Genomic DNA, 61,181 nt, shown 5'->3' with positions numbered 1-61,181 from the left:
AGAGAGCGGAGGAGCGGGGTGACGTGAGAGAACTTGGGAAGGTTGAACACCAGACGGGCTGCGGCGTTCTGGATGAGTTGTAGGGGTTTAATGGCACAGGCAGGGAGCCCAGCCAACAGCGAGTTGCAGTAATCCAGACGGGAGATGACAAGTGCCTGGATTAGGACCTGCGCCGCTTCCTGTGTGAGGCAGGGTCGTACTCTGCGGATGTTGTAGAGCATGAACCTACAGGAACGGGCCACCGCCTTGATGTTGGTGGAGAACGACAGGGTGTTGTCCAGGATCACGCCAAGGTTCTTAGCGCTCTGGGAGGAGGACACAGCCCTAGCCTAAACATGAGTCGGTGGAGAGTGGACGTGATGTTTTCCCAGGTTTTGGTGCAGATGTAGGGAAGTTTCGGTTTCCAGTGGTGTAAAATAAAGGATCCAAGGATAGAGCGAACAACAATGGCCTTTAAAAGGTTTAATGGCAATCAGACAATGTGCACAATGAGAAGTAGCATACAGCCTGCCTGCAAAGTTCTCCAACAGTCCGCAGCCTTACTTTATACCATAAAGATAAGGACCCAGAGGAGGGAAAACACTATATTTTGCCCTCCCCCTGCCAGTCCATCAGAATGCCTGCAAACAAATTGAGCCATAACAGTAACACCAAAATGGTGTACCCTTCAGAGTGAGCACACAGAACAAAATTCTGAACATATTGAAGAGGCTTGACAGAGGCTATAGTAGTCCAGTGCAGTAGTCCAGGTAAGAGGTGACAGTCTGACAAACTGTTCAACACAAAACCTTTAAGAATTCCCATAACCTGGCAGTCCAACTTTGCAGAGCAGAAAGTCTTATTCTTGTGTGAAACTGAGCGAGCCAGAGAGCTGTGGCTCTAACGTTGCTTTATGGGGAAACCAAAGGGTGTACAATGTGTATCACTACCTTGTGAAGAATATATAGTTGGTTTAACGTGCCTAGGTCATGTGATGAAGGAGTTATTGAAATTCTAAGTCCAAAATTGAAATAATAAGGTCAATCACATGGTCAAGGAGCTATTACATTTTAAGTGGTAAAAAAATATACAATACCAGTCAAACGTTTGGACACACCTACTCATTCAACGGTTTTTCTTTATTTTTGCTATTTTCTACTTTGTAGAATAATAGTGAAGACATCAAAACTATGAAATAACACATATGGAATCATGTAGTAACCTAGAAAAGTGTTAAACAAATCAAAATATTTTATATTTGAGATTCTTCAAAGTAGCCACCCTTTGCCTTGATGACAGCTTTGCACACTCTTGGCATTCTCTCAACTAGCTTCATGAGGAATTATTTTCCAACAGTCTTGAAGGAGTTCACACATATGCTGTCCAACTCATCCCAAACCATCTAACTGGGTTGAGGTCGGGTGATTGTGGAGGCCAGGTCATCTGATGCAGCACTCCATCACTCTCCTTCTTGGTCAAATAGCCCTTATACAGCCTGGAGGAGGGTTGGGTCATTGTCCTGTTGAAAAACAAATGATAGTCCCACTAAGCGCAAACTATATGGGATGGCGTATCGCCGCAGAATGCTGTGGTAGCCATGCTGGTGCCTTGAATTCTAAATAAATCACCAACAGTGTCACCAGCAAATCACCCCGACACCATCACACCTCCTCCTCCATGCTGCGAACCACACATGCAGAGATCATCCATTCACCTACTCACAAAGACACAGCGGTTGGAACAAAGAATCTCCAATTTGGATTCATCAGATCAATCCCTGGAATAAGATCAATCACTGGACTAAAGACCTCCTCCATTCCTGTCATTATAAAAAGAGATTGTGAAATCTCACATTTCAAAATAGGCCTACTTAATGTTAGATCCCTCACTTCCAAGGCAGTTATAGTCAATGAACTAATCACTGATCATAATCTTGATGTGATTGGCCTGATTGAAACATGGCTTAAGCCTGATGAATTTACTGTGTTAAATGAGGCCTCACCTCCTGGTTACACTAGTGACCATATGCCCAGCGCATCCCGCAAAAGGCAGAGGTGTTGCTAACATTTATGATCGCAAATTTCAATTTACAAAAAAAAAAAATACTGCGTTTTTGTCTTTCGAGCTTCTAGTCATGAAATCTATGCAGCCTACTCAATCACTTTTTCTAGCTACTGTTTACGGGCCTCCTGCGCCGTATACAGCATTCCTCACTGAGTTCCCTGAATTCCTATCGGACCTTGTAGTCATGGCAGATAATAATCAAATTTTTGGTGACTTTAATATTCACATGGAAGTTCACAGACCCACTCCAAAAGGCTTTCGGAGCCATCATCGACTCAGTGGGTTTTGTCCAACATGTCTCCGGACCTACTCACTGCCACAGTCATACCCTGGACCTAGTTTTGTCCCGTGGAATAAATGTTGTGGCTCTTAATGTTTTTCCTCATAATCCTGGACTATCGGACCACCATTTTATTACGTTTGCAATCGCAACAAATAATCTGCTCAGACCCCAACCAAGGATCATCAAAAGCCGTGCTATAAATTCTCTGACAACCCAAAGATTCCTAGATGCACTTCCAGACTCCCTCCACCTACCCAAAGGCGTCAGATTACCAAAATCAGTTAACCACCTAACTGAGAAACTCAATTTAGCCTTGCGTAATACCCTAGATGCAGTCGCACCTCTAAAAACAAAAAAACATTTGTCATAAGAAACCAGCTCCCTACAGAAACTAGCTCCCTTTTTCTGGTGAAAAGATCATGATCATTAGCAAGCAAATTACGGACTCTTCTTTAAATCTGTGTATTTCTCCAAAGCTCAATTGTCCTGAGTCTGCACAACACTGCCAGGACCTAGGGTCAAGGGAGACACTCAAGTTTTTTAATACTATATCTCTTAACACATTGATGAAAATAATCATGGCCTCTAAACCTTCAAGCTGCATACTGGACCCTATTCGAACTAAACTACTGAAAGAGCTGCTTCCTGCGCTTGGCCCTCCTATGTTGAACATAATAAATGGCTCTTTATCCACCAGATGTGTACCAAACTCACTAAAAGTGGCAGTAATAAAGCCTCTCTTGAAAAAGCCAAACCTTGACCCAGAAAATATAAACACTAAAATCGGCCTATATCGAATCTCCCATTCCTCTCAAACATTTTTGAAAAAGCTGTTGCGCAGCAACTCATTGCCTTCCTGAAGACAAACAATGTATACAAAAGCTTCAGTCTGGTTTTAGACCCCATCATAGCACTGAGACTGCACTTGTGACGGTGGTAAATTACCTTTTAATGGCGTCAGACCGAGGCTCTGCGTCTGTCCTTGTGCTTCTAGACCTTAGTGCTGCTTTGATACCATCGATCACCACATTCTTTTGGAGAGATTGGAAACCCAAATTGGTCTACACGGACAACTTCTGGCCTGGTTTAGATCTTATCTGCCGGAAAGATATCAGTTTGTCTCTGTAGATGGTTTGTCCTCTGACAAATCAACTGTACATTTCGGTGTTCCTCAAGGCTCCATTTTAGGACCACTATTGTTTTTGCTATCTATTTTACCTCTTGGTGATGTCATTTGTAAACATAATGTTAACTTTCACTACTATGGGGATGAAACACAGCTGTTTCAATGAAACATGGTGAAGCACCAAAATTGCCCTCCCTGGAAGCCTGTGTTTCAGACATAAGGAAGTGGATGGCAGCAATTGTTCTACTTTTAAACTCGGACAAAACAGAGATGCTAGTTCTAGGTCCCAAGAAATAAAGAGATCTTCTGTTGAATCTGACAATTAATCTTGATGGTTGTACATTCGTCTCAAATAAAACTGTGAAGGACCTCTGCGTTACTCTGGACCCTGATCTCTCTTTTGACGAACATATCAAGACTGTTTCAAGGACAGCTTTTTTCCCATCTACGTAACATTGCAAAAATCTGAAACTTTCCATCCAAAAATGGTGCAGAATTTTTTTCCCATTTTTTTGTAACTTCTATGTTAGACTACTGCAATGCTCTACTTTCCAGCTACCCGGATAAAACACTAAATAAACTTCAGTTAGTGCTAAACACGGCTGCTAGAATCTTGCCTATAACCAAAATATTTTAGCATATTACTCCAGTGCTAGCCTCTCTACACCGGCTTCTTGTTAAGGCTAGGGCTGATTTCAAGGTTTTACTGCTAACACGTACGCTACGGTCACAAGACGCAGGCCTCCTTACTGTCCCTAGAATTTCTAAGCAAACAGCTGGAGGCAGGGCTTTCCCCTATAGAGCTCCATCTTTATGAAATGGTCTGCCTATCCAGAGACGCAGACTCGGTCTCGACCTTTAAGTCTTTATTGAAGACTCATCTCTTCAGTAGGTCCCATGATTGAGTGTAGTCTGGCCCAGAGGTGTGAAGGTGAACGGAAAGGCACTGGAGCAATGAATTGCCCTTGCTGTCTCTGCCTGGCCTGTTCCCCTCTCTCCTCTGGGATTCTCTGCCTCAAACCCTATTACAGGGGCTGAGTCACTGGTTTACTGGTGCTCTTCCATTCCGTCCCTAGGAGGGGTGCGTCACTTGAGTGGGTTGAGTCACTGACGTGATCTTCCTGTCCGGGTTGCCCCCCCCCCCCCCTTGGGTTAGTGCCGTTTGGGAGATCTTCGTGGGCTATACTCGGCCTTGTCTCAGGATAGTAAGTTGATGGTTGAAGATATCCCTCTGGTGTTGTGGGGGCTGTGCTTTGGCAAAGTGGGTGGGGTTATATCCTGCCTGTTTGGCCCTGTCCAGCGGTATCGTCGGATGGGGCCACAGTGTCTCCCGACCCCTCCTGTCTCAGCCTCCAGTATTTATTCTGCAATAGTTTATGTGCCGGGGGGCTAGGGTCAGTCTGTTATATCTGGAGTATTTCTCCTGTCTTATCTGGTGTCCTGTGTGAATTTCAACTGGAATTTCAACTGGAACCCTGACCTGTTCACAGGACGTGCTACCTTGTTCCAGACCTACTGTTTTCAACTCTCTAGAGACAGCAGGAGCGGTAGAGATACTCTGAATGATCGGCTATGAAAAGCCAACTGACATTTACTCCTGAGGTGCTGACCTGTTACACCCTCTACAACCACTGTGGTTATTATTATTTGACCCTGCTGGTCGTCTATGAACATTTGAACATCTTGGCCATCTTCTGTTATAATCTCCAGAAGAGGACTTAAGCATTTATGCTGGCTGCAATTTCTGTGGTGCAGTTAACTCCAACCTTATCCTCTGCAGCAGAGGGAACTCTGGGTCTTCCTTTCCTGTGGCAGTCCTCATGAGAGCCAGTTTCATCATAGCGCTTGATTGTTTTTGTGACTGCACTTGAAGATGCATTTCAAGAAGTTTGAAAGTTCCGGATTGACTGACCTTCATGTCACACCCTGATCTGTTTCACCTGTCTTTGTACTTGTCTCCACCCCCCTCCAGGTGTCACCCAGCTTCCCCATTATCCCCAGTGCATTTATACCTGTGTTCTCTGTTTGTCTATTGCCAGTCCGTCTTGTCAAGCCAACCAACTTGTTTTTTCCGTGCCACTGTTTTTCCCAGTCTCTGTTTTCAAGCCCTCCCAGTCCAGAACATTTCTGCCTGCCTGCCGCCCTGTACCTTTCGAACTCTGACCTGGTTAATGAACTTCTGCCTGTCCTCAACCTGCCTATTGTCTGCCACTTGTATTTTAATAAATAGAGACTCGAACCATCTGCCTACTGTGTCTGCATCTGGGTCTCGCCCTGTGTCGTTATACTTCATGTCATAAAGTAATGAACTGTCATTTCTATTTGGACATTTGAGCAGTTCTTGCCATAATATGGACTTGGTCTTTTAACAAATAGGGCTATCTTCTGTATACGACCCCTACCTTGTCACAACACAACTGATATGCTCAAACACAAGGCACACCTGTTAATTGAAATGCATTCCAGGTGACTACCTCATCAAGCTGGTTGAGAGAATGCCAAGAGTGTGCAAAGCTGTCATCAAGGAAAAGGATGGCTACTTTGAATAATCTAAAATATATATCGATTTGTTTAACACTTTTTTTGGTTACTACATGATTCCTTATGTGTTATTTAATCGTTTTGATGTCTTCACTATTATTCTACAATGTAGAAACGTATTTAAAGGTTATGCAACATGCCTCTCTATGGGAGGAATAATGGACATTTGAAATGAGATTGCTAGGTTAGGTGGTTGAAGAGCTATTTAAGTTTTACATGTTCAAATATTTATATAAAATCGTGTATGTGCTTTATGGGAAAACCAAAGGGTGTGCAATGTGTCCCTACCCTCTGAACAATACAATTGGGTATTGGGACAGTGAACTATTGAAATAGTTTTCCCCTTTTACATATATTACTAGTGACCCTAGATGGAACATTAGGAACACCAACAATTTACACGTAGCCTGTATTGCATTAGCTGCACCAGATACTCAATGCAGTGTATATTTACTTCAGTATATGGCATATAGTTACACTGCATTGAATATCTGAGCCAGCCATATAGCCCATCTTTGTATATGGTACTCTTTTGTTCCAGGGCAACATGTACAGTGAGGTCCAAAAGTATATGGACGGTGACAAATGTTGTTATTTTGTCTCTGTGCTTCAGCATTTTCTGTTTGATATTATACAGTGACTGAGGTTAAAGTGAAAACTGTCCGCTTTAATTTGAGGGTGTTTTCATCCATATCGGATGAACCGTTTAGAAGTTACAGTGCTTTTTGTATATAGTCCCCCCCATGTATTGGGACAAATTCACTTATATGTGTATTAAAGTAGTCAAAAGCTTGAGTGAAAGTTAGACACACAAATATCATGCCCCCAAGATATGATAAACTCTCACCATTACAATAACAGGAGACGTTAACATTTTGTGGGTAGGGGTGTAACATGTATGCCTCTAACTTTCTCACTCATCATTATTCACAATTCATTCAGGATTATCCGTAATCATGGTAGCATCCACATGAATGTAGAAGTGCTAAGAAATATTCTATTCTTATTCTACCATAAATAAGTGACTCAATACATTTATTTACTATTCATACTATTCGAATTGGCACAAAATGATCTGAGACACAAAGCAAAACAAACAGCAAATGCATCCAACAAGTTTGTAGTCACAAGCTTGATGTAATCATTGCGTGCTAGGAATATATGGGACCAAATACTAAACGCTTCACCTAATATGGATGAAAGCATCCTCAAATTAAAGCCGACAGTCTGCACTTTAACATAGTAATTGTATAATTTCAAATCCAAAGTGCTAGAGCATAGAGACAAAACAACAACATTGTCACTGTCTCAATACTTTTGGAGCTCACTGTATTTCCACGAATTGTAACAACTTGTGACTTTTCTGCCTGGCCTGTCTTAGTCACAGCGTAAACAAGGTGAGGTGACGTGAGACAGGGTACTGACAGTGAAGACAAAAACACACTCTCGGATGTGTGTGTGTGGAGTGAATGGGTCTGTGAACTCAGCCCCTTCATACAAGCTGTGCGCATAGGCACACACACCTCAGTAAACACTCATTGCACACTGCTCCTCACCTCATCATCACTTGTCGTGTAGCTGAAAAGCATTAGTCTCCACAACTGCAATAGCGCAGTCACACAGTACACTGTCACCTGTAGAACACGCTTCACCATGGATGGAACACATGGCATTCAAATAAATACCCATGCTTTCAACTGAGCATGACTTTGTGTAGGCCTAATTGCTGTTGACATTTTCACCACCTTATATGCACTGTACAGATTTATATTATCTTCTACAGATTGGTTGTAGCATTATGTAAATGTATTGTACACCTTTATTTTCAAGAGATGTTTTGTAGCTATTCACCGTTTTAAAAACAGTCCCCTTGCAAGGCAACATGTTGAATACAATTCAATTTTAATTTGTCCGAGTTGGCTGGTCCTTATGCAGCTGGGAACAAAATATCCACAAAGAAGTACTATTAAACATAACTCTCTAGAGAATCCAAGCGGGCATACCCAGCCTCGGGGTCTGAGTCAAAACTATACAGTATGTCACAGCGCGGCCAATGTGTTATACGGTTCAGACACTTAACGTTTATGAACGTCCATTACTCTCGTTTACGATACGGATTTGTAAACCTTTGGAACTTTCATGTCACATAAGAATCATTTCAGGAAAACAAAAGACTCACTGTGCCTTTCCTCACCTGACATTCACAACATGACCAAAAGTACGGGGACACCTGCTCGTCGAACATCTCATTCCAACATCATGAGCATTAATATGGAGTCGGTCCCCCCCTTTGCGGTTATAACAGCCTCCACTCTTCTGGGAATGCTTTCCACTAGATGTTGGAATGTTGCTGCAGGGATTTGCTTCCATTCAGCCGCAACAGCATTAGTGAGATCGTCCACTGTTGGGCGATTAGGCCTGGCTCGCCATCGGCGTTCCAATTCATCCCAAAGGCGTTCGATGGGGTTGAGGTCAGGGCTCTGTGCAGGCCAGTCAAGTTATTCCACACTGATCTCAACAAACCATTTCTGTATGGGTCTCGCTTTGTGCACACGGGCCTTCCCAAACTGTATGGGTCTCGCTTTGTGCACATTGTTATGCTGAAACAGGAAAGGGCCTTCCCAAACTGTTGCCACAATGTTGGAAGCACAGAATTGTCTAGAATGTATGCTGTAGTGTTAAGAATTCCCTTCACTGGAACTAACGGGCATAGCCCGAACCATGGAAAACAGTCCCAGATCATTATTCCTCCTCCAAATTTTAGTTGGCACTATGCATTCAGACAGGTAGCGTTCTCCTGGCATCTGCCAAACCCAGACTTGTCTGTTGGACTGCCAGATGGTAAAGCATGATTCATCACGCCAGAGAATGCGTTTCCACTGCTCCAGAGTCCAATGTAAGCGAGCTTTAAAGGGAAAAGGGGATACCTACTCAGTTGTACAACTGAATGCCTTCAGCTTAAATGTGTCTTCCGCATTTAACCCAACCCCTCTGAATCAGAGAGGTGCGGGGGGCTCCCTTAAATCGACATCCACGTCTTTGGCACCCAGCCGATGCTTGGCATTGCGCATTGTGATTTTAGGCTTGTGCGTGGCTGATTGGCCATGGAAACCCATTTCATGAAGCTCCCACTACGAACAGTTCTTGTGCTGAAGTTGCTTCCAGAGGCAGTTTGGAACTCGGTAGCGAGTGTTGCAACAGAGGACAGACGGTCTTTACGCGCTACAGCACTCGGCGGTCCCGTACTGTGAGCTTGTGTGGCCTACCACCTCGAAGTCTGAGACGTTTTTGCTCCTAGACGTTTCCACTTCACAATAACAGCCCTTACAGTTGACCAGGGCAGCTCTAGCAAACTGACTTGTTGGAAAGGTGGCATCCTATGACAGTGCCACGTTGAAAGTCACTGAATGCCGGTGTGCTCGATTTTATACACCTGTCAGCAACAGGTGTGGCTGAAAAGGCCAAATCCACTAATGTAAAGGGGTGTCCACATGCTTTTGTATATATAGGTGTATCACTTCCTCGCTGCTTCACCTCATATCAAATTAAAAGTTCTGCATGTGCGCCATATGTGGGTTAGCAAGCCGTGCCCAACACACCATTGCCGTTTTACCCCTTCTCGGCTTGTGGGGGACTTATTTTGACATGAGTTGAGGCAGAAGAATAACATCTTGAAAAAAGTATGAAAATAATGTATTAATTATTGATGGCTTTTGAATTTTAAAAAAATAACAAAAATAACAAACCCACACATCTCAAGGTTGTGTTACACTTTATTTGGTCTCGTTTTCTTTGAGTTTTCCTTTATGTATTTCACAGGTTAAACCCAATTAAAATAGTCAAGAACAAAAAAACAACTACACACATTCTCTCACATACACACAAACACGCCTCTGACGCACAACAACAAAATAGTTTTTGATTAGGCCCAGCCCAGTGCGAAATTTCACAAACACACAACACAATAAACGACAACATCATCTCAAAGCCTAACGACAAAACAACTTAGCTCATACGAGCAGAAACCAAATCTGGAGGTTGTATTGCAGCCTTTGAGACAACGCAACATAATATTTCATCACATAGCCCACAGTTTCCAAATCCAGGGTTGGGAAACACGGACATAACATATGCTTTTGAAACAAACAAAAAAATGATTCAGAAAGGAATGTTGAACAGAACACAAAGCAAATAGATAGTCTACAAAGACAGGGAGGAGGTCACAAAATGTCCACTGCTGTCAAGCCTTGTTTCAGTGAAACTGAAGACCTCATCTATGTCTAGGTAGATAGCAGTTTTATGCACAGTATGGGTGCTATCGAAGGGATCTCAGTTTGGGATCTTGTTCAATGTCAGGAGGATATCTCTGAAATGCATTTTTTGATGATCAAACTATACTATAAACGTAGCCTTTGATTTTCTGTTACAAAGAAATACTGGGATGCCCAGAGAGATGTGTGTGATACAAAACCATTTTGGTTCAATTTGGAAGCAGGAGTGTTAAAACTCGCCCCTGGTGAAGCACCCATACTGTTTTCATCTTAAATACTCCAGTGAAGACCTAAAGTAAAATACAAATTAAAAACCGGGTCGCCCAAAAAATATGAAGCAATCAAGCATCCTAATGTAGACTACGTCTCTGGCCCTCTTCAAAATGTTTTCAGTCCAGTGTGTAGAAAAAGGGCCATTATAAATATAATATCCTCTCATTTGTCCCTCTGTATAAAACTCCATTGTAAGCTGATGGGAGCCGGTCACAGCAGGAAGGAGTGCTATACAGTACTGTGATTCTCTGAGTGGGAGTCCCAGATATTCTTCCACAAAGTCCCAGGGAATTGCACCGTCCTCTTTCATAGGCTGCTTGCTATTTGATGAATTTGAATTCAATTCAAACTTTATTGAAGCGGCACCTGAAAGAGACCACCCACTACAAATACCCCCAAAGTTGTTTTTACCTAGTTGTTCTGATAGCAACGTTTAACCTTGTTAGCATGTAATGAGGTCTATTCAAATTAAGCAAAGGGCAAGGAAAAGAGTAATCAGATAATTGATCTGATTCGGTCTAATTAGTGTTGACTGGATCATGTTCTCTTTCGATCAACGTCTTCAAATGTTGACAGTTCCATAATAGAGATTCTAATTCTGTGTTCCATATGCTTTGTGTACAGGGAACGTCTCTTTGGCAAAGGGTTGATTCAAAAATAAACTAGTACTTCAGATGAAACCATTTAGACCTTGGAACTAAACAACCGCACAGATTGGTCCATGCATCGTTTCCTCACACTTCTATGAACTAAACTGAATTCTGGGTCGCCACGGTTTCCAATTGTTAGCATTTGGAAACAGTACCAGGGAAATAAAAGCAAAGTACGGATTGCCGTCATACCTTGTCCATAGACTGGTTTCCTTACCCTGTAAGCAATGTGTCATTTTGTAATATGGGTGAACCATCCCTTTAAGTGTTATCATTTGAACAAGAGGACAACAGATGGTGGCCTTGAGTGTTCAGACTGAAACGGGTGAGAAATAATGTTCACGCTTAAGAGCTAGCTTCAGAACTAGGCTACACCTGGTATTGGCTTAGACTCAGACAGACACGTAGTTGGCTCCCTAGAGGCCATTTTCTCTCCACAGTTCGTCAAGGTAATCTTTAATCATTTTGTTTGATGACATCATTCAGAACAAAGGGACAGGGGCAGGTGTTGCCTTTTAATGCGGTCCACGAAGAGAAATAATCCCCCCTCTGGTGATAATAGCTGGGTACGAAAGGATGGTAATGGAGTCCTTAATCAGGTTTATTTGAATGAACATCTGATTCATTTAGTCCAGGTAAGCAGCGAGGATTCTGGGTAAATGAGCTGCACCTGACCCTCAATATCCATTAACCATGAAGGAGACAGAGCAGGCAGAAATTGATGTAGTAGACGCGATGCGATTTGCTATGTGAAAGTAAAAGAGTTTCAGTGATTAGGTTAATGTCAATAACTGATACGCCTCAAAGCTCGACATGAATGGACACAGTGAGCCAGTATTTGTAGTAGAGTAGTCGTAACACGGTCTATTGGCGTACCTTCCTCTCCTCCTCTGCAAAGTTCTGTTTCATTTGGCCTGTCAGCCCGGATGGGGACATTGATTCCTGATGACGGATGAGGCAATGCCTGAAAGGGCAGTGTGTCACAAACAACTCGTCAGGAGTTTTTTTATTGGAACGCCGCATGTCATCCGCATCAATCTAGGGACGGGCAGCGGCGCGACCCGACAGCGTTCTAGGAATCTAGTTTCCTGTCCAAAAACCTGTCACCACTGTGACCAGGGTTCGAAGACCATGAAGCGAAACAGAGGGAAACAGGCCAAGGACCTGAGGTTTATTTGATTCTATCCAGAGATGAGTGAATCTGAAGTTTTTCGTACAACCCGAAAGGTCATTCCCAAGGTCATCGTCGTTGAACGTCAGTTCAGCTCCTAACAACTAGTTACTTCAAGAAAATTGTCAATTTTCAAATCTCACTACGGGATCAGTGTAGTGTGGCATCCAAAATGAAGGGTTGATTCCACTGTATCGGTTTGTCTGATGGCTTGCCAAGATCAAAACACACTCCTCAAATGGATCGCTCTGACTTTTGACCTAAGATGATAAAATAGTCAAACTGATATAATCTACACAAGATCGTCACATAAGTGGATAGTGACTCTGCCCTTAGTAGGGCAAACATACAACCTCACAACAGTTAAGAGGGCCATAAGTTGAGCACATTTTGGGTTCTCTGTGTACTACACTATAGCCTTTGAGGACTTTGACGCATCCAACTGACTGACAGCGTGGCATCTAAGGGAAATCAAAGTCTAAAGATAAGACCTTGAAGAACTGAATCGGATATGAGGGCTAGGGCCTAGACTCTTGACGTAACAGACAGGCAGCAATACCTAAAACTCTTGCTACAATTGCGACCATCAGTCTCGGTTTCATCCTGTCGCTATGGGAATTGCAGGGGTCGGCTGTAACTGCGACACAAATCCCCATAATGGCGATGGGAGGATGTAGCGCCTGTCGACTTGTATGACGAGGTTAAAGCGCAGGGGTCTTGTGTGGATTAGTATTGTAAGCAATAACACACCTGTCAGTGCTTTAGACGACTGGGATGGGATATGGAAAAGCCAGGGGGCCAGAGCCGAGGAGCTCTGTATTAATGTTCTGTTTACTGACAGTTTCTCCGTCCAGAAATGGCACTGTATTCCCTATATAGTGCACTACTTAAGTCCAGAGACCCTATAGGCCGTGGTCAAAAGAAGTGCGCTACTTTTTTGATGCACATGCACGCACACAACATAGGTTTAGACCCTTAAGTCAGGGAAATAAGGTGTATTTTGTGTTTTAAAGCCTTAAATCAAAGTGTCACAGGTTTACAAATATACAAACCGACATTTTGAAATGCCAATATGTAATACTATGATGAATGTAAATACAATAATTGTTTGCAGATGCTCTTATAATCCAAAATGTCATATTCTTGCCCATTTCCTTGTCCTTTGGTGATGACTACATCACTACTGAGATTTGCATCGGACTGTCTTTATAGACTCAGTATCGGTTTACCTCAATGCCGGTATCTGTTAACCTCAATTGAACCACAATTGAAATCCCATAGTGCATGTAACTGCTCCTGGAGTAAATGCTCTCATTCTGTTCTTTATCTGATATGTAATAGTGAGGAAGACATACTGTAGTCTTAAACCAGATAGGCCTCTCAAACAAATCTCAATAAGAATGAGCATCTGGATTAAACGTGATAGGTCTCTAAGTAGTTATGTGCACGTCACATAGGGGGAGAGGTAGAGAGGGGAGGCACCTTATAGGTTGAGACGCAGTCCAGTCAGTAGTCTGTTAGCCAATAGCACGAGTCAAAAACAGACCCAATCTCTTTGGCTCAAGAGAAGCGCAGTTAGCCTGACCTGAGAACAAGTGGGATATGAATGATAGGTAAAGGCCAGGAGTTGTTCTTGACTATGTGACCTGACCCAGAAGTAAGAACTCTGGGCCACTGGTCAGGTCACATGATCAGGAAATTATCTGACATCACATTGAAGGGGCCTCCTGCCATGGAATCCACTAAAATGCACAGTGCCACTTAAATCCCATTTCAGATCCTGACTCATTAAATACAAACTTTATGTTGGAGGAAAGTAATTAATTAGGCATATCTCCATGTTCATTAAATTAACCCTGTCTTTATCGCAACCCTAATTAAATATTATCACCCGGTTCGTCAGCACAGTTATTAAGACTAATCACAAAGCTTGCCACGCGGGTCAATTCTCTTCCCCTAGAATGGAACAGCCAATGTATTCCTACGACATGGCTTTTGTGGGGGGGGGGGGGGGGGGGGGTCTCAACCCAATTTGTTTGCGGGCTATTATATGTACCTCCTGACATGCCAATTAGTCACTTCCTGGATTTAATCCAATCAGATTTACCAGACAGAACCAATCCTGGTACATAATACTGGAAAAACGTGAGGGGCTAGGGTTATGGGTCATACCACTCTGCTATACTGTAGGGAAGGGACATGTATACAAATGTGGGCCGAAGCAGTCGCATTCTTTGGCACATGAACGGCATGTGCCGTGCTGCCCCTCGTCTTCTGATGCTTTGTACCCTGCCCAACTGCCAAATAAATCAGTCGCATTCTGGGAATGTCGTCAGAATGTTATCTGCTTCCTAGTGGAATGCCTGGGCTCTGGGTTTGTTTGGCTTTAATATGCAGCTCATTTAAAAGGAATTTAGATGGATGATATGGCGCCTCTGTAGCTATTCTTGGAGTGCTCTCTCACGTTGACCCACCTACAGTCTATTGCAAAGAGAGTCAAATGCTTGAGAGACAACTCTACTTATAGAGGTTAAGACTTTCCTCATCACATCTTGCAACGAGCATCACGTAGCTCCCAGTCCATTGCACATTTAAGCCAAATCATGGAAAATAGGTCCTGAAGTAGGTTCACCACTCAAGACAAGGATGCTTTTAGAGCTAGGGAGGATACAGACAAGATAAAGCCAGCCACTGTTTCCAGACACTTCAAAAGTAGTGAGAGAAATGAGTGGGGGAGATAGGGAGGCGTCTGATTGAGTCTGGAGATGCTCACTGATCTGACTCTCCAGGGAGAGCGAGAAAGAGGGAGTGAGAGAGAGGGAACGAGCGAGAGGGAGCGAGAGCAGAGAGTAGAGAGAGAGAGAGAGGAATCCTTTGTTCGGGAATAAAAATAAAAGGCGTTGGTTATTGTGCACAAGGCTCCCACTCCAACAATCCATTGTCACTGGGCTAGATGGCCAGCAGGATTAGCTTCCTGGTTGGTTTCTAAGGCAACATGGTGGACAAGTCAAAACCACTCCACTGTTTGGTCACCCCGGGGGGGGGGGGATAGGGGTAATGTGCATTTTTGTTTTGAAAAGGACTCCAGATCCTTCTGATTTCTAACACAGGATATACACAGCCTGTAGTCCGTCCATTAAGGGGGGGGGGGGGGGGGGGGGGGGGCCCTTTCCTAAAAAAAATAATGTCTGTAAAAACTCTTATGATAAAGTCAAGCTCCGGCTCTCTGGGGGGGGGTTGGAGTAGGGGTTGGGGGTTTAGTTTAGAAGCGATCGTCTCGGAGTTGCGTAGGGGACTTGAAGGGCTTGAGTCCTAGAGTCTTCCTGGGTCGTGTCTTCTCTTTGGTGACATCCAGGGGCTTGACCCCGACCCCGCACGCAGCAGCCCAGCCCAGGTCGATGAGCGGTGAGTCGGCCGGGTTCAGGGGTGCCACCCGGAACGTGGGTAGGGTCGGGGACCCGTTGGTGGAGCAGGGCGCTGAGCGGGAGGTAGGAAACGGCGCAGAGAAGGGGTCAAAGGGCAACGGTGTGTCGGGCGTGATGCCTGACGATGGGTAGGCCCTCAGGGAGAACGGGTCACAGTCCGGGGAGGGGAAGGGGTCAGAGTTTGTGAAGGGGTTAGTTGGCGAAGGCTGGTACCCCAGCAGGTGGCAGTCTGACCGCCGGGGCCCTTGAACAACACCATACCCCCTGCCTGAGATGAAGCTCCACGGGTCAATGCGGGGTCGGATGGGGGAGGGGCGCGGGCGTGGGACGACGTTGACCTCCAGGCGACGTGTTTTAGGGCTCCAGAGGCGAGGGTCAGGGAACAGGGAGAAGGGGACTGCAGAGGGCTTGTCTTCTGACTCCAGACTGTCCTGGCAAAGGGGGAGGTCTAAAACTGAAAGAGAGAGAGATGACACAGAGATAATAAATATGTATATACCGTTTCACTAACACACATCAAATAAGTGTGCAGACATTTTCTTCTTAGTCTAACATTGCAGACTGACAAAAGCCCCACTTTCAGTTTTTTTTTATTTAACCTTTATTTAACTAGGCAAGTCAGTAAACAACAAATTCTTATTTACAATGACGGCCTACCCCGGCCTAACCCGGACGACGCGGGGCCAATTGTGCACCGCCCTATGGGACTCCCAAACACGGCCGGTTGTGATACAGCCTGGAATCGAACCAGGATCTGTAGTGACGCCTCCAGCACTTGATATGCAGGGCCTTAGACCGCCGCGCCACTCGGGAGCCCCTCGATGGAGAGTAGATCCTAACGGGGCATTGAAGAAGCACTGAAGCGAGACGAGCTCGCGTGCAGACGATAGGGTTGAAAAGGTGTGGGTGTGTGTGTTCAATCTGAGACAGCTCTCTGGAGGTGCTAAGGAGTTCAGCTGACACGGAACCGCAATCAAGAACTCCACGTTCGGAGAACACGATCGGAGAACAAAAACAAATCCTCTGTCGTTAGCTCTCTAAGGCCGCCTCCCAAATGGCACCCTATTGCCTTTGGGCCCTGGTCAAAAGTAGTGCACTATATAGGGAATAGGGTGCCATTTGGAACTTCCATATATAAAAATAAAAAAAACACAAAAGTATAGAAACACAATCACTCAGGCATATTGAGTGTACCCATGAGATTGCAGTCAATTTGCTGCAGTCAGAGTTCCCCCCCCCCCAGTTCCAGTAATTTCATTTCTATGCTGCCAACAACTTTATAAACAACCTGTGTGTTTTGTAAGTCAATATCAGAACAAACAAAAAAATAAACAGAAACATATTCTGGCATACGGTAATAGATTTGTTATTTGTTTTATGTACCTTTCACCGCCGCGTGCATGTCAAGAGTTGATGAGTTGTTTGATTCTAGCTCTAAGATGAAAGTTATTAGCAGCATTACAAGCAGACGCAGGCTTGATGATCAGCTCGAGGCAGTTCCAAGACGGCATCCTTAGAGAGAACACTGTTGCGACTAGATATGAAGTTAGCATATCAAAATGGCACCGGAGGGCAACGCTTTAAAACACCCTTTAGATTCGCTGTGAGAATCTATTACAGTTACAGTTCTCCCGTTCCACCATCGTTAAATGACTGACTGGAAAAGTAACGGTCAGAGCTGAGCTGCGCTTACGTACATGTAAGCATATGGATAAGATGTTAGTTTTTGCTCTGTAATGATGAAATAAAAAAAATCCCCTGTCGAGGGGGAAGGGAAGTGGGGTGAGGGAGTTTGTGTGTGTGTGTGTGTGTGTGTGTGTGTGTGTGTGTGTGTGTGTGTGTGTGTGTGTGTGTGTGTGTGTTTACCCTCACCTAGTTGAGAGGCGGAGAGCAGGCTTTGGCTGGACCTCCTCCTCCTGTCCGCCCCGTGGCCCCAGACGTCACAGACAGGCGCCCCGTTGGTGTGGTGGGGGGAAGGGGCCCACTCCGCTGGGCTAACCTGACCCAGGACCTGGCTCTGCTGCTGGGGACTCCGGGCATGCCTGTGGCAGACCCACTCCCCTGGGCTAGCCTGTTCCTGGGTCTGGTGATGGAGGGTCAGGGGGGCCTGGGGGCTCTGGGGTGTCTGGAGGGCCTGGGGGCTCTGGGGTGTCTGGAGGGCCTGGGCATGCCTGTGGCAGGCCCTTTCCCGGGGGTGAGGGGGAGGCGGCGTGAGGGGCAGGGGCTTCACCTCAGGGGCGTGCAGGGCGCAGGGGAAGTCAAAGAGGGGCCGGGGTAGTGGCTCCGAGCTGGAGAATATTATAAGGTCATCCACCACAGGGGGGTCCGAGGAGGGGACTTTGGGGGCCGTGATGTTGACCTCCTGTGGGGGGTGGTGGTGGGGGTTAGTCCGGGGAGGCACCCTGGGGGGGATGTGTGGCACGTCCAGGTGTCGTCCCAGGGCCACGGAGGCCAGGAGAGAGCCTCCTCCCAGTAGAGCCCGGTGGGTGCTCCTCAGCAGTCCTCCCAGGGAGCGGTGCTCGGGCCTTGGGGAACCGGCCGGGGAACTCCCCTCCAGCCCCTCCTCGCTGCCCGAGTCCCCATGAGATAGATAAGCCCTGGGGGGCTCCTTCACTGAGGAGCCTGTGGAGATGGAGAGCGAGAAAAAGGTAGAGAGAGAGAGATGGAGAGAGAGCGAGAGAGAGTGAGATGGAGATGGAGATGGAGGAGGGAGGGAGGGAGCGAGAGAGAGATGGAGGGAGGGAGGGAGCGAGAGAGAGAGAGATGGGGGGAGGGAGGGAGGGAGCGAGAGAGGGAGGGAGGGAGCGAGAGATGGAGGGAGCGAGAGATGGAGGGAGCGAGAGATGGAGGGAGGGAGGGAGCGAGAGATGGAGGGAGGGAGGGAGCGAGAGATGGAGGGAGGGAGGGAGGGAGGGAGGGAGGGAGGGAGGGAGGGATGGAGGGAGGGAGGGAGGGAGAGAGGGAGAGAGGGAGGGAGGGAGAGAGGGAGGGAGAGAGGGAGGGAGGGAGGGAGGGAGGGACGGAGGGAGGGAGGGAGGGAGGGAGAGATGGAGGGAGGGAGGGAGGGAGGGAGGGATGGAGGGAGGGAGGGAGGGAGGGAGGGAGGGAGGGAGCGAGAGATGGAGGGAGGGAGGGAGGGAGGGAGGGAGGGAGGGAGGGAGGGAGGGAGGGAGGGAGGGAGGGAGGGAGGGAGCGAGGGAGGGAGGGAGGGAGGGAGGGAGGGAGGGAGGGAGGGAGGGAGGGAGGGAGCGAGAGATGGAGGGAGGGAGGGAGGGAGGGAGGGAGGGAGGGAGGGAGGGAGGGAGGGAGCGAGAGATGGAGGGAGGGAGGGAGGGAGGGAGGGAGGGAGGGAGGGAGCGAGAGATGGAGGGAGGGAGGGAGGGAGGGAGCGAGAGATGGAGGGAGGGAGGGAGGGAGGGAGGGAGGGAGGGAGGGAGGGAGGGAGGGAGGGAGGGAGGGAGGGAGGGAGGGAGGGAGGGAGAGATGGAGGGAGGGATGGAGGGAGCGAGAGAGGAGGGAGGGAGGGAGGGAGGGAGCGAGAGATGGAGGGAGGGAGGGAGGGAGGGAGCGAGAGATGGAGGGAGGGAGGGAGGGAGGGAGCGAGAGATGGAGGGAGGGAGCGAGCGAGAGATGGAGGGAGGGAGCGAGAGATGGAGGGAGGGAGCGAGAGATGGAGGGAGGGAGAAAGCGAGGTAGGGAGAAAGCGAGGTAGGGAGAAAGCGAGGTAGGTCGGTCAGCTCATGAATACAGAATACTAATTTAGAATTTACAATCAGCTATGACCCACTTAGTTAGGCTAGAGGTGGTGTGTGTGCATGTGAATATGGTAGTGGTGAAGAGCATACCGTTTTGGGCAGGCTGTGGCGTGGAGGGTCTGTACTCCTCAAAGTCATCCTTGGAGTCTCCGTTCTCATTGCTGTCCATATCCAGGAGCTTGGCTCTCATTGAAAGACTGGAACACACACACACACACAATGACTTCAAAACACACTAGTTCTGCTTTAGCTAATACGGAAAAACAATTTTTTACATATATGGCCCTGTGTATGGAGGGGTGTGAGGGAGAGGTGAGAGGGTTACTACCTGCTCTCCTGGGGGCTTAAGCGAAGGACTTTTGGGCTCTTGGGGCTCTTTGGGCTCTGGGGCCTCCAGTGAGGGCCCAGCCGGTCCCCATTAGCCTGCTTGTTGTGTGGAGGGCCCTCCAGGGGCCACATAGAGCTCAGACCGAACGCCCTGTTGTTCTCACTGGGGCTCACTGGAGAGGAGGAGGGATGGAGAGCGAGAGCAAGCATTCATAAAACACACACAATACATTTTCATTTCAAGACCACCTCTGATACAAGCACCATGACATAGGTTGGTGACACACAACAATCAAAACAGAGCGGAACCACGGTGTCTTGTACAACACGTTGCTTTCTCTAGCTGGGATACATGTGTGCCACCGTGCACCAGAACAGGTGATGTGCTCCGGGCTCAAACCAAGATTTCACATGTCACTGGAACAGTGTGGAACAGCGGAGGCAAGTACACGGGGGGGGAGAAACGGAGATATGGGGGGGAACAAAGAGAGCAAAAACAGAAGTAAAACTCCACCTGGTGCTGACACACTTACAGCAGACTTTCTAACCCCCCTTGGGGCTAGCGACGCTAACTCTGTGTGAGCGTTGCGCTAATGTTAAACAAACACTGCATGATTCTCAACAGCTCTCGCAGCGTCGTCACACAACAGCCATGCCCTCCCGAAGGGGGTTCCGACTCGGAGACGCAAAGTGCTAGCGAGTTCGTGTCAGGCACGACATCTCAGAAGTCTCTACGGAGCGATACTGTGAGAAAGACGCTAAGACGCTAGCAAGATGCTAAAGCGCTAACACAATTCTACCCATATGGCCCCTGGATTCAGTGAGTCATCGTCCGCTTTGACATTGCTAGCACAGATGTTTGCTAAATAAGGAAATACATTTTAATGACAGGCGCACTCTCAAGCCGTGAAAATTACCATTAAGCAGACACGTTACTACCGAGCCATGAATCCAACCCACTTTTTAATGCATAAATGAATCAAACAGATGGTTTTTGAAACCGCTAAACCAATAAAATAATTAATACAAATTAAATTGTGCTCTTAAACTCAACCGCAGTGGTTAGGCCTATTTTATGGGGAATTTTGGGAAAACCCCTTTCAGTCTGTTGCAACACAGCACATTCATGTAGACATGTGTGATCTATGGGGAGAATTCCCCCACTAAGGGGAAACAGTCTTTAGAGCTGACTCCAGAACAGGGCTCTTACTCAAATGCAACACAGCCTCATTCAGACCAATTAATTCTGGCTGGTATCTAATTCAGTAAAAAGGCATTTAACGTGGAACAGGACAAGCATGTGAAAATGCTGACATTAAAACACATGGAGGAAGGACTCCCCTATCTGGTAGAAAGAGGACATTGCAGACATAGAACTGAAGGCTAAAGCAAATACACTGCTGATCCCTTATTAAAACAAAGTCAGATAATATTTGGACTGGGACAGCCATTGTCCCAGGAGAGAGAGAATGTAAGGGCTGAGTGATGTGAGCAAGGATGAGGTGTGTGTAAACAGACCATGTCTTGTGTGCGAACTGAGAGGGTGTGTGTATGTGTGGTGGAGAGAGAGAGACCACGCTCACGTTGGATCGCTCGGAAGCGTGGGCCGAAGGAGGGAGAGGTGCCGGAGCCCAGATCGGGAGAGTTGCGTCTCTTCTCCAGCCCTGGAGACGCCTGCACTGTGATCTTATGGATGAAGTCTGGAAGAGACATACACCAGATGTGAGAACAGGCCACACACACAGAAACAATAAAATCACAATCCTGGGTCCTGTTCAGTAGAGAGAAAACGTTTTTGTAAACGGGGAGGTAGTACCAGATCTTGTGCAACAATAAGAACACATTTATTTTACCGTTGTAAAGCCTTTTGCTATGGTGTGCCCTACTGAACTCGACTCAGAACCGAACAGGCAAGGAACTAACATGTGCTTGTCTTTGGCAAAATTGTTTTTCTAGGTTCTCCTTGAAAATAATTTATGTGGTGGAGTGGGTGTCTGATTTTCTTTTTCATGTAATGCCATGAGAATACGGTAATTTGCGAGGCCAAGCTAAACGAAAACATGAGACGCCTGAAGGATGTCTGTCCTAGCTTTGCGTAGCAGGATAATGTATCTTTGTGGGTGTGAAGGTGGAAATGCTGGGGGGGGGGGGGGGGGGGGTAGAGAAGAGCCAGCCAGGGGTGACAGGAAGCCCAGAGGCGTGGTTGGGTTGGCTCCATGTCTCTCTCATCAACCCCCCATCAAATCACTACCCTGCTGCTGAGAAAGACCACAGCCTCCAGAACACACCTCACACAGACATATGCACACACTCGTATGCATAAACAAGTGCGCGCACACAGACTGAACATGCATACACGAGTTTACCCACACACAGACAGTACTCGTGCACGCCGTAAGAGTCAGTGCGCATTTGGAAAGAGCGGGAGCGTATCTGTATGAGAAACGCTGAGTGTGCCCGTATGACGGCAGATAGCCTGTTCCTAGGCCGTCACTGAAAATAAGAATTTGTTCTTAACTGACTTCGTTAAATAAAGGTAAAAGAAAAGAAAATGACGCATGACGACTGCTCAGCATGAGAGTGTGTGGGTTTGTTTCTATGGTGAGTTTGTTATCAGTAGACAATGAGAAGTAGTCTACAGGAGAAAGTGACCCTATCGTAGATTATGGCCTTACGAAGACGACACACGGTGTACTTCTAGTCCTACCTACTATGTTAGAACGTACTGTTTAGTGAAAACCTAAGCTGTTAGCCACAAATATCAACGGGTATTTGGACGGCCATTGTAAGATATGAGGGTACAGTACGTGATACTTCCGCACACTCGGTAGTGAAGTCGTGAATTAGTGTGAGGTGAGCTGAGGTGAACTAAGTACAATGATAAGTACCGTAGCTGCCTTCTCGGCCAGGTCTCACTGGATTTCAAAATGGCGACTGATTGACTGATTCCTACTCTGCCGATCTGGCTCACAGACTATCCAACCAAAGGACCAAAATGTCCTATTTCAAGACATCCCCAGCAAGTTACCCTCCGTCCCCTCACCTTGGGGCATGCTGATCTTCTCTCCGTTCTTGCTGCCCTTGAGCTTGTGCTTCTTGAAGGTTCCTTTCCTCTTCTTGACGTTGGGCTTCTCCTGGTTGTTCATGTGCAGGATGAGGAGACTGAGCTCCCTCTCGAACACATCCTGCTCCCACTGGGCCAGCTGCTGCTCCCTCTGCCTCAGGAACTCCTCGTGGGACTTCTGCTCCACCGCCGCGCGCTTCAGCTCCTCCTCGCGACAACGCAGCTCCTGGAGACGGGGGAGATTTGTGTTGTAGTTACTGCTGTTATTACGGTGTTATCGTTTATAACAAACACGTAAAACACACACACAAACGATACAATTTGTGTTTATTAACACACACTCATACATAGTGCCTTCAGAAAGTTGACTTGACTTATTCCACATTTTGTTGCCTGAATTCAAAATTGATTAAATATAATTCTCACCCATCTACACACAATACCCCATAATGACGAAGTGAAAACATGTTCTTAGAAATGATTGCAAATGTACTGAAAATTAAATACATTCATATCTGTATTCCCACCCGAGTAAATACTTTGTCGAAGCACCTTTGGCGAAGCACCTTTGGCGGCCATTACAGCAGTGAGGTTTTTTTTAAGGAAAGTCTCTAAGAGCTTTGCACACTTGGATTGTACAAAATTCTTCAAACTATGTGAAGTTGATTGTTAATCATCGCTAGACAGACGTTTTCAAGTCTTGCCGCAGATTTTCAAGCGGATTTAAGTCAAAACTGTAACTAGGCCATTTAGGAACATTCAATGTCATCTTGGTAAGTAACTCCAGTGTAGATTTGGCCTTCTGTTTTAGGTTATTGTCCTGCTTAAAAGGTGAATTCGTCTCCCAGTGTCTGTTGGAAAGCAGACAACCAGGTTTTCCTATAAGATTTTGCCTTTGCTTATAGCTGTATTTTGTTTATTTTTATCCCCGAAAAACTCCCTCGCGCTTGCCGATGACAAGCATACCCATAACATGATGCAGCCACCCACCATGCTTGAAAATATGAAGAGTTGTACTCAGTGATGTGTTGGATTTGCATAACCGAAACATAACGCTTTGTATTCAGGACAAAAAGTTAATTTCTTTGCCAATTTTATTTTTTTACAGTATTACTTAAGTGCCTTGTTGGGAACAGGATGCATGTTTTGGAATATTTGTATTCTGTACAGGCTTCTTTTCAAATCTGTCATGTAGGTTAGTATTGTGGAGTAACTACATTGTTGTTGATCCATCCTCAGTTGTCGTATCACAACCTTTAAACTCTAACTGTTTTATTAAAATCACCATTGGCCTCATGGTGAAATCCCTGAGCAGTTTCCTCCCTCTCCAGCAACTGAGTTAGGAAGGAGAAGGACACCTGTATCTTTGTAGTGACTGGGTGTATTGATACAACATCTAAAGCCTAATTAATAACTTCACCATGCTTTTTTTACCCATCTACCAAATCAGTGCCCTTCTCTGTGAGGCATTTGAAAACCTCCCTGGTCTTAGTGGTTGAATCTGGGCTTGAACCTTACAGATAATGTGTGGTTTAAGGTAGTCATTCAAAAATCTTGCTAACCACTATAATTGAACACAGAGAGTCGACGCAACTTATGAGATTTCTTAAGCACATATTTACTCCTGATCGTATTTAGCCCTGCAATAACAAAGGGGTTGAATACTTATTGACTCAAGACATTTGAGTTTTACATTTTTTATTCCACGTTGACATTATGGGGAAGTGTGTGGGGTGACACAAAATCTCAATTGAATCCATTTTAATTTCAAGCTGTAACAAAAATGTGGGCAAAGTAAACGGGTGCTCCATTTACGTGCAAGCACACTCCTCCATTTCTATTTCAAAAAAACGCATACACAATAATCATACAGTCAGCCTCTCTCGAAAAGACACCCGTTTCCCCTCACCTTCTCCTTGGCCCTGAGCTCATCAAACATGTCCTGGATCTCCAGTTTCCAGTCCTCCTGTAGGGAATGAAAGGAGTCCTGAGGCATCTCCTCCACCACCTGCCTCTCCAAAGCCGTCAGCTGAACCAAGATGGAGGCAAAGTTGGGCCTGTGGTGTGGGTCCTGATCCCAGCACTCTGAAGGCAGACACATTTAGTTAAGACAAATGATAATAACATGCCAATCACGGTTACTCCACTACCAAAGCATACATAACCCTGTAAGTTCAGGACATGACACAATTCATGCACAAACAAATCCACAACTTAAAGCGCATTATGGCTGTAATTTGGCTAGGCGTTGTCAAGGCCGTTTACACGACAGATGATCTTTAGTGCCTTTAACAAATCTAACGACAGCCTCAAACTAACAACATCCTCGAGCAGCAGCCTCAATGTGTTGCACAACCTAACCAGTTGCGTGGAATGTTTTTCCTGTGCGTGAGCAAATCTAACATTTTACGCAACATTCTTTTTTTAAATTCAGCCTCCAGGTTTGAGGAAATGAGAGAGAATTATGGTTACACCAAATTTAAAAACACACACACACACGCAAAGGACTCTTACCTGCCATGAGCATGGCAAAGGGTTCTGGGCAGGTGGAGGGGATGGGGAGGGTAAGTTTGTTAACAGCCACTCCGTAGGCCACAGCCAACCCATCTATGCCCCTGTAGGGAACCTCTCCTGTCAGCAACTCCCACAGAAGAACACCATAGCTGGGGAGGAGAGAGGGGGAGAGGAGCCATCAATGGAAGGTTAGGGAAAATTCTCTAACCAGTCCCTGGTCCTTCTGGTATTAATCACATCGGATTCAATTAGTCAACTAATCATGAAGCCATTGATTGACAAGTTGAATCAGGTGTGCCAGTGTTGGAAACACATGTGTGGAATGGCTGGGGAGCCCCAAGAACTTGTTTGATGCTATACATACAGTACATTCATGATACATACATAAAACACACATACAGTGCATACAAATGATATCAACAAGCTGAAGTGGAGGGATGGCAACTATGCTATACATTATTATTATAATCATTTATGTATTTATTATATGCAATAATGACAGTCATGGAAGTGCATTATGCTTCTCTAAAACCTGCATAAAGACAAAAATAGGGAATAAAGCAATACCTATTGCTTACTACAACAAATACATGGGGCGGGTCTAACACACACACACACACATATGACACAAACACAGGACTGTGCCGATCCTCAAAGAGTGGCAAAGTACTTGAAAGTGTGGAAGATTCAAGGTCAGAGACCTGGCCAGGATAGCAACCTCTCCCTCAACGTGATCAAGACAAAGGAGATGATTGTGGACGACAGGAAAAGGAGGACAGAGCACGCCCCCATTCTCATCGACGGGGCTGTAGTAGAGCAGATTGAGAGCTTTAAGTTTGTTGGTGTCCACATCAACAAACTATCTTCTTTATTTATTTTACCTTTATTTATTTATTCTTCTTTTCAATGACGGCCTAGGAACAGTGGGTTAACTGCCTTGTTCAGGGGCAGAACGACAGATTTGTACCTTGTCAGCTCGGGTATTCTAACTTGCTACCTTTCGTTTACTAGCCCAACGCTCTAACAACTAGGCTACCCTGCCGCCACACCAAGATAGTCGTGAAGAGGGCACGACAACACCTATTCCCCCTCAGGAGACTGAAAATATTTGGCATGGGTCCTCAGATCCTCAAAAAGTTCTACAACTGCACCATCGAGAGCATCCTGACTGGTTGCATCACCGCCTGGAATGGCAACTGCTCGGCCTCCGACCGCAAGACACTACAGAGGGTAGTGCGTACGGCACAGTACATCACTGGGGCCAAGATTCCTGCCATCCAGGACCTCTATACCAGGCGGTGTCAAAGGAAGGCCCTAAAAATTGCCAAAGACTTCAGCCACCCTAGTCATAGACTGTTCTCTCTGCTACCTCACGGCAAGTGGTACCGGAGCGCCAAGTCTAGGTCCAAAAAGGCTTCTTAACAGCTTCTAACCCCAAGCCATAAGACTCGTGAACAGCTAATCAAATGGCTACCCGGACCACTTGTATTGTCCCCCCATTCTTATGCTGCTGTTTCTCTGTTTATTATCTATGCATTGTCACTTTACCTCGAGATAATATGTACATATTACCTCAATTAGCTGGACTAACCAGTGCCCCCGCACGTTGACTCTGAACCGGTACCCCCTGTATATAACCTCGCTATTATTATATTGTTGCTCTTTAATTATTTGTTACTTTATTTTCTTTTTTACATTTTTTTTTTTTAACTTCAGTTTATTCTAGTAAATAGTTTAACATTTATTTTTCTTAAATCTGCATCGTTGGTTAAGGGCTTGTAAGTAAGAACTTCACTGTAAGGTCTATCTTTTATTCGGCGCATGTGACATAAAATTTGATTTGATTCAATTTCACAGTTCCACACACACACACTCTTCTGAAAGCGCTGTAGGCTGTCTTGTAAGTGGGGAGTGTAGCCTGCAGCGTTTTAATATAGTCCTTTAATTACTCTGCCACTCGGCTGCTCTGTTTATGCCAGCATTGGAAATCTACAGCTTTATGAATAAGTGAAAGGCTACAGCATGTCGCACCCTATTTCCTAAATAGTGCACTATAAAGGACATAGGGAGCCATTTTGGGAGACAGCCACAGAGATGGATAAAGGAGAATAGAAGAGGTCAATATTGGCCCTCATTTTCATAAAAGGTTCATTACACCCTCTCATTAACATATGCAAAGTAAAACAGAAAAGGCTAGTTTGGGAATAGTGAAGTGTCTCAGGAGAGCATGAGAAAGAGAGATGTGTGTTGTGTGCACAGTGTGCTATTTTGGATACACATCCTGTGTGTGGCCACACACACTGGTACGAAAGTGCATGTGCACTAATACACACACACACACGTATGCTTGGCCACACATACAGACACACACACAAAAAAAAACACACACACCCTTCACAGATAAACGGTTGTGGTCAGGTCTGCTGTGTGGCCTACCTCTCTCCCTCTCTAGCTCCATGCATTGTGTCAATAGGACAGTGTGCCTGACACGTCTCACACAAAGTACAGAGCAGGCTTTGAAGTGCTGCTGCTATCACATGGCTGTTCTCCTCCTGCAACCCATCCCTATTATATCACTGTCAAAGAAGGTGGAGGAGGGGGACAAGTTCCCACAGTCCAGGCTCATAAATAGTCTCGTCATATATCTTTATTTTTAATTCAATTATTATTTTAGCAGGGATGTTAGCATCTCTCATCATCATCATGTACAGCTCCACAAACCCCCCCCCCCCCCCAAACACACACGCAAACACACACTTACAAGCCCCCTTACCTCCAGACGTCGCTGCCCTTGGAGAAGGTGGAGGACTTGATGACCTCCGGCGCCATCCAGGCGTAAGTGCCCGCCGTGCTCATCTTGGTGGTATTGTGCCACTCCCTCGCCAGGCCAAAGTCTGTGATCTTCAGGGTTATCCCTTCCATACAATCATTCTCCATAGGCTGGGCCAGGAGGACTGGGAGGGAGAGAGAGAGAGAGGAAAGAGAACAAGAGATGCTTTGATTGAGACATCCTCCTTGAAAACACTTACATTTTAGAGATGCAGCAGATGATCTGAGCCAGCGCAACTTACAGTTTGTGCGTTCAACTTAAGGTTCCAAGGGACGACAACCCCAGGTGGCGGTCATAGTAAAGTCAACACGTTCAGTAATAGAGCAACTGTCTGCAGAATCAGTGCTACTAGGAAAAGACAGGCAAATCCTAAATAATATTTACACTCATTCTGACCGTATAAAGCAAGGTGGGTGTGAATAAAAAGATTTCTTCAACACTCTTAAATGCATGAAGTAATTATAATGCAGCATCGCAAAAAGGGGATTTAGAACTTTTCATAACTAAGTATTAAGCCACTTTCGTGACCCCCCTACACACACACGCCTTTCACATCCTCTTCCCTTTATTCTTTTAGATCAGACTTAGAAGAAACGAACACTGATAAGACCTTCTATACCTATACATTAACATCCCCTCTCTATAACCTCCAGACGAGACAATGGGCACATATCATCCTTTCATCATAGATATCTAGAATCTAGAATGAAACGCTCTGGAATAGAACTGAGCTAATGGAATACAGAGGCACATTCATTGTATTTCCTGATTTCCGTCTTCTCTACCCCTTGTACCTGCACGTCTTCATGTGATGGTTAGCTATGCTATGCACGGGCAATACATGCTAGGTACAATCAACCTGCACTGAGGGGCCATCATTAGCCTATTCCACCTTCACATGCAATCCTGGGGTCAGGTATCCTCCCTCCTCTCACGTGTGAGGTGAAAAGAGGTAGAAGCTCTGGAAATACGCCTTAGAATGACACGCATGTGTTAGGATGGGTCTATGCCCTCCCCTTTGGCAGCCCAAATGGGTAACCTCAGGGTGAGAGACGGGCAGCCAACGTCCAGCGAGTCAGACAGAGTCGGAATTATGGAATAATATTTTTATAGGGAAGTAAGCCTTCTGCTATTTCCAGACACTTTCTGTTCTTTTCAGTGTATAAGTGCATGTTGTTTCCGTCTGTCGTCTCTTGCCTTCTCCCTCTCCGTCTCGGGCCTCTCTCTCTCTCTCTCTCACACACACATACAAACGCTATAGTCTCTGGCTCCCTCCCTCTGCACACATCCTGTGCTCTGCCTGGCAGGCCAGCCGCTGCGCCGTGTTTGACGTCACAAAGGAATGCATCACAAGAGTGTGGGGGGGGGGGGGGGGGGGGGGGGGGGGGGGTATTGTGAAAAGGCTCAACTCTCACAATGAACCTCTGGCACCATCACTTCACACTGTGCTAGCTCTGCCACACACGCGCACACATTTCGACAACTAGAAAGACAGAGAACAGTGGACACATGTTCACACATGGGAACACACCCACAGTGTCAATTAAACATACGTACTGTACACACAGATACCATAGGCGTATCTAAAAGCACAGACACAGTTATGGGAGCTGTGTTCAATGTGAACAGATGCGCCACAGATCCATGGCATGAAATTGTGGGATGAGAACCAGACAAATGCCCTCCGTCCCTTTGCCTCTCTGTACTGTCTTTCTGAGAATCAACCGTTTTTGTCATTTACGTGCGTCAGAAATTATCCACGGACTTCCTGTTCTTCATAGGATTTCCACTAAAACCCATTGTCTTAGAATAGTAGTTATCAGGCAACTAAATTGAAAACAAAACAAACTGGATCGATTGACTTTTCATTGGCTAGTCCTCCTTGTAGCAGAAATGTAAACAACAATAAAACAAGTCTCCATTCATTCCATTCTCTTGTTGTTTTCCTTTAGTATACAGCCCCTAAAGGGGATAAATATTTACCACACTAATCTATTGTACTCTCTTCAATGAAACTTAACTAGTTTGTCAGTCAACACGTCTTGAGCACATTTCAAAACAAGCTTGTGTCCCAAATAGCAACCTGTTTCTTACATAATGTACTACTTTTGACCAGAGCCCAATGGGCCATGGTCATAGGTATAGGCAATAGGGTGCCATTTGGGACACAACCAAGCTCTGGGCAATAACCTCCATTTCCTCTCGGGCCGCTCTTGTGACCTAATCTCCAGGAAGTGACGCCAATTGGACCAAAGGGCTCTGGCCCTTCCTCGAAAGCGAGGATCCATTTCACCGTCGTGCTTTATGAGGCAGATTAAGCCGAATCCTATTTTTAGAAACAGGGGTTAACAGGGGTCATTTGGATTCCGGCAACTGATTGAGACAGCTGGAGAGGAATGTGGGATATATGGGTGAGTGAATCAAAAATCGGTCGCTCCGATGAGAGAGGGTTGGTTGTTATCGACAATAAACTGACCGAGTCGAGTGTCTGCCAGGGTTGTGACCTGTGGCGGCTTGAATAACTTGCAATTAACTAAAAAGAAAAATTGTCGAGACGTACAGACACACACAGCGTTTTAGCAGCATCAGCACGCTCAATATTCTTCCTCCATTTTCTGTGTTGAGGCAGAGTACATCCTCAATTAAGACACCCTTTGGCCCCTCCCAACACATGACCACACCATTCTCCGCTCATTATCACTGGCTGCTGGAACCACAAACAGTGAACTGGTCTAGTATGTAACCATTGTAAAGCTCCGCCTTATCTCAGCTCACTGGTCACGATAACAACACCCACCCGAGGCACGCGCTCCAGCAGGTATATCTCACTGGTCATCCCCAAAGCGAACACCTCATTTGGCCGCCTTTCCTTCCAGTTCTCTGCTGCCAGTGACTGGAACGAATTGCAAAATAAAAAAACATTAAAAGAATAATCAAAAATAAAAATCGCTGGAGACTTAGGTCTCCCTCACTAACTTTAAACATCAGCTATCTGAGCAGCTAACCGATCGCTGCAGCTGTACATAGTCCATCTGTAAATAGCCCACCCAATCTACCTACCTCATCCCCATTTTGTTTTTATTTACATTTCTGCTCTTTTGCACACCAGTATCTCTACTTCCACACCATCATCTGCTCATTTATCACTCGTGTTAATCTGCTAAATTGTAATTACTATTATGGCCTATTTATTATGGCCTATTTATTGCCTACCTCCTCACGCCATTTGCACACACTGTATATAGACTCTTTTTTTTCTTCTATTGTGTTATTAACGGTACGCTTGTTTATTCCATGTGTAACTCTGTCATTTTTGTCACACGGCTTTGCTTTATCTTGGCCAGGTCGCAGTTGTAAATGAGAACTTGTTCTCAACTAGCCTATCTGGTTAAAAAAAATAAAAAAATATAAAAAAACATTGACATCCACGGCATGACATCTCAAGTTTCACTAAACCGATGAACCAGACTAGAAGTCTAACTAACGCCTTGCACACACCTGCGCTCATAACTAACGTTACCATAACCGTTATGTAGAAGATAGGCCTACTCGGCCTATGTAAGGTTATAGTAACAGTTAACTGGTCACTCATTGTGAATAAGGTGAACAAGGGCATGTGGCACTAGACCCAGAGTTGGTCCCTGTCAGCCTGCCCAGCCCCAGACAACCTCCTGACAGACAGAGCAACCAAACAAAGACGCCTGCGACACGGCAGCTACATCCCCATGGCAACGGGACTCTGTTTGGTATTGTTTGTTGTTCAGAGAGAGAAAGTGAGTAGGTAGTCACTGAAATCACCCTAGATATGTATACCTGCCAAGCCCATCTACAACAGTATATCTATCCGGAAAGGAAGCTCAACTGCTCTATTGCATATTTGTATGTGGGAAGAAAAATATTGTATTCTCTTATTTAGGGGCACTCGGGCTATTTACGTCTCACGGGTGTGGATGAGTTCGCACTGACATGCACTTCCCGCACCACCAAGGAAGGGCTGTGGGCCCATTTCATTTCCACAGCAGCGTGAGAGAACACACGTTTGCATTCTTCAGAGGCACGTCGTTCCAAGAAGTGTAGCTAGTTGCACACAGATATTGGTTGTTCAGCGGGCATTTCTCAAAAGGAAAAGTGGTAACGGAATAAGGGCCGGGGGTAATTTATCATGAAAACCTAAATCCCTGTTGGCAGGACGCTGGCGTTGCCAGCTTGACTAAATTCATTAGTAGCATGACATTCATAAAGTGGCCAGCTGCACCAAACTACTGTTCATCTCTCTCTCTCTTCTTACCCTTACTCTTTTTCACTACACGCTCTTTCTCTCCTTCCATATCTCCCTCGCTCTCAAAACTGAATGCGCGCGAACCACTGCATTTAAGCACGGCAAGGTAAACGGGAACATTGATGTGTACAAACAGACCAGATATTCCCTCTGTAAAGTAAGTAAAGAGGCAAAACGACAGTACAAGGACAAAGTGGAGTCGCAATTCAGCGGCTCAGACACGAGATGTACGTGGCAGGGACTCCAGACAATCACGGATTATAAAGGGAACGGCGGCCACGTCACGGACACCGACGCCTCGCTCCCGGACAAGTTAACACCTTTGAGGAAAACGCCGACTCGCCGACCACTGCGAGCTGTCGTTCTTTGACGCTGATGTAAGATATTTAAACATGTTAACCCTACCGAGGCTGCCGGTCTAGACGGCATCCCAAGCCACGTCCTCTGAGCATATGCAGATCAGCTGGCTGGAGTGTTTATGGACATATTCTACCTCTCCCTATAGCAGTCTGTTGTCCCCACTTGTCCCTGTACACAAGAAAGCAAAAGTAACTGAACTAAATGACTATCGCCCCCGTAGCCCTCACTTCTGTCATCATGAAGTGCTTTGAAAGACTAGTCAAGGATCATATCACCTTACCTGACACCCTAGACCAGCCTCAATTTGCTTACCGCCCCAACAGATCCACGGATGACGCAACCGCACTGCACACTGGCCTATCCAGACAAGAGGAATACCCATGTAGGAATGGTGTTCATCGACTACAGCTCAGCTTTCGTCGCTAAGCTCGGGAACCTGGGTCTGAACCCCACCCTGCGCAACTGGGTCTTGGACTTCCTGACGGGCCGACCCCAGGTGGTGAAGGCAGGCAACAAAACCTCCGCCACGCTGATCCTCAACACAAGGGTGCGTCAGCCCCCTCCTGCGTGGCCACGCTCACCCATGACTGCATGGCCACGCAAGTCTCCAACTCAAATCATCAAGTTTCCTGACGACATAACAATGGTAGGCCTGATTACCAACAACGAGACAGCCTGCAGGAGGAGGTGAGGACCCTGGCAGAGTGGTGCCAGGAAAATAACCTCTCCCTCAACAAAACAAAGGAGCTGATCGTGGACTTCAGGAGACAGCAGATGGAGCACACCGACATCCACATCGATGGAGAGGGTAAGAACCTTAGTTATTGTTACTCTAGCCCAGGGGTTCCCAAACTTTTTCACTCAGGTCCCCCCCCCCCCCTTCCAGCACTGGGGAACATCCCATGCCGCTCCCCTGCGCGCACCAGATCTATTTCTATGGCCACAATTATTCTTCATGACACAAACTGTTCACACCCCTCTTCTTGGTAGAGAGAATTTTGCAGGTTTTAAAGCACATTTGAGCAATTCTATACACATTGCCGTGTCTAATGTGTATTGATGTGATATTTGAGTGAGAAAAAAATTACAACAACATCTATGGGCTAAAACCCCCCGAAATAAATCAAAAAACATTAGCCGACATGGGCTAGTTTATCTGGACATTTCTGGCAAGCTATAAAATGCTCTCTATACAAAGGGAAGCAATGACTGACATGACAAGAGAAACTGATGATGCACTACCCAATTAAATTTTACTATTACAACTTTTAAGAGTAAGTCGAAAGCTGCACCTAGTTCCCTGTATGACCATGGCTGTTGGCTGATGTTATGGTCGGTGTGTGTGTGTGTGTTTGGGAACCATTGCTCTAGCCTATACCTTAGAGACTGCTGCCTTATGTACATAGCCATTAAACACTAGTCACTTTAATAATGTTTACATACTGTTTTACCCACTTCATTTGTATATACTGTCTAGTCTAGGCTCATCCTATATAACTACTGCTGCACACATCTTTTCTATTCAAACCATTATATAGATATATTTATATTCCGGACTCTGACATTGCTCATTCTGATATGTCATCATGTTTTGGGGATTTCTGTGTATTGTTAGGTATTACTGCACTGTTTGGAACTAGAAACTGCATTTGGAATGACATCTGCAAAATATGTGTACGCAACCAATACAACTTGATTTGATGTCATTTCTCTCTGCCCTCCTGTGTGTTTGGGCCGGCTCTGCTCTGCCCGTAGGCGAGGGAGAATTCCGACAGGGGAGGGTGCTTTCCCCACGAAGAACGGCAGCTTTGTCCCCTGAGGGACAGAGCCATAGGCTGACAGACAGTCTGGCAACCTCTAACACTAACATAGCGATAGAGGGAGATGGAGACAGAGACAGAGAGACAGAGAGACAGAGAGACAGAGAGACAGAGAGACAGAGAGACAGAGAGACAGAGAGACAGAGAGAGAGAGAGAGAGACAGAGAGAGAGAGAGAGAGAGAGAGAGAGAGAGAGAGAGAGAGAGAGAGAGAGAGAGAGAAACCAAAAGAGAGAGAAAGAGGGAGACGCAGAGAGATATGGAAGAATAGCAGCAAAGCTGCAACTTGCAAGAGAACACAACTCATGCATTTAGTTACATGGCATTATAAAGACTAGTTCTCCTCAGGCCCTAAGGGCTCCTCTTAAGAAGGGCGCATTAAGGGATTACTCTGTCAATGGGTTCTTCATAACATACACCAAGTCTAGTCATTGAGTATTTTTCTCTCGGCAGCTAAAGTGCGTAAAAGTTAAACGCACCTATACAAAACAACAATGGTACAACATAGCTACCAGTCTCTCTCTCTCCCTCTTCACAAGAAGCAGTGAAGCTGACATCGACACTAACATCAGTCGTTGAACTTTAACCTCCGTCAGCTCAGTATCCTCAAAGATCTAGATTTTGGACTGTCTGCTCTAACAATGGGAATACATGTCAGCAAAGGCGGAAGGAGGCAGAACATTCTAGTTAATGAGGGCATGTGAACAACAGGTACAACTCCTATATATATATTTATTTTTTTAACTCGAAGTTACCAGGGTGCCACGTACGTCCATTTATATCAGTATATTTGTAACCTAAATATTACGAAACCTCTTTTCGATCAAATAAGCCTCACTTGGGCCTCCCGGGTGGCGCAGTGGTCTAGGGCACTGCATCGCAGTGCTAACTGCGCCACCAGAGTCTCTGGGTTCGCCCCCAGGCTCTGTCGCAGCCGGCCGCGACCGGGAGGTCCGTGGGGCGACGCACAATTGGGCTAGCGTCGTCCGGGTTAGGGAGGGTTTGGCCGGTAGGGATTTCCTTGTCTCATCGCGCTCCAGCGACTCCTGTGGCGGGCTGGGCGCAGTGCGCGCTAACCAAGGGGGGCCAGGTGCACGATGTTTCCTCAGACACATTGGTGCGGCTGGCTTCCGGGTTGGAGGCGCGCTGTGTTAAAGAAGCAGTGCGGCTTGGTTGGGTTGTGCTTCGGAGGACGCATAGCTTTCGACCTTCGTCTCTCCCGAGCCCGTACGGGAGTTGTAGCGATGAGACAAGATAGTAATTACTAGCGATTGGATACCACGAAAATTGGGGAGAAAAGGGGATAAAATTTATTAAAAAATAAATAAATAAAAAAATAAGCCTCACTTAGCAAATTATCAATCCAATGTTTATGTTGACTTAATTTGACACTCTCGTTGACCTCCATACAAAAAAAAAGACCAACTTGGACTGCTTTGCGCTTTATTCTCGCGCTGACAGATTTTAGGGCGGAGTCAGCCCTTTCGCGTCGCCTCTCCCTCTCTGGTATCCTAGGAAACTCAGACCCTGGGGGTCACTCAGCAGTCAACCTCACAGGGTGTAGAGGTCAGAGGTCAGAGGTGGCTGGTGTATAAGTGGGCGGTTACTTCCTACTTTTTGAAAGACGGACCCCTTTATACGACATAGTACAATGTGACGGCCCGATGTCGTGCATTGATCTAGCTAGTTAATCGAGGTTTGATTGACAAGAAATCTTCTAATGTTTGCACAATCGTGTAGAACGGCACTGGAACAGATAAAATCAGTTTCAACTTACTGAGAGGGACAACAAAAATGTAGCAGTATGAAAAACATACCTCGACTACACCGGTTGGTGCCACCTTAATTAGGGAGGACGGGCTCGTGGTAATGGCTGGATTGGAATAAGTGGAATGGTATCAAATGTGTTTTCAATGCGTTTGATGCCATTCCATTTGCGCCGTTCCAGACATTTTTATGAGCCGTCCTCCCTTCAGCAGCCTCCACTGCTCGACTCTAGTACAACAGCTGCATACACACATGGGAATGCTCAGCTACAGAGAAGCATACAGAAGCATAATACAGGACAATTAGTCAAATCATTCTAGCCAAATATCAACCAATGGTACGAATTCTCCATCGGCTCACTATAGAAAAAAGATGCTAGTGAGCTAGTGAGAGAGAACTAGGTGTAAACTTTGGAAAATATCTCTCCCTGATTCCCCGGGTTTAGGAACCCTCTCCACATCTTCTGTGGTGTGAACTTAGTGTCTCGTTTGGTCCCTCCCTCCTCTCATTCCCTGGAGTTGTGTTGTCCAGGCCCTCATCCTCCTGCTCGCTGTTCCACACAGCATATTATTCTGGAACTATTAGTTGAGTGTGTACACATACTGTCCGTGCATGTGTGTGTGTGTATCCATGCATGTGTGTATCCAAGCCAACAGTGTGTGTATGGGAAATCCCGTGCCAGCTCCAACCTGCCCCCTTCCCTCCCTATGCCAATCAGACCCTGGGATCTCAGGATGCAGCCTGCCCGGCATTTCCAAAATAAAGAGAAGGGAGCACAGAGCTAGAGGGGAGGCCAGCTACCCTCACCCTTCCTGGGCCTAGTGCACTCTTATCACAGTCAGCCAGACACTGTTCCAATGGGAACGCAGCTGGGCCTTGCCTTGGCCTCCTCCACAGAACCTGGCACAGCCACCCAATCACAGGTGATTCCTGTTAGGCAGCAACACACTGGTATTGAAGATGTCAGTGAAAAGGATAAGGACAGGCTTGTTCCTATTGAGGCCGGTGGAGTATTTCCTTGCCACTGTCTGTCGGCTGCGTTTGCTACTGCAGATTGGGGGCTGGAACGTTGTCGTTTCAACGACGAACAAGAACGGCTATCAACTTTGTGTTCTACTTTTTTTTTTTTTTTAACTGATTGAAGATAGAAGACGGGAATTGACCGACCGCAAGGTCATTTATTCAGTCGATTTGTGGCTACATGCTTCTATCTCCAAGACCAGGATCTCATTCCAGTTGGAGGCTATTTCCTCCACAAAACAGAATATAGTTTGCTTTCGGGTTTGAATACGCAGATGAGTTATTGATTTGAATTTACGAGTACCGTCTCCTCCTACTCATCCCATGACCCATTTACCCAGTTAACTACAAAGTACAGCTCTCACTTAACAAGCCACAGATACATTGTTTTATTTCAAATGACTAACTGGCCATAACGGTCAAGCCCCATTTGGTATCTCTAACCATTTAATTTACATACAGTACCTCTTGGATTTACTTTCAAAATGTCCATATCAGGGCCTGTATTCATACAACGTCTCAGAGTAGGAGTACTGATCTAGAATCAGTTTTGCCTTCTTAGATCATTATGAAAAAGATTACAAAAACAGGGGGACCTGATCCTAGATCAGCACTCTTTAGCCTAGTATTGTTTGTCTCTGACAATAGACTTGACTGGCAAAGGTAATCTATTGCCTCAGCAGCCCCTGGTACAGATGATAAAAGTCAACATGCCAGACTTATAGAAATACGGGTTGCATTTCAGGGGTTTATCAAGTTCAAAATGTCTCTACTTCCTGGCCTGAATACCTCCCATGCCGCCACTACGGGCTAAATGTCCAAATTGCCCTCGTAATTCTCCTCAGTGAATTTGGGAATGTTGCTGTGTGTGAGAACGAGTGTGTGAGTAGCGAGAGGCTGCCAGCGTGTGTCTGTGAGTGCAGAGCAACACAGGGGATGTTTTCAGTGTGCTGCGTTGCGGCGCTAAGGACCCTGAACGAAAACATACTGGTGGTATACAGATGTATCAGATACTTATCCACTCTGGGAGGGAAAAAAAAGACATGTTGTTCCAAGATCTACTAAAACTGTGGTTCTTCTTTAAAAAAAAAAGGGCCATTAAGTTTAGTTTGACTCCACCAAGGCTTAGTGTGGCATTTTCCACGTGATTTCAAACTATAGTGTATTTTTAAAGTGGGTTTAAATACAATGTATGTGAGCCAATGTGTTTATGACTGAGTGTGTGTGTGTGTGTGTGTGTGTGTGTGTGTGTGTGTGTGTGTGTGTGTGTGTGTGTGTGTGTGTGTGTGTGTGTGTATCTGAGGGCCGATGTGTCAATGACTGACTGATAAGGGGGCCCAAGGTATATGTGTGTGTATGTACACACAGTCACTTGCGTGTGTGGGCTGGTACTGGGAATGCGAGAGGAAGAGCCTCCTCTGCTGTACCTTAATCTGTATTTACTTTCAACAGAATTTCAGTTGTGGCCCCTGGCCTGCGTCCAAGTCCTTCCTCTGTGTGCATTTCCTTCAACGATCCTGTTTAATCAGCATCTTCCATTCACGCAGTAAGTACAATCAGCTTCACTGATTTGTAACACAAAGCTACAGGCTTTTATCTTTTCAAATCTCTACACCTATAGAAAGTGTCTTCAACCCTTAAAAAGGACACATTTACATTTTTACAAACAAATATCTACTTTTTATGTAAATGGCATGTTATAGCATCCAGACACTTTTTTTGTGATTTCACGTTTTTGAGAAACTTACCCCAAAACAGCAAATCACTTCCTCATCCTTGTTGTGTAGTATGGGGGTCCCAAAAAAACACCCAAATACGTCCTTTTAGAAACGGCAACGCCCTCAGTATAGTGATGCAGGTCTTCAGATGTTCTTCATGTGAAATTGTGACATTCCGAAATGTGTCTGCAACGTTATGACATTTTGTCAGGCCCCCATACTACACAACGGGGATGAGGAAGTGACTTTCTGTTCGGGGTAAGTTTCTCAAAAACATGTGAAATCACAAAATGTGTGTGTCTGGACCAGTGGCGTGTATTCATGGATGCCAAGGGAAGCCGGGCTTCCCCAAATATTTGACCAACAAAAAATAAAATTAAAATATAAAATGTATTTTTCGTCTCTGTGTGTTTTCATCATCTGTCAATTTGCAAGTGGCTGAACCTGAGTGGAGAAATCATCCGAGCGAGGGAAACAACGCCCCTCGTCTCAGTATGTGTAGCCTTTGTATCTGATGCTGTCTGGACCCGTCTGGACCAAAAGAGTATAACATGTTGCCGCCATAGCGTTTGATTGACTGATGCCAACAAGCATTTGGCCTCCCTTGATAAAAGAAAAACTATAAAATAATTAGCCAATCAGCGTTGAGCCGAGCTCAACTGTGTGTTGTCCTGGTGGCCAGTTTGGATTTGGCTTCAGACCAATTAAATCACTTCCTCTGCAAAATGTAATTTTCAGAAAAAACGTGTCAGTTTCAGGTCTGCTTGTGTTGATGTCCTGCGGTAGCTAACTTTCTAAATCGTCCCGTTCCTAAGCCATGGATGGAGATGGGGATTTGGACTTGTGGTTTTGACTTAATTCTCTGTACAGGCCAATGATTTTGATGGCGATTCTGATCCAAACATAAATTAATTTGTTGTGCCACTGGCCTGAGACGATTGAAGTTCAATTTGTAGCCAAGTAGGCTTACGTTAACTAGCTAACGTTAACCTAGCTAACTTAGTGGTTCATTGTTGCCCATGCGAGAAATCAGGCTAGCAAGCATTTTAGCTAGGCAGACTATGACAACGAAAACTAACAATGACAGAGCCATCAACGTTTTGCCAACATGAAAGAGAGGAGGATGGCATTGGCCTTCAACCAGTCTACAAGTAGGGTGAGTCAACATGTTTTGTTTAACTTGCGCACACACCACAAATCAGTACCATGGACAGAAGCATGATATTTAGCAACATTGATTGGACTAAATTGTTTTTGGTATATTTAAGTTTATATATAGCCTTGTTGATTTGATCATGTTTAAGTTGAAATGGTGCTGGAATACTGGAGCGTCTGTTGTCTTTGTGCTGACTTGCGTTAACACTAAATTGTGGTAACACTAAACATGAACTTGTTTGACCATTCTGCAGGTGACATACACTATAAATACACACAAAAGCATGTGGGCACTCCATCAAATTAGTGGGTTTGGCTATTTCTGCCACCAGTTGCTGACAGGGGTATAAAATCGAGCACACCGCCATGCAATCTCCATAGACAAACAGTGGCAGTAGAATGGCCTTACTGAAGAGCACAGTGACATTCAACGTGGCATCGTCATAGGATGCCACCTTTACAACAAGTCGGTTTGTAAAATTTCTGCCCTGCTAGAGCTGTCCCCGTCAACTGTAAGTTCTGTTATTGTGGAGTGCAAACGTCTAGGAGCAACAACGGCTCAGCCAAAGTGGTAGGCCGCACAAGCTCTTAGAACGGGATCGCAGAGTGCTGAAGCTAGTAGAAATTGTCTATCACTACCGAGTTCCAAACAGCCTCTGGAAGCAACGTCCGCACAAAAACTGTTCATTGGGAGCTTCATGAAATGGGTTTCTATGGCTGAGCAGCTGCACAATGCCAAGCATCAGCTGGAGTGGTGTAAAGCTCGCCGCCATTGGACTCTGAAGCAGTGGAATTCTGTTCTCTGGAGTGATGAATCACGCTTCACCATCTGGCAGTCCGACGGACGAATCTGGGTTTGGCGGATGCCAGCAGAACGCTACCTGCCCTAATGCATAATGCCAACTGTAAAGTTTGGTGGAGGAGGAATAATGGTCTTTGGCTGTTTTTCATGGTTCGGGCTAGGCCCTTTAGTTCCAGTGAAGGGAAATCCTAAAGCTACTATGACATTCTAGACGATTCTGTGCTTCCAACTTTGTGGATACAGTTCTGGGAAGGTCATTTCCTGTTTCAGCATGACAATGCCCCGTGCACAAAGCGAGGTCCATACAGAGATGGTTTGTTGAGATCGGTGTGGAAGAACTTGACTTGCCTGCACAGAGCCCTGACCTCAACCCCATCGAAAACCTTTGGGATGAATTGGAACACCAACTGCGAGCCAGGCCTAATCGCCCAACATCAGTGCCAAATCTCACTAATGCTCGTGGCTGAATGGAAGCAAGTCCCCACAGCAATGTTCCAACATCTAGTGGAAACGCCTTCACAGAAGAGTGGAGGCTGTTATAGCAGCAAAGGGGAGGGACCAATTCCATATTAATGCCCATGATTTTGGAATGAGATGTTCGAAGAGCAGTTGTCCACATACACTACATGACCAAAAGTATCTGTTTGGATGCATTATTTGCTTTGTGGACCTCACCGGACAGATGTCGCTCTCCGGTTTTGTGATGAAACAAACGTACTGGTAGTTGAATTTATTTCGCCGCTGTGTGACTGATGTCTTCTGTTGTCACGGCCTTATTGTATATCGAGGTTGTTATATAGCAAAACTATGCAATTATCACAACATAGGTTGTAATATGGCTTTTTTACTGACTTGGATTCCTCAGTGATTTTACCCACGCACCACTACTGGTCTGGAGCCTTCTATAACATGTCATCTACATGAAATAGAGGTTTGGTTGTAAAAAAAATTAAATAAAATAGAACTTCTGCTTCAACACAGCTCTTTTATTGCAACAGTCCACTAAACAATGCCTTTAATTCACTTTAAAATCATTGTTATCGTGTAGTGAACACCTTTTTTCTCTGAACTTGACAACCGTCTCCTTTCACTTACTTATTATTGAATCTAAGGCCTCGCTGTGTGTCAGTGGTTTGTGTCCAATTTTAGAAGCTCAAACCTCATTGTATTTTCAATGGCGCCAACTTGAATAGTGTGTACCTTTCTCCTTGGTTCTCCCGTACACTTTAAAGTGACTGGTGAAACACTGAAGGAAGATCTCTCTCCTCTCTAAAACACAGACGTCTCCTTCCCCAAACAGCAGGATAGAGACAAGTAAAGGCAGGTCTGGGACAAAGCTTCAGAGAAGAATAAAAAAAGCGTAAGGTAGGAGGTAGAGGGGGACTGCGTTGGATGTGTCGCTCCATATAGCCTATAAACCCTGCATTTAAAAAGCTTTTCTTTACACAACATGGGTGTTTTCCAGTCCAGTGGGTTTCGTTGATGTCTGCTCAGTCTGAACAGTGGGGGGCATTTCCATCTAAAGAGGACACATGAGCACCAACAATTGAAGTTCATAGGAGTGTATCAAATTTGGTGTCAAATGAAAGCTAAGAGAGTCTATATTTTTGGGAAATTAAAGCATAGATACATTTTCCATCTAAACAAATTGGCTATACGGCTTTGATTTCTGGATAAACAGATGGAAAATGGGTCGTACAAAACATCTACCAGAAATGGTCTTAAAAAAGGTATCAGAAATACATCAAAACATAATCATTTTGACGTAAAGACCCCTGCAAACTAATAAACATTTATATGTAGTTTGAGAAATTGTTTACCTTCAGTAAGTTAAGAAATATTGCCTTGTAATTCCTTTCCCAAAAACCTACCTATCCTTAAGATATTTTCACATTTCTCTCCTTCGTGGAGGATAATGAAAGTTTCAATATGTAACAGGTAATGGTAGACCTACCAATAAGTTAGTGATTTTACTGATATCAAATTTGTATATGAATTGAGTGATTTAAAAAACTCGTAATTCAGCAACGGAATTACCGCAAATTAATTGGTAACAATGGGAACTCATCATCGTTACAAACTACAGTTGGGTCACCTGCTACTGTTTTCCCTTCCACTGACATACTGTTATGTTCAGCTCATAACGGTTTTATTTTGCTTTCTGTTGTCTGGTGGTCAAACAAAGAGTATTAAAAACTCCTCCCTCCCTCTCTCTCCAGTTTAAGGTCACCTCTCCCAGCTCTAACTGACACCTACCCATAAGCCCCCTCTCTTTCCATTTACTGTAACCAGCATCCTCAACCAATGAGCACGGACCGACACCGGAAGTCCATGGATGTTGAAAAGCAGATGAAATTTGGTCAGTCCACCCCAGCCTTGATAACGTCCACAGACGGACCGGACGAAATCTGGACCCCATCATAGATACTTCACAAGTATATTTCACAAGTTTGGATAGCACAGTACAGTGAGTAGAGCACAGTAGGGTACAGTACACTACAATACAGTAGTACAGTACAGAAAAGTGCAGTATATTGTACTGTACTCTACTCTCTGATGTGCTGCATCGTACTCTACTGTACTCTGCTGTTCTGCCCTGTACCCTTGTGAAACATGATAATTAAATGTTTATCCATTTCTGTTTAGTACAGGCCAGGGACCCATGATGAAATTATGTTACTGGGTGTGAAATCCACTTCACTTACTGGAGTTCAATAATAAGAGATTTTTTCAAACTCAAGGTGCCATGTCAGTCTCCAGTATTTCTGCAGACATCTTTCAATCTTAATTCTGAGTGGATATTTAAGCGTTTTTGGAAAACGTAGTCGCATAAAAACCTGAGACAGAGTTTATCAAAACTCCGTTACCAAAGTTTAATCCGCACAGTTCTTCTACTAAAATGTGTTTTTTGGAAATGTTTCAAAGTAGTCCTTGTGCTTAGAGTTGTATGGTTTGTTAAACTTTGAAATCAATGGTCTTTGTTTGGCAGACATATTAAAGTGAAAAAGTAATTGTCCTGAGCCATGAAGCAAGTAGAGGGTTGAGAGAGGAAAGGTGCAGTGGAACAAGTGAAAGGATTGTGCATTGTGAGAATCAATGAAGATGTCTTGAAACAGTGATACTTTGGCCTAACTAGGGTTAAGGTGTGACCGAAAACCTTGAAACTGGGTATAAAACTTCTAACACCAACCTACCAAGGCCCATATTCTAAGAAGCGGTGTCGGTCCGTAGTCAAACTAAAAAAAGAACCGTGATATTTTGCGTAAGGTAACGTGGCTATTCAGAGGGATTATTTTGTGATTCGAACAAACGATAAAAGAGAGGATGCTGGACAATTACAAACCCTGAACATTGCCGAGCCTCTGACACGGATTATTGGACTTGTCAAAAGGTATAATAATGGTTTTGCCTCTGTGTGTGAATTCAGGTGGCCTTGTGTTTTGACTATCAATGTTACTTAGACACACTCAGCCTGACAGTTCCAACAACCGTTTGTTATGGATTGAGAGAGTTGAATTCTATCTTTATCACCTTCGCGACATCTATTTGATGTGGTCCAAAGGCCATGGTCCATGGTATAGGTCTACGTGGCCAGAGCCAAAAACACCTAAATCACTGTTATTAAGTCCAAAGAGTGAATTGTGACGGACTTGAAATGCATCCACTACAATTCTTGACCTTTGCTTGCGAAGCAGCTGGTCTCGTTATCGAGAAATGCTCACTAGACTTTCACAGTCAAGTTGAAAAACTTTAATTAGTCACAGGTACGGGATAAGTATGGTATACATCGTCCAACGAAACGCTTACGTTCAGGTTCCTTCTCGACAATGAAACAACAATAAGAAATTGTAAAATTGCATTTGTCTAAAAAGGTGTGATGTTTGTGCTTGTAAATTGTTAGTTATTAAAGTCGATATTATAGTTGGGGGGGGGGGGGGAATAGAGCTTTGTCAAAGGCAAACTGTGTGGTGTATCTTGTGGTGATACAACATATACCCTAGCCTGCAGTGCACATGTCCTGACAATCCCCTGCCTGAGTCCTGTAGGTCAAAATCCCCAGCAAATCGGTAGCCTACCACCATTTCACTCAGAGCCAAGTGAACAGGTGAAACTGAACTTGATAGTTTGTCATGGAGCTAAGGAAATGCCACTAATTCACCTGGATATGACCTTCTGGGTCTCACTAGGTGTTGTCTATAACAATGTTCAACCACTGTGCATCGTAAAAAAAACAACTCTGGACATAGACGGCCTAGTGCAGGGACTTACTGTTGTTAGACTTAAGGTCACGGTGGATGACAGGAACAATGGCCTCCGTGTGCAGGTAGAGCATGCCCCTGGCGATCTGCACCGCCCAGTTGACCAGGACGTGCGGCGGGATGCGTCGCCCGGCCAATGCTCGGCTCAGTGCGCCACCGGATGCGTACTCCATGATGAGGCACAAGTTGGGTTCCCGTAAGCAAACCCCTTTGAGAGCGATGATGTTGGGATGAGTGAGCATGGCAAACAGCCGAGCCTCCTGGCGTACATTCTGCGCCGTCACGCTTATGTCCTCATCCGGATCCTGGCGGGCCGCCTTCACGGCCACCAGCCCGCCTCTCCATGTACCGCGATACACCTTGCCGAAGCCTCCGACCCCAATGACCTCCTCGAGGCTCAGTTCCCTGAAATCCACAGCCTCAGGTTCGAACTCCCCCACCACGGCTGGCCCAAGCTCCCCGACTCCACTGCCCTGCAGTTTCCCATATGAAGGAGGCTTGAAGGAGACGTAGTTCGAGGGAAAGATGCCCACTTTGTTGTTGACTTTGCCCGCCCACCAGCCCTCGTCACCGGATATCTCAGAGTCCAGTGACAGAACTTCCACCAGGTCACCTTTGTGGAGGGTGAGCTCGTCTTTACCAGACGCCTCATAGTCGAATAAAGCCGTCCACACGGTATTGGTGAAGTTTCCTTTTTGCGATTGATCCAAACCTTTCCAGTTCGACAGTGGGCCGCGGCTAAAAATGTTCTTCAGCGGCTCCATGGAGCCACAATGAGCAAATGTTCAGACACTGGGCTAGATTTTCAAAATAAAGTACAATAGAGTACTTTATTGCACCACTCTCCCGTTCCTCTGTATCTAGTTGGTTCATCAGGGACCAGTGAAATGTGTTCAAAGGCCTGGCCAACAGGAACACAGCAGTGTTCAAAGATAACAGGATAAAAAGGAGCCTCTCATCCGACTCGACATGGACTGCTTATGTTTCCATTGGAGCTGGCAACGATCAAACAAAGGCCATGTATGTGTCCAGTTCTGCCAAGTGTTCCAATTTGTAAAATGGCAGAATTGTCTCCATAAAGCAAGTTGATACTGAACTTATGTGGAGTTTCAATGTGTGGTTTGAGCACATAGCTCACTTAATTACTCTATTATTATACCACACAGTCACATATTAACCAATGAGTATGTGCTGAGATTGGAATTTGAAATAAAGGGGGAACTTAATCCATTAGAACAAAACCAAGAATGTGCCGAAAACTGGATGGATCAGTCACTAAAATTAGCATCCGGTGGTTATAAAATGTCAAGAGCATTGGACAATAATAATCTCAACAAAAGAGCTCAACTCCATTTAGTTGTCCATTTAGAGTTCAGTATTTTTAGCCATTAAGTGCCGTGGCCATCATAAGCAGGAAGCGCTGAAAAGACGAGAAGAATAGCAGGAAAGGAGCGTTCAGTCAGGCGAACCCCGTGCTTTACCGCAAATTTCAAAGCTGACCAACTCGCCCTAAACCCACAGCACGACCAACGGTATCTGGACGAAACTTCTATGCGTTCTGTCAACAAATCTCACATCCGTTTGCCCAACTGTATCCATATTTGCTGTCTCGCCCGATGGTGATATACAATGTCTCAATTGTACAAGTCTATATATTCCATAAGAACTTTATATCCACCGAGTTGGCAACAGGAAGAACTGTACGATCCTGCTTCTGAGTCTACTTTTTTAAAGAGAACCGCACTCCGGAAACAAATCATATATTGTCCGTCGTGCGTAACGATACTTTAGTGACAAGCTCGTTGTTATTATCGATGTCCAAAAAGCGTCATATTGTTATCATGTCCCCACTTCCTTTAGCCGTCGTTCCGTTCTCGAACCACTCTACATCTGTGCCTACAGTCAGAGAAGAGGGAGTGGTTTAGTAACTTTTTTCCCAGCAGGAAAAGAAAGCTTCAGGGGTGTAAGCATTGGGCGATTTCGTGTTTCATGGTCCGTTGCCCCTGGGCGGAGTCAGTAGATTTTTGACCATTCCATTGGTCCTTAAATATTATCTCCACTCACCCGGGGTACGGGGCCATGCAAAACGAACTATCCATTAGTCCAAACAGTGCTTCCGTTCTGCAACTAAACCCAGAGTTTATTTTGGACAAATTCAGTTAGGTCACTCCCCATTTCTTTTCGTTTGCTTACATTTAAGAAACGTTTTTTACAACAGAATCGGCGGAATGAATACGCCCCAAGGTGACAGAAACAACGCAACTCGCGTTCTGGTGGAGGAAGCAGTAATATGCGGACTAATTCCCGTTTTCTATATTTGAGGTTCACTGGAATATCTGTGTGAGAAATAAATACATACGTATTTGGCGCGCAGAAGAATGACGTGGTATTAGGCAGTTAATTGTTATCGACCAAGTGTCACAATTTGATTGGGTTGTATGTTGCCTTGGGGCAAGTTAGTGGTCCAACGTGCAAATGTCGAGATATAAATATAATTCAGTTGATAAGGCCTATAGGTTACATAGTCTCCAATACTAATGAGGTTAATGATGCACGATGTAATATGCAAAAGTGTACATAAAACACTTGTCATCACTTTAGTGTAGCTGTTTCCCTGACGAAGGGCTTCTATTGAAATAACATAAAACATGTCACGCTATTTGGGTCTGAGGCAGACGAAACCTGAAACTTTGCCACCTAGGGCACCTTTGCCCTGTGCTGCTGTGTGGAAACAGTGTGCTTCCTTCTGAGACCTTTGATGGCTCCCCTGTCCCATGGCAGGCCTTTGTTGCTCCGCCGCCCTCGAAAGTAAATCCCCTCCCATAACCAGGCCAAACACCCCCACCCCCTGCTACCCAGCGCTGACTCATCACTTGTGCAGGAAGAAGGCAGTTGTTTTTGTGGCCTGGTGGCCGAGCCAGGCCTGCTGCTACATTTACAATATGAAACCAAACTCAGAGGGAAGGGTGTGGGTTCACAGTGCACACGGAGAACAAAAAATGAACTGTCTTTTCAGAAAGAGTGTTTTCTTTGTTCAGTGTTTCTAATCGAATCAAATCTTCTCTCCATGGGAGTCTCTCCCACAGAACAGACCTGTGCTGGCTTGCACTTCAATCACCTTGCCTACTCTGTTGGTAACGACATGGCCCTGACAGGGGAAAACACACATAACATCAGCTGTGGTGACAAACATCCATTGTTAAACGTTTATACACACTTCGTAGGAGTACCAATGCATGGTCGGCCATTTCTATTCTATACCTGGAGTCTGAGACAGGAAGTATTTGGAGGAGACATGAAGGCGGCTTCGAGAGAAACGTACAGATTTTCCATATGGGAATGGGAAGTTCAGAGAATGTAGGATGGGTTTGGGTTGAACACAAAGGATGTGTAACACTCCTGTGTAGTCGTAAGGTGAAGCCTTGTGCAATGTTTCACTTAGGTGCCAATGGAATGAAGTTCATTGCCAGTTAATGGACTCAACAACAAATAGCTTATGGCATTGTGGCTTGTAATATCACAGATACACTTGGTAAAATATCTCATGCCATTTGATGTAAAAGAAAAAAAACAAGTTGGGCAGTGTTTTATTGAAATCTGAACTTTATTTCACCCATACAAAATAAAAAGAATGTTAAAATTTTACATACAGTGTCAAGTTCAACGGCCTACCTTTAAACATTTCATATCAAGAGACACTGAAACGGGAGCCCTATCCTTCGCTGCATTTCAATGTGTACATTAAAACAATCTAAAAGAGAGAAAAAGAAAAATACAATACAAAGGAGAATTTTATTCCAAGTGGGGGGAGGGTACGATATATTTTTGAAAACAAATTATAGGTGAGAAGAAAAGGTGAGAGGTTTAACAACTTTAAAAACAAAGTTATGGTCCAGGAGCATCACAGTACATTTCAGATAAGAATAGCCAGCACAGAAATATCTGTCTTCAAGAAGGAGATAGTTGGGGTGAGGGGGGGGTACAAAACAACATATTTTACCTCAAAAGCAGTGACTTGTCACTCATATTTCAAATCAACAAAAACAACCAATTGGAGTTGTAATCATTAGCATAATGACATGTGAATATGGTTGACGTAAGCTAACGGCCAAGGTCTTCATGAGGATCAATTATCGTCATAAAAAGTTGCATTAAAAAGGGGAAAATCCTCAACTCAAGTCACATTGAGAAGAATTCATAACCTACAGTAAAACACATCTCCTTACCCATACCCTAACAAATTGGAATAGCCACGTGCAATAACGACCAACTCTGAAAGCAAGACCAAGATCTAACCGCTCTGCATAATCCTCACAATCATCTCCTTTCGCTATAGGAAAGTGCTGATCCCTTTCAAAATATGACCAACCGCTGCTCCGACTTCATCTCGAGAAGGTGTCTGTGTGTACAGTATTCTATGATGCTACACAGGCATTACAGTTTGATCATCTCAACTGAACCAGAGCAGACGTTGAAGAAGTGGACATGGAACTGGAGTAATATGTCTGTTGAACACCAATGACGCATGCAGAAAACAGAGAGAGATGAGAGAATAACCAAAGTGCAAACTACAATGGGGGACTTCAATGGGGGAATCAAACCGGTACTTGGGCTGGGGGCCTTTCAGAACATCAACTGCCATTTTTAGTCCAAATAGAACAACCACCTGTCTTTATAAAACAAGCTGGTTCATTTTTTCTCTAGAATAAAATAACAAATAATTAAATGCAATATACAACCGGTTACTCGTCTTCAGTGGTGCCGGCTGTCATGTCTACACACCTTACTGCCAGTTGATGGAGGCTTTTCCTTAACAATGGGCTGCATGTGAGCATCTGCCCAGACTCACCTCTTTCTCAATGCAGCCACAGAAGAAAAGAACTTAAGAGAAAATTAAAGGTAAAAGAGCGGGGGGAGCTAAGAGTCATAGTCTTCGTCATCATCGTCTTCATCTTTGTGCGGCATGGAGGGGGGAGGTGGGGGTGCGGTACCCATCAGCGAGGGGTGGGGGGCAAAGGAGCCCAGGGGCATGGCCAGGCCCCCTTGTGCGGTGCCCATGTGGAGGTACTGGGGTGGCATGGTGTCTGGGCTGTGGCACAGGGCAGAAGAGGGGACAACACCTTAGTAATAGTACCCGCACACAAAAGGATCATGTTCAGTTAAGATTTTTTTTTGAAACTGTGTGAAATGGAAAGGGAATGCCTGAATACGACCCAGGAAAGCACATTAGCAAAGAGTACAGTTGCGTGGTGGTTAACTGTGTGTGCGCTCGTGTCCATGTCCATTACCTGTGGAATCGCGATTGTGGCTGCAGGTTTGTGCTTGACTGAGACCCGTCTTCCTCATCCTCGTCTGTCTCGCTGTCCTCAGAGTCATCCTGTTCCCATGGCAACGAAAAGCTAAATAAACCTCTATCCTCACACTCTACCCTCTCAACCCCCCCCCCAATCACACCTGATAACTTAAATTGGCCACCAAGCCAAACTAACATTGCCCACTATAAAACGTTACTGTTATCTAAGCTAAGCTTATGCTTTGTGGCTGCTAAATTTAAGGCCAACACCCACCTCTTGCTCTGACTCTGTGCCTGATAGCTTCTTGCCCTTGCAGCCAACTCCTCCGTTCTTGCGGCCTGACCCCGGCTTTCGACCTCTGGAGGACACCAAGTACAAAGTCAAGATTGCATAATTCACACATTTTCCAACACACAAAGCTTTAGTAGACCATCATTAATATCCTATGCAAGTCAACAGTTGGTATCATTCAGGGTCCGTTACCTGCGTCCAACTTTTTCCCCTCCCTCTGCGTGGTTGTCCTCTCCCTCGCCCTGCATGTCCGGCACTGCCGCTACCAGGTCCTTCAGGAAGTCAAACTGCTGCTCCAGCTCAATGCACTGTTTTCTACCAAGACACACACATTGTTTAAAAAAGACAATACTTTCCCATCGCTTCAAAATGCACCGATAGGCAAGAACGCTGAACATTACAATCTGTAGCCCTACTGACTTTTATGACCAACACCGATAACTGAATACATGACTTACAAGTGTGACGTCGTCATTGTTTTTGCGTTCCGGGACTGGGTGACTTGACAGGCTTTCGTCAGAAGAGACTCCAGGAACAGCTCCAGAGCTCGTGCTGGTGGATGAGTTAAGGGGAAGTAGACACTAGCCACACAGGACCAGGGTGCTTTATTTGGGCTTCAATAACTGAACAGTTAGACATTTCACAACTACTCAAGAGTGATTGCTAGACTCTTACTCGGCACACGACCCCTCAAAAGTCAAAACAGTGAGTCATATGACTTTTCATTCAAACGGCACAACAAACAATTAACCCTATAATCTCCATATTGTCATTGGCAAAAACACATGTTTTGAAATGCAGTTCATGTGAACTTGCAATGAAATACAGATGAAGCTTTCAGGTGAGAAGAACGGATACATATGATGACAGGAACGGCGGCAGCCACTTTGCCTATCTCTTCATCAGTCTGCATAATCTTCTTAATCCTGGCCTGTAATCAAAATGGGAAGAGGTCAGTGAGAGAGCGCTTTGAAGATTACTACCATTAGAGTATCTGCATAATTGCCGAGTTACTAATGGATCAACCAACCACACACGCCCAGCACATTGACCATATTTAGATAACAAATAAAACTAGGCTATCAACAGAAATGCCCGAAATAACTTTCAACTAGGTCTATTCCCATCCGTTTGCATCTGAGGATTTCGGTACTGCGCAGAAGTGATGACCTCAATAGGTAGCTAAAAATCACACATTCGCACTGGGAGACAGTTGTTTGTTATGGTGATGATTATATAATCCATAGGCCTATTTATTTTGAAGCTGTTGCTACCTTTTTAGAGACCACCGTGCACGTTCTTGGCTTCTGCCCCGTCTGTTTTGGCTCAGGGAGGTGGTCAACAATAAAGACATCTAGCTACCTCGCTCAGCACGATTTGACAGTAGCAGCAGCATTATACTCATTATATATATAAAAGTATGTGGACACCCCTTCTAATTAATGGATTTGGCTATTTCAGCCACCTTTCCAACAAGTCCATTTGTCAAATTTCTGGACTGCTAGAGCTGCTCCAGTCAACTAAGTGCGGTTATTGTGAATTGAAAACATCTAGGAGCAACAACGGCTCAGCCGCGAAGTGGTAGGCCACACAATCTCACAGAACGGGACCATTGAGTGCTCTAGCGCGTAAAAATCGTCTGTCCTCGGTTGCAACACTCACTACAGAGCTCCAAACTGCCTCTGGAAGCAACGTCAGCACAAGAACTGTTAGTCGGGAGCTTCATGAAATGGGTTTCCATGGCCAAGCAGGATCACCATGCGCAATGCCAAGCGTTGGCTGGAGTGGTGTAAAGCTCGCTGCCATTGGACTCTGGAGCAGTGGAAACACGTTCTCTGGAGTGATGAATCACGCTTCACCATCTTGCAGTTCGACGGACAAATCTGGGTTTGGAAGACGCTACCTGCCCCAATGCATAGTGCTAACTGTAAAGTTTGGTAGAGGAGGAATAATGGTCTGGGGCTGTTTTCCATGGTTCGGACTACGCGGCCTTAGTTCCAGTGAAGGGATATCTTAGCGCTACAGCATACAATGACATTCTAGACGATTCTGTGCTTCCAACTTTGTGGCAACAGTTTGGGGCAGGCCCTTTCCTGTTTCAGCATGACAATGCACCCGTGCACAAAGCGAGGTCCATACAGAAATGGTTTGTTGATCGATGTGGAAGAACTTGACTGGCCTGCAGAGCCCTGACCTCAACCCCATCGAACATCTTTGGGATGAATTGGAACCCGACTGCGAGCCAGGCCTAATCGCCCAACCTCACTAATGCTCGTGGCTGAATGGAAGCAAGTCCCCACAGCAATATTCCAATGTCTAGTGGAAAGCCTTCCAAGAAGAGTGGCTGTTATAGCAGCAAAGGGAGGGACCAACCTCATATTAATGACCATGATTTTGGAATTAGATGTTTGACGAGCAGGTGTCCACATACTTGACATTCCTAGGCGGACTGGTTTGTTGTCAACTTATGCTAGTATCTGGCAAGCATTTACAACGCTAGCTACATCCTCCAATTTTCCCGATCATGTCTCACTTATTCTGAATGATACAAACCCCTAGCAGGCCTAGCTAACAGGCTAGCTACTACTTGTTTAGGTCAATAACTAAATCTCGTCTATCAGTTAGTACAGCAGGCAAACTTACTAACAACAATGAACAAACTAGGCTAGCAATGCCTTTTTAATAGCCACCCTCCCAAGTGGCTGGCTGGCTGGCTTAGGTAGCTAACGTTACCGTTAGATAGCTAGAGCTGTAGATACGCATTGTTAACTACAAAGTTATCCAACTAACTAGCTTTATCTTCTTGTCTGCTAACTAGTTAGCAACATACCTAGAACAAATCATATTAATGGGTGCACTGTTGATCTAAAGTTAGCAAGCTAGCTAGCTAGCATTCCACAGATTTAGATCATTAAGTTAGTTAGCTAATTAGCTATCAGCTTAGCAAGCAAAGCTTAACTACTTACCGGGGGGAATCTCGCATTGTATTTTTTCTTTTTGCTGGGCATTATTTTATAAACTGTTTAACTTAAAACAATCTTCAATATTTTGTTATTATATGTCCCTCCAACCCGCACCCAAATGGGTAGGTAGCTAGCTAGCCTAGCACGTAGCCTTCTCGAGATGTTCCGCAGGGTCTCACGTTCCGTCGATTTCTTCTAGCATGCACTCTGGTCAAATAGACAGCACGCGAGTGTGAAATAATAAACTAACACAGATTGTTGCATTATCAAAGTATTGTCGCGTTGAGGTAAAATCCAACATTGCAGGCTGAACGTGACAAACAGTTAAAAGCCCATCACCCAACTTTTACTTTGCTCGTTTTCTACTAGATAACGTTAGCCAAGCTACTATAGCTAAGCTAGGCTAAGCTATTTTGCCATACGGAGTGTTTCAATAAAGTTTTGCTAGCGACATTTAAATCATGATGGAAGCTGAGCAGAAACATTGCTAGGCGGCCAGCTACCTCCTAGACTTGGTAGCTGGCATATAAAACCTCTCGGTACAGGAAAATATTTCATTATTATAGCAACTATAAGTTTTTCTATGTTCATGCATGTATACTGAACAAAAATATAAACGCAACATGTAAATTGTTGGTCCCATATTTCATGAGCTGAAATAAAGGATCCCAGAAATTGCCCATACACACAAAACCCTTAACGAAAAAAGATTGAAGTATAACTGCAGTACACAGTAGGGTAACTCTAGTTAGAATGCAGTATAACTGCAGGATGCTACAAATGCTGCGTTAAAAATAACACAGTCGACTGCAGTTACTGCACTTTTACATCTTTTTTTTGTGAGGGATAGCTTATTTCTCTCAAATGTTGTGCACAAATGTGTTTACATCACTGTTAGTGACACTTTCTTCTTTGTCTAGATAATCCACCCACCTGACAGGTGTGTTATATCAAGAAGCTGATTAAACGGCATAATCATTACACAGGTGAACCTTGTGCTGGGGGGGAATAAACGGCCACTCTAAAATGTGCAGTTTTGTCAAAGAACACAATGTCACAGATGTCTCAAGTTTTGAGGTAGCATGCAGTTGGAATGCTGACTGCAGGAATATCCACCAGGAATATGATCTGTTTTCAGATCATTTAATGTTAATTTCTCTACAATAAGCCGCCATCCAATGTCATTTTTAGAGAATTTGGCAGTACATCTAACCGACCTCACAACCGCAGACCAAGTGTAACCACGCCAGCCCAGGACCTACATATCCGGCTTCTTCACCTGCAGGATAGTCTGAGGCGGTGCTGAGGAGTATTTCTGGCTGTAATAAATTCCTTTTGTGGGGAAAAGTTCATTCTGATTGGCTGGGCCTGGCTCAACAGTGGGTCAGCCTGGCTCTCAAGTGGTAGGCCTATGCCCTCCCAGGCCCATTCATGGGGGCCTAGATTACGGCCTCATTTATTTATTTCAATTGACTGATTTCCTTATATGAACTGTAACTCAGTAAAATCTTTGAAATTGTTGCATGTTGCGTTTATATTTTTGTTCAGTATACAATATAAATACCACACAAGTTCTAAACAACATAATTGTCATGCCAACGTCGAGCTAGCTAGCTGGCAAAAAAAGCTAGGGCATAACAGCTTCTATCTTTGGTTGCATGAACTCATTGCATGCATGCTGGGGAATGACTGACTGCAAGGCAGTTCTTGTGAACAGGGTTTTAAAACGTTTCCTACTCAAACTAACTTTATGCTTATCAACAGGGAAATTGTGCATCCGTTTGACCATTGCTGAGAACCCACCCCAGGAACCCCTTGTTGAGATTCCACCATGGAGGAGGTCCAGGTGGAGGTAGATGTCACAGTGGAGGGGACAGAGGTGGAGAACAAAGAGCCACTCTCCGCCGAGAACTTTGCAGCAGGGGCCATGGCTGCAGACATGGACCCCTGGATCGTATTCGACTCCCGCAAAACACCCAGAGCTGAGTTTGACGGCTGGCTGGAGACCAACAAGCCATCCCAGGTGGGCCGTTTCGGGGACGAGGAGGGCGGTAAAGGGCCCTGTGGGGTGGATTTCTGTGTTGGGCCTGGATCACTGTCCTGCCACTGGGGACATCACTGGACTACAGGAGAGCTGGGAGAGCCTGTTGGACAGCGGGAGACCTGTCACCTTCCAGATTGTGAAGGAACTGCCACTGAACCACAGGGTGCTCACCGGGAAGTGACTGATGCACCTGGACTCAGGCTTCAAGGTGGGCCCTGCCTGTGAGTGTGTGGTCAGAGAAGCCGTGGAAGGGAAGATCTCCCTGACCAAGGTGAGCCCGTGTGACCCACAGCAAGCACGTCATCTGTTCCTATAATAAGGACTTCATGGACAAAAATCGAGGTGATGAGGCTGGACACAGTCATCCGGGCCATGGGGGTCAAGTGCTAGCTGTCTTTCAAGCAGGATGTTTACAACTACCTGGGCATCGTGTCATGGTTAGCAGCTCCAGTGTATATCTGGCCATGTGTTTTAGGCTATTGTCCTGCTGAAAGGTGAATTTGTCTCCCAGTGTCTGTTGGAAAGCAGACTGAACCAGGTTTTCCTCTAGGATTTTGCCTGTTCGTAGCTCGATTCCATTGATTTTTATTTAAATAAACGATATTAAAAATCAAATGTATTGAATTTTCCATGTGGTCTATATTAAAGGGCACTTCATTTTATATAACAGGCTTTTAAAATACATTATTTGCACACAATTTCTACTTAAAATATCAAAGGGACGTAAAAGACCCACATTTCGTGGAACGACCCAGTTAGGTTTTAAACGTCTTAATTTATTATGGGAAATGAACTGCAGTTGAAGGGAAATAATATCACACTGGTCTAAAAGCAAACCACACTGTGAATGAGCATAACTGAAATAGTGATTTTTAGATACACAGAAATGTTTGATACTGACTCAAAACTACTTGTCACGCCCTGATCTGTTTCACCTGTCCTTGTGATCGTCTCCACTCCCCTCCAGGTGTCGCCCATCTTCCCAATGATCCCCTGTGTATTTATACCTGTGTTCTCGGTTTGTTGCCAGTTCGTCTTGTTTGTCAAGCTTACCAGCAGTTTTCCTGTCAACTCCTGTTTTTTCCCCAGTCTCTGTTTTTCTCGTTCTCCTGGTTTTTGACCATTGCCTGTCCTGACCCTGTACCTACCCGCCTGACTTCTCTGCCTGTCCCTGTCCCGTCCTGTACCTTTGCCATACTCTGGATTATCGACCCCTGCCTGCCTTGACCTGTCTTTGCCTGCCCCTGTTGCTACAATAAACATTGTTACTTCGACAGTCTGCATCTGGGTCTTACCTTGATATAGAATGAGTCTGCTACATTTATAAACAACAATATCATCCCTGTTCCAAAGATATTGAAAATTAAAATGACAAGTTATACTTGGTAAAACTGTACATAACATTAATCTGTCACCAAGCTGAGTACTGTATTTTCCACGTATATCATCACCTGAAATGACAATGTATCCTTGTCTTGTTTTACAGTATATGGTAATATTCCACTACTTTAGTATACCCCACAGTCAGCAATATGCAATTCCGATTATCATTTTGAATGGCCGTAAGCCATACAACATGCTGGAGTATAAAGCTAAATTTAACATTTTGGCTTCACTGTCCAAATACATATGGCGTTGAATGTTCACAGTGAAAATTATTAGCTATTATTGTTGAAGCATCAATTACATCATTACTCATTATCATGGAGATAATTATCATGTCATATAGAATATGTGACTGCACAGTACTGGCACTAGTTCATGTTACATGGTGTATTTGAATAACTGTCGGTAAAGTGTTAGGGTAAGCACTTGAACCTGAAATTAAACATGTTTGTTTATCAAAGAGTTTAAGACAACGTTTATTGCGGTGACACGTATACTGAATGATAAAAAAAAAATTATAAGCCTTACACCCTAATTCCAAAATAATCAATAAATACAGACCAAATGTATTATTGAACACAGACATCATTGGTCATGCTCATCAATGCCTCATACTACAATAATGTTTGAGCAGACACCAAGCATTGCGCATAACAAGGGGTCCAGTTCAATCAGATGGGTTTTCATTAGCAAACATGAAGCAGCTCATTTCCTAAGCACCATGTCTATGACTTCCCGGTCCTTCTTTGCCCTCTCAGGAATCACCTACACTGTCTCCATTTCATATTCATTGAGAACTTCCCATTGCAGAAGCCTGTCCAATAAACTGCCGAGCCCAGGTCCTGACACTCGATTGACAAATTCTGTCCTCACAGAACGCAGCCTCTCTGTCGAACCCGTCTGACTAGTCTCAGCCTGAGGCCTTCCCACTAACACAGAACCTGTGAGTCAAAGAAAAATGAAGACATATTCACCTGTGTGTAATACCACTATGTACGCAAACTTAATCAAGCACAGCTCAAGATTTGAAAGTATTTTACATATGCATTGGTCTGAATAATTCCTGACCTTTTTTCCCTGAAACTACACTGCCGGTTAGGGGCTCGTAAGTAAGCATTTCACTTTAAGGTCTACACCTGTTAAATCTGATTTGATTTGATTTGAATATACACCAGTGGTTATGAAAGTGGTGCAGCAGCAGCAGCAGCAGCTGATCACTTTGGCATTCCTTCTAACACCACTAGCTAATCCACATTACAGATGAGCCCACACCAGGATGGGAATGGTGGTTGGACTCCCTTCTCAAATACAAGAGGTCCGTCCTTGAAGTCCGTAACCCTGCTGGGTTTCATCCTTCCCCGCTAAACAAGGTTGGATACAGACCTGGGGCAGAGGGAGTCCCTGGCAAACAGTGGAATGAATCAGATTTGGATACACCTTGTTTACAGACTAACTTCAAGGTTTTACCTGGCAGACGGACAAGCACCTTCGTCCACACCTCTATCAAGCCCTCTTTTCAGAAGCCTTAGCTCCATATCCTTTGTATCTGCATCCAGGAACACCTGAAAAGGTCGGATGGTAGTTTGGACCGTAATGGCAGTCATATAGAACATGATGAAAAAAATGTGAAATGGTTAGTAGATTCTCCACCAACTTGTATTTTCTGCAATACATTCTGCAACTGAAATACAACTAGATCAAATGACATGAAGGCAGCAGCTTAGCATCCTATTTTCCCCACCCCACAGAATACCTTTTCACGTTTTGTAAACGTCCATATATCGTTCTGTGCACGTGCTACACAAAAAACGCAAAATGTGCTGCAGCATTGGAACGTCTTGAACTTGGAATCAGTCTACCGCTAGTCTAGATCATTAGACAAATGCTTATTGGTTTAGTTTGCGAGATAATTTAGAAAAACTTGCCATCAATTTAAGAAGCTCTCTTGCTAACATCTAGCCTACTGCATACAGTGTCATAATACTAATTTGATGTAATTTTGCCCAGTGACCAGTCTTGGAAATCCCAGGGGAGGATGTCTGATTCTCTTAGACCATGGGTGTCAAACTCTGGCCCGCGGGGGGGGTAATTATATTTGGCCCGCGAGACAATACCAAATTACTACTAGAGCTGGCCCGCCGGTATTATACAGCGCATTCACCGCTAATACTACGAATCCCATAATGCTCTGCTGTTGTTTTCGCGCGCCAATCAGGACAGGACCCGGACATGACTCAAAGGAGCCAGAAAGTAGAGGAGATGAAAAGAAGTTTGGTTTCACAACAGAATATGTTCAAAAAAGCCACATCAAAGTGAGGCTGCTGTAGAGGCTAGTTATATAGTGGCAGCAGAGATCGCAAAATCAGCCCGGCCCTTTAATGAGGGAGAGTTCGTGAAAAAGTGCATGATGAAAGTTTGTGACCTCGTATGCCCAGAGAAAAAGCAAGCATTTTCAAACGTGAGCCTGAGCAGGAACACAGTAGTTGATCGATCGCACATGTGATCTTGCCACCAATCTGTATGACCAGCTGATGGAAAAGGGAAAAGATTTCGTTGCGTTCTCCCTCGCTGTGGATGAGAACTGCGACGCATCTGATACTGCTCAGCTGTCAGTCTTCATCCGTGGAGTGGACTCAAATCTGTGTGTTACGGAGGAGCTATTGGGATTCAAATCAATGCATGGCACAACCACAGGAAATGAAATCTTTGAGGAGGTTTCCAAATGTGTAACTGAAATAAAGCTGCCGTGGGATAAACTCGTTGGATTAACGACAGATGGTGCGCCAGCGATGTGCGGTAAAAAGAGTGGACTGGTGGGCATGGTTCGGGAGAAGATGCGGGAAGAGAACTGTGCAGGTGAGCTAACTGTTTACCACTGCATCATACATCAGGAATCACTGTGTGCCAAAGCCCTAAAGATGGAACATGTTATGACCACAGTAACACAGGTAGTTAACTTTATAAGAGCCAAAGGTCTGAATCACCGCCAGTTTAATTTTTTTCTAGAGGGGTGTGGTTTTGGAATACGCAGACGTGCCGTATCACACAGAGGTGAGATGGCTAAGCAGAGGAAAAGTACTGAACAGATGTTTCGAGCTGCGTGAGGAAATATGTAAATTCCTGGAAACCAAAGGGAAGGATACAGCAGAGCTCCGGGAGCAAAAGTTTCTGTGTGAGCTGGCCTTTCTCTGTGACATCTCGAGCCATCTCGATGCGCTGAACCTGCAGCTTCAGGGGCGGGGGCGCATCATCACAGACATGTACGCTGCAGTGAGGGCCTTTAAAACTAAACTGTGCCTGTGGGAGAATCAGATGCTGCAAGGAAACCCTTGCCATTTTCCCTGCTGCCAAACCATAAAAGCGCAGATCTCTATCGCCGTGTTCCCATGCGCACAGTTTGCTGAAAAACTCAGTGTTCTTGCTGCTGAGTTTAGCCAGCGATTTGCCGACTTCGATGTCCAGAAATGTAGGTTTGAACTGCTTAGTAATCCCTTCGCAGTTGATGTGGAAAATGCACCAACCAACATCCAAATGGAGCTGATTGAACTCCAGTGCAACGGCACGCTGAAGTCAAAGTATGATGCTGTGGGCGCCGCACAGTTTCCACGGTTCATCCCTGACACAATGCCTCAGCTCCGCACCCAAGCTGCTCAGATGCTCTCCATGTTCGGCAGCACTTATCTATGCGAGCAACTTTTCTCCTCGATGAAGATGACCAAAACAACTCACAGGGGACGTCTGACTGATGAAC

General features: G+C 45.2%; 2 protein-coding genes and 1 pseudogene across 2 annotated transcripts; 1 reads left to right on the top strand and 2 right to left on the bottom strand.

The window, feature by feature from the left end:
- Positions 1–15,521: 15,521 nt before the first annotated feature.
- LOC129835185 (mitogen-activated protein kinase kinase kinase 11-like) lies at positions 15,522–47,421 on the bottom strand. The gene is made up of 10 exons (XM_055900622.1): positions 45,463–47,421; positions 28,217–28,397; positions 25,444–25,592; positions 24,839–25,014; positions 22,909–23,155; positions 21,449–21,565; positions 19,867–20,038; positions 19,629–19,735; positions 17,656–18,405; positions 15,522–16,237 (listed from the first exon to the last, which is right to left on the bottom strand). The coding sequence occupies exons 1-10, from the start codon at positions 46,214–46,216 to the stop codon at positions 15,621–15,623; spliced, it is 3,270 nt and encodes a 1,089-aa protein (XP_055756597.1). The 5' UTR covers positions 46,217–47,421; the 3' UTR covers positions 15,522–15,620.
- Positions 47,422–49,037: 1,616 nt separating this feature from the next.
- Positions 49,038–54,368, bottom strand: LOC129835188 (dr1-associated corepressor-like). The gene is made up of 7 exons (XM_055900624.1): positions 54,004–54,368; positions 51,896–51,968; positions 51,496–51,589; positions 51,230–51,352; positions 51,020–51,104; positions 50,741–50,829; positions 49,038–50,541 (listed from the first exon to the last, which is right to left on the bottom strand). Exons 1-7 carry the CDS (start codon positions 54,043–54,045, stop codon positions 50,370–50,372), a joined length of 678 nt encoding a protein of 225 aa, XP_055756599.1. The 5' UTR covers positions 54,046–54,368; the 3' UTR covers positions 49,038–50,369.
- A 119-nt stretch (positions 54,369–54,487) lies between these two features.
- Positions 54,488–57,939, top strand: LOC129835187 (UPF0696 protein C11orf68 homolog; annotated as a pseudogene).
- Positions 57,940–61,181: the final 3,242 nt, after the last annotated feature.

This window comes from Salvelinus fontinalis, chromosome 36 (assembly GCF_029448725.1).
Source record: "Salvelinus fontinalis isolate EN_2023a chromosome 36, ASM2944872v1, whole genome shotgun sequence".
NCBI lineage: Eukaryota > Metazoa > Chordata > Actinopteri > Salmoniformes > Salmonidae > Salvelinus > Salvelinus fontinalis.
This window is presented reverse-complemented; position numbering and strand designations above follow the sequence as displayed.

What these genes read in the sequence shown, in the direction of transcription:
- LOC129835188 (XM_055900624.1), bottom strand. Translation starts at nt 54,045, where the DNA reads ATGCCCAGCAAAAAGAAAAAATACAATGCGAGATTCCCCCCG. An exon ending in GGGGAAAAAGTTGGACGCAG is followed by an intron (nt 51,105 to 51,229) that starts GTAACGGACCCT and finishes GGTGTCCTCCAG; the next exon opens with AGGTCGAAAGCCGGGGTCAG. An exon ending in GCACAGAGTCAGAGCAAGAG is followed by an intron (nt 50,830 to 51,019) that starts GTGGGTGTTGGC and finishes CCATGGGAACAG; the next exon opens with GATGACTCTGAGGACAGCGA.
- LOC129835185 (XM_055900622.1), bottom strand. Translation starts at nt 46,216, where the DNA reads ATGGAGCCGCTGAAGAACATTTTTAGCCGCGGCCCACTGTCGAACTGG. An exon ending in AGCTCAGGGCCAAGGAGAAG is followed by an intron (nt 23,156 to 24,838) that starts GTGAGGGGAAAC and finishes CCCCGTCTCCAG; the next exon opens with GAGCTGCGTTGTCGCGAGGA. An exon ending in GCTCTCCGCCTCTCAACTAG is followed by an intron (nt 16,238 to 17,655) that starts GTGAGGGTAAAC and finishes TCTCTCTTTCAG; the next exon opens with TTTTAGACCTCCCCCTTTGC.